A 72,089-nucleotide genomic window follows, 5' to 3' on the forward strand; every position below is an offset into this window, starting at 1 on the left:
CACACAAGCAAAGGATTTCCCCTCCACAGGGATATTTTACTTTATCACCACCCATCACATCTTTATGAACAGCACCACCTTGTGCTAAGACCTGTCTGTGCTCCACCTAACTCCGGATTGCATCCATTTCAGCAGCCTGAATGACACTGTCTCATTTTATTGCCTGTGTTCTCAGACCATTCCTAGTGAACTAGCATTAGCCTTCAGACCATGATGCAGGTCTCCCATCTCCGGAAGGAGAGATGTTAGGAAAGAGAATTAGGTAAGAAGAGTCTTGGACTGCAGAATAGTTCCAAAAAAAGTGAGGCCAGGCCAATGCGCAGTTATGGAGTCAAGGTTGTCTATTGAGCTTTCCTTATTTTCCCTGCCATGACTGGGAGCTCAATTATTGTCTGGAAGAAGCCCCCAGCAAACATGGCCTCCAGTCTAAACAGAGGGGTGTGTCCACAGAAGCAACAACTGGAGTTGTCAGTCAATTATTCTGAAGCAGCTGATCTGTGGAGTGTATTTCCATGGCTACCCCAATATTCTTTGCTGTGGCCCCAATACTCCACAAAAGCAACTTTTGAGGTAGGTCACCTATAACTACAATACTGTTACAGCCAATGATTATTTTTCAATCCTTCTCTTGTCCATTCAATCACACAGCCAGAATTTGACACTACTAGAGTTAGTCACTTCCTTGAAACAAAAGTTAATTGGAATAAGAGTCTTCACAACTATGCTCATTATTATTACCAATAATTTTGCTGTTGGATGCTGTATTGGAGGTTTTCTCAGATGAAACATTTTCACATAAAAAGCCATCTCTACTTGGTTGTGACCTGTAACAGCATGAGTCTACTGCTTAGGATCTTGGAGGTCCCTCCAATCCCTAGATGCCTCCTAATTTGGGGGTAGTTGGATGAGATGGCCTGAGGCAGTATTTGGGGTAGAAATAAGCTTCAGGATACTTGAACCTGAGAAGAAACCCAATGAATCCTGAGAAAAGATAAATCTAGCTCCACAACAATAGAAACCATGTTCTAAATTGATGAAATAAGGAATAGTTCCCAAGATAGCCCCACCTCCCCATTTCTTTTCAGTGAGAGCAGCTTATCACTTCATAATAGACATAAAATATTAAATGTCATTTAACTGGATTCCCCATACTCCATGTTGAAATATGGAACACTAGTTTTCATGGGATGGAAAGGGGCTGGCAATTCATATCTGCAGGGTTATTTAAAGTCTGTGAAACTTAGATATAAACTTTGTAGCTATAACCATATGACACTAATATAACTAGTTGAAAACTAATACATTCAATCTAAAGGAATATTTGGCATCATTTTGACAATAACAGTTTGTTTGACTGAATTCAACTTTATTTTACTGATCTAAGCATGACAGTCTCCTGTGTGTTCATGTGGCCTGCAATATATAATTAGAGGAAAGATTGTATGACAACCAGAAACTTACTTAAATTTATATCTATTTTATATCATGAATTAAAAATCACTTCAGCACAAAATGTTACTAGAGGTGACCTTAGTTCAACCTTCCTTCAGAAAAGTACTTTCCTTAGCATCACAGATGATCCCTTTATCAATGAACCCAATGAATGATATTAGACTCTTATTCACCTGACCATTCTACAATGCACGACGCAGGTTGCCTCTCCTTGCGGTGAGATGGCATTCCCTTGGACACTTCTTGGCCTTCACTGAAATTTGCTTTTCCTTTCCTGGCCCTTACATGTTGGTTTTCCTCAGGTTTCTAGGATCTGTGCTTTATCTTCTCATCACTCTATGTGTTCTTCATGATCAACCAAATTTACTATGATGGCTCCAAGTACTTCTATTTATTTATGATTCTAAAAGCTGTAATACTTTTGCAGATATCCCTTCAGAGCCTTTAATTTCCTACATCCTTATATCCCTACTAATGTCACAAGTCACAACTTAGGCTTAAAATCATCATAAACACAGCTGAAAATATATTTTCAAAAACATGCTGTTCTTCCTAATGCTTTTTAAAATTAATTTCTATTAAGGTATAGCATACATATAATAAAGTATACAAATATTATGTATAACACATGCTGAATTTTTACTTAGGTACGCACACAATGTAAAAACCTAAAATATTAAGATATAAAATATTTCCAGCTTCCTACCATGATCCTCTCTGCCATCTCTCAAGCAATATCCAACCACCACCCCAAAGGCAACCACTATTTTGACTTCTATCACATAAATTAGTTTCATATTTTTAAACAGTGTATTAATAGAATCCTACCTAAATGTTCTTTTTGACTGGCTTCTTTTATTAATCACTGGATCTGTGAGATACCCTCTTTTTATTCTGTATAGTAATTTTTCATTCCTTTTTATTGCTGGGTAATATTTTATTGTATGACAATAACAGATTTTTTATGTCCATTCTCCCATTGGTGAGCATTTGAGCTCTATACAAGTTATCAACTGCCATATGACAAATTATCACCAAACTTAGCAGCTGAGAACATTTATTATCCAATAGTTTCTGTGAAATCCCAGAGCAGCTTAGCTAGGTAGTCTGGCTCAGCGACCCTGAGAAGCTTGCAGTCAAACTGTTGACCAGACTTCAGGTATCTGAAGATTTGACTGGGGATGCACAATCTTCTTCCAAGCTCACTCACATGGCTATTGGCAGGCCTCAATTCCTCACTGACTGTTGGTTGGAGACTTCGGTGCCTTAACATATGGGCCTCTCTGTTAAGCTGCTCATACTATGGCAGCTAACTTCCCCCAGATTGAATGATCCAGGAAGAAGAGAAAGCATGAGCTCTTCTTAACATATAAATTATATTTTTAATATTTTTATTGATTTTTAAAATTAATGGAAGTGGATTTCTTTCACTAAGTCTTACATAGTGAAGATTACTTACTTACTAATTTTACCCATTATCACCCACTAGGTGTTATAAAATATTATTGTTTCATTTTTGGTTTCAAAATGTTGTTTGATTATAGCCTCTCTTCTACTTTCTACCTTTTATGCTCTCTTCTTTCAGTTATTTGAAGGCAGTAAGGTTTCTTTTGATCCCAGGCCTTAAACCATATTTAACACCCCTGATAATTGCCTAAGCACATTTACTAAAGCCACCCTACTGATCACTGAGTTCTTAGTCACCTATCAAGTGGCAGCACCAGAATGTCTATATAGAAAGCCCTTGGGGGCAGCATTCTAATCCAGAGTAGGGTGGGGAGCATGGAGTTGTATCTATAAAGCATTATACAAAAGATGAAACAGACAAGAGTTGCTTCTATTAAAATTTTGAGGTTAGTACAAGGAGTGGGCTGCTGTACTTCAACCACCCTTGCTTGGCACTCTTACTTTTTCCTTCACAAAGTCTCACTGGTTTTTCTGGATCTAGGGAAATTTTCTTCTTAAATGTATTGATAGTAGCCTGTATTTTTCTTTTCTCATCTCTTATCATACTGTATTTTGGTCGAATAATTAATTGTCTATTTCTTACACTAAATTTTAAGGACTATGAGGGTTCATTCTATAACTCCCCTTGATGTTGTAATACTAACACTTACTATAGTATTTATTACATAATAGATGCTCAGAATATTTGTTTTGAATAGTATTAATCAGCTCTAAGCTTTTGATATTTCCAGCTATATGAGATAACTGCCTTATAATCTGTATACCACACACACACACACCATAATCAAGTAAATATGTGATTAAATGTGTATAACTGATTAACAGCTCAGTTTGCTTTTCTGCCTGCCACTGAACAGTATCCTATGACAGACCATTTAATCAAATGTTATAGTATATTTCAGTATGGTTTCAGATGCTATAAATTAAATAAAACTCTGAAACTTTAATTTAATTGCAAAGATGTATAGTCATTAATTCACTCAGCATGGTAAAACTCTAATAATTCATTGCCACTTTTAATAAAATCAATCTTACTTTTTATTTGTATAGTATATCAGACATTTTGAACTTTCTATTAATAGAATTCCTATTATCCTTTTTTTTTTTTTTCTTTTACACTATGAAGGTCAGATTTCCCTACCTTAAGGTATCATTTCCTTTAAACATTTTAAAATTGAGAAAGTGCAATGTATTATTTCAGTAACACAGCTGTGGTAATAGCAAAAAAAGTGGCAATAGACTACTTGGCATAAAATGTACTATTTGTATCCTATGGGCATAAAGCAAACAAATAAAAGTGGGGTTTTTTTTCTTTTAGTAGGATTTTCTATCTAGACATTGCTTTATGATGTATTTTATATTCTATGATAAATTCACACAGAAAAAATCTAAGCAGAGATTATATTTTCAATATTAATCCTAGGGTCAAGTAAATTAAGTAAAACCTTGATAAATAAGACTGCAATAATATAGAATCTGTGATTTTTAATTTTCCTATGATAAAGAAAGATTTCCATTTTATCTTTCCTATTGATGATGTTTTAAAAATCTTCTGAATTTTGTTTATTCAGAAAAGATGATATTGTGCCAACAGATAAAAAGAATGTCTATCCAAATAACTGCAGGATTTGTAAATATTTTGATAATAATTAAAGTATAACTCCTATGAAAATATTTCTTACTTATTCTTTAAGCGAACTCCTCTGATAATGTTATATTAAAACTTTAAGTTGGAGCTTGCCAATTTAAATTTCAGAAGATTTAAAAAATTCAAGATGATTGAATAACACATGGCCTGAACAGTTGGTTGGCCTTGTTTCCCTGATTTGGAGAATAGCATTTATTCATTTTATAAACGTGAATGACTTTAAGATCAGCTCAACTTAAGTACTAAAGAACATCATCAAGCACCGTAAGTGAAAATTGGTATCACTAACTCATAAAAACTGTTTCTTTTATTCATAAACTTTGCCTAGTTCTTTCCTAATTTTTACTCAAAATATTCATAGAATATTCACTGCACAGTCAATTGCTCTTACTGGAAGCTTTTTCTTGCAGTCTATGATATACCAGAGAAAGTATACCTCAAGCAATGAAATCTCTTTACCTTCTCTACTTTTATTTACATCTTGGGATGGTCAAAAACCTCAACAACCACAATGAAAATCAGTGTATTATTCTGTAATTAGTGACTAACTAATTCTTTTTCCCTGTGAGATGAAGTAATTTTTTCTCTCTTCAAAAGTACTAATAGTCAGTTTGAAAGCTCAATGAAATTTCATTAACATATTAGCCTTTAAAAATTCAATATGATTGAATAACACATGGTCTGAACATTCAACAATATATAGTCTGATTTTATTATATAAATGGGGAAATTGGGGCCCAGAGATTTTAAGTGACCCACATAAAGTCACAAGGTAAACTGATGATGAAGCTGTCACTGGAATCCAGGAACAAACATTCCCTTTCTAGAATTCTTGCAATACTATTTGTTTAGCTTTGGAAATCGCAAGTTACATGGCCTTGGATTTTCCTTTACAAATAAAAAATGTTACTATCCTTATATAAAAGTGAATCACACAATTGAAATTCAGAATCAGCAATAGGAATCACCTAGTACTGTTTCACAAGTAAAATTGCATTTTCCAATAAATCCAAAGTTTCCCCAAAGGGATCCACATTTGTGAGAGTTTACTATATTATAAAGTCTTCCCAACTCAGAAGTAGTGGAACATTCTCCACCTGAAAATATGAATTATTGTCAGAACTTTGATGTACAACTTGACAATCTAACTAAATTAAACAGTTAGTAGTTGTAATTCTAGATGTTTATCATACTTACATAAGTATGAAATTTTAAAAAATGAAGTAACTTATAAATAAGACATGAAATAAAATGGTATATATGATAAATGAAATACTATAGAATTATTAAAAACAAAGAAACTGATCTAAGTGCCAATTTAAAAAGATTGACAGGATTTAAGTAAAAAATTACAAAGCATAGAATTTTTAAAACATAATCTTATTTAAAATGATAATGTGTACATCTATAAAAACTGTATGTGTGTGTGTGTGTGTGTGTGTGTGTGTGTGTATGTAGAACCAATTGCTATGCAGTATGTCATGGGAACAGTTTTGGGACAGCAGAGATTTTCAACAAATGGCCACTTTATTACTTACACAGCACAAACGGTACAAAAAAAGCTGGGAAAGAGGTTTCATAATGGCTTGTCCTCCAGGGAGGCCAAGTGCTTGGGTCAGGATTGGTGTAGGTGACTCCACACACTCCACTTTGCTTCCGAGATGAGGAACACCTTGCTGCCTAAGGGATGGGTATTTATATACTCCAGGAAGGGGATCCTGACACTGAATAGAAAGTGTGTATCAAGCAAACTTTGTGTAGAATTCCCTCTTTGATAAGCAGTTGGGGCTTCTTTTTCCTGGTTTCAGGTTCAAGGTATGGTCAGGCCATTCCATTATACTTAATGTCTCCCCTGGGCTACAGAATGGAAACATCTGTACATTCAAACATCTGCACATTCAAACAAGAAGGGAAAAGGAGGGGGTAGGCAAGGGCTGGGAAATGGCTGCTAAGCATGTCTGGAACCCCAGCCCCCACACCCAGAAGTCCAACCCAAAGCATATCAACCAGAGTTAAACTATTTCTCTGCATTAGCATCCACAACAGAAGACCATATTCCACCTCACACATGAAGTTGGAGACTGGTCAGGCCTCCCAGACTGAGCCTCTCAACAATGTTGACAGAAAAGTTTGTGGAGAAAACTGTGGGGAGATGTCAGAGTAGGAAGCTCCTGGAATCAATCCCTCCATCAAAACAATTATTGAACTGGCAGGAGCTGTCTGAATCAACTATTTTAAGGCTCCAAGTCTAGTAGAACACTGTGCAGTATCCAAGGAAGAACAGGAGGAAGAAGCTGGTAAATTGTGGAAATATTGGTGCATTTCACCCTCCCTGTAATGGCTACCACCTTTAATCCCCCAGCATTGTGGCAGGCAGCAGGTGGAACTGCACTCAGTTTTCTGGTGTAGCTTGGTGCCAAGGAGAGACATAAAGACATAGTATTCCAAACAACTTGGGTGTATGGTCTGACTGCCAGTCACTGCTTTTGCTCAGCAAATTCAGAATACTGGGGGCCAGATCTGAGTTGGCCATTGTGCCAATCCTGCCCAGGCAATAGCAGCAGAGGACTCATAAAGACAGGAATCTTCCTCAATACTATGGGAAACAGTTGAAGGACTGAATTAACTGGGTAAGTGCTGAATTGAGAAAATGCAGCTTTCAAAGCCATAGAATAAGTTCCTGGCACCCTTGTTGACCCTTCCCCCTATCCTCCACAATGCACATTGGAGTCAGCTTGTTCTCCCATTGTGGATCCCTGACTGTTACAGAGGAGCAGAGTGAACCCTGTGTGCAGCCTGGGGTGAATGTGTGTCAGAGCCAATCTATTAGGTGGAAGACTGAGGGACTGAGCAAGGGAACTTATCTCTGGCTCATTTCCCCCGTGTTTTTCCTAAGGGCAGAGAAACTGTACACAGCTGGGATAGTGTGATAAACAATTAAGTCAAACAAACTGGGGCAAAGGACTACCTCCCTTAAGTCACACAAGAGAGCATCTAGGAGGGGGTGAAAGTCAATTTCAAAGGCAGTAGAGGAGGCTTTCATTCAAACTCCTGTAAACAGGAATTCCTAAGACCACTAACAAGAACAACACCAAGAAAAGCTAGGCTCCAGGGCTCCATGCTGGCTCAGATAAGACAGAGACACTTCACATTTGCTTTAGGCTATATTTTTGATAGGAATGCTATACGCTCAAGGAGACCAACAGCCAAAACTGTCAATTTGCAAAGACAGTGAAAGGTATATTTTGCTTTGGTTTGTTTGCTTTCATAAGCTCCCAGTATGCAAGAAAATATCTATTGTATCTCTAGCTGTATATAAATTTAAGAAACAAATATCTTAAGATCTAAATATGAGAGTTAATAGTTTAAAGACTAAAATGTGCAACAAAAAATTACAAGACCAAAAAAAATAAATAAATAAATAAAAAAGGAAATGATGGTCCATCCAAAGGAAAAAGATAAAAATCCAGAAACCATGAATGAAGAATGAATGAAGAGGACCTGACTTTGGACTTAATAGACAACAAACTTTTTAAGTGACCCTCAACCCCGGGGCAGGGACACAGGAAAAGAAGTGAAGGAAAATAATAAACCATATAGGAATTTCTTTGACATTATCAGTAGGAATCAAACAGAAATACTGGGGTTGAATACCACAGTAAATGAAATGAATAATTCCCTAGAGGGTTTCAACAGCATTTTGGAGTTGACATAAGAAAGAATAAGTGATCTCAAAGACAAGATAATAGAAATGATTCAACTTGAGGAGCAGAAAGAAAAAAGAATTAAAAAAGTCAACAAAAACTACAAGTCCTATGGGACAAAATCAAGCATACCAGCATATGCATTATGGGAGTCCCAAAAAGCAAAGAAAAATAGAAATATTCAAAGAAATAATGGCAGAAAACTTCCCAAATTTAATGAAAAACATGAATACACACACGCAAGTATCCCAACAAACCTCAAACAGGATAAACTCAAAAAGAATCATGTCCAAACCCATGGAAATCAAACTATCCAATGCCAAGGATAAGGAGAGTGTTCTGAAAGCTGAAAGAAAAAAGCAATGAATTATGTACAAGGTAACCAATAAAATTAATTTCTGATTTCTCACCAGAAACCATGGAGGCAAGAAGGCAGTAGTATGAAATATTTGCAGTGTTGAAATAAGGCAACAGTCAACCAAAAATTTTGTACCCAGAAAACTTTGTGGGGTACATATAATAATATTAGATAAAATAGACTTCAGTAAAAAATGATTACAAGGGACAAAGATGGTCATTATATAATGATAAAGGGGACAATTCAAGAAGATGGAACAATTGTAAATATATATGAATCTAACAGCAGAGCCCCAAAATACATGAAGCAAATACTGACAGATTTGAAGGGAGAAATTGATGATTCTACATTAATAATAAGAGACTTTAACACAACACTAGATGGATAGAACATCTAGTCAGAAGATCGATAAGAAAATAAAAGACTTGAATGATATTATAAATCAACTAGTCCTTACAGGCATAAATAGAACACTTCACACCACAAAAACATAATACACATTCTTCTCAAGTGAACATGGATCATTCTCCTGTGTAGCACATATGTTAGGTCACAAAACAAGACTCAACAAATTCAAAAGTATTAAAATCATACAATGTATATTCTCTGATCACAACAGATTAAAGATAGAAATCAATAAAAGAGGAAGAAATGGAAATTCACAACTATGTGGAAATTAAACAACATAGTCTTAAACAACCAATGGATTAAAGAGGAAGTCAAAAGCAAAGTGAGGAAATATCTTGAGGCCACTGAAAAGGAAAATACAACATACCAAAACTTACAGGATGCAGTGAAGGCAGTGCCGAGGGGGAAATTTATAGCGCTAAATGCTAACCTCAAATCTGGAAGAACTAAAAAAATAAGAGCAGACTAAACCTAAACAGAGAAGAAAAAGAAAGAAATAACGAAGATTAGAGAAAAATGAAATAGAAAACAGCAACAACAACAACAAAAAATAGAATCTACAAAACCAGAAGTTGGTTCTTTGAAAAGATCAGTTACATTGACAAACATGTAGCTAGACTGACAAAGAAAAAAAGAAGGATACAAATAACAAAAATCAGAAATGAAAAGAGGGACATTATTACTGGTGTTGCTGAAATAAAAGGACTATAAGAGGGATGCTATGAACAACTGTATGCCAATAAATTAGATAACATAGATGAAATGGAGAAATTCTTGGAAACACAGAACCACCCTACATTAACTCAAGAAGAAATAGAAGATCTCAACAAACCAATTCTGCAGTGAGCAGATAAACCTTCATCAGATTTCCCACCTTGTGGCCTTCTCTACAGAAACTGAATTTATCCTTCCCCACAACTGCATAAGCCAATCCTACTAAAAACATTTCATCATAATGTGTAGCCTTTCATTTCTGTTTCCCTGTAGAACCCTGGCTAATACAATTGGTATTCAAAAATATTTACAAAAGATAAAACATTCCCTCTTTCCACATGACATTATCCTATGTAAAGAGAATCCAGAAAAAAATCCACAACAAAACTTCTAGATCTAATAAATGAATTCAGGAAAGTGGCAGGGTACAAGATCAACACCCAAAAATCAGTAGTGATTCTATACACAAGCAACAAACAATTAGAAGAAGAAATCAAGAGAAATAATCCATTTACAATGGCAACTGAAAGAATCAAATACCTAGAAATAAATCTAATGAAGTATATAACAGACTTGTACACAAAGAACTACAAAACATTGCTTAAAGGAATCAAAGAAGACCTAAATAAATGGATGGACATTTCATGTTCATTGATTGGAAGACTAAATATCATTAAGGTGTCAATCTTACCAAAAGCAATTTATAGATTCAATGCAATCCCAATCAAAATTCAATCAACCTTCTTTGCATGAATGGAAAATTCAATCATCAAATTTATATGGAAGTGTAAAGGGCCCTGAAAAGGAATGAAGTTGGAGGACTCTCACTTTGTGATCTTAAAACTTATTACAAAGCTGTTGTAATGAAAACAGCATAGTACTGGCACAAGGATAGACATATAGAGCAATGGACTCAAAGTGAGAGCAAAATAATCATCTCTCACATTTACAGCCAACTGATTTTGACAAGGGGGCAAAACCACTCAACTGGGATAAAAATAGTCTTCAACAAAGTGTGCTGGGAAAACTGGATCTACATTTGAAAAAAGAAATGGAGGACCCCTATCTCATACCATATACAGAAATCAACTCATAATGGATGAAAGACCTAAATATAAGAGCCAGAACTATCAAACTCCTAGAAGAAAATGTAGGGAAGCATCTTCAGATCTTCGGGAACTTGTGTTAAGCAATGGTTTCTTAGATTTTACACCCAAAACACAAGCAACAAGGAAAAAATAGATAAATGGCACATAACCAAAATTAAAAATTTTGTGACTTAAAGACTTATGAATGTAAACAACAACTTACACAATGTGATAAATATTTGGAATCTACATATCTGATAGAGGTTTAATATCCTGAATATATAAAGAAATTCTTCAACTTAACAAAAAGACAAACAACCAAATTAAAAAGTCTAAGGACTTGAATAGACATTTCTTCAAAGAAGATTACAAATAGCCAGAAAGCACATGAAAAGATTCTCAACATCATTAGACATCAGGGTAATTCAAATCAAAACATGAGATAACCATTTCACAGCCATTAGAAGAGCTATTATTTAACAAAATAAAATAAAATAATAAAGAAAATAACAAGTATTGGAGAGAAAGCAGAGAAGTAGGAACACTCGTTCAATGTTGGTAACCATGTAAAATGGTGCAGCTACTGTGTGTGGAAGACAATTTGACAGTTCTTCAGAAAGCATAATATAGAATCATATGACCAGGCAATCCTATTACTACGTATATATCCAAAAGAATTGAAGATAGGGACTCTAACAATATTTTCACACTGATATTCACAGTGACATTATTCACAATTGCCAAAAGAAGGAAGCAACCCAAATGTCTATCAATTGATGGATGTGATATATACACACAATGGAATATTATTCAGCAATAAAAAGGAATGAAGTCCTGGTACCTGTAACAACTGGATCTACCTATTCTTTACAGGGTTCCTATTCTGAATGATGAAAGTGTTTTGGTAATGGATGATATTGATAGTAGCACAGCATTGTGAACGTAATTCGCTGGACTAAAATATATATCTGAATACGATTAAAAAGGGAAATGTTTTGTTGTATCTGTGGTAACAGAATAAAAAATTAAACACAAATTCATGGAACTATACTACATTAACACTGAACCCTAAGTTAAACCATGAACTATAGTTAATACTGCAATTATAAATGTTCCACAGCAATGCAAGATGTTAGTAACATAGAGGCATATGGAAATCCTATGTGTTATGCATTATTATTCTATAAACCTACAACTTCCCCAATAAAGAAACAAAATAGAAGGAAGCATGCCAAGACATTTGAAATTTCCTTAACACAACTTTTCATTATCTGACAATGAAAGAAATCTCAAGGATCTATCATGTGATTATGTTTATATCATTTTAAGGCAAAAATTTTGTATTATCATCCTATATGAGCTGAGAAATGACCACAGATCAAAAGCAGATTCAGCACAACAGTAATTTGGATGCTCAGTGCAATTATTTTCTTGCTTAAATTTATTTATTTACTTAATTGCAAGCTGCAAACACAACCCATATGCAATAACAAAGACAAGGGCACTCAACACATTAAAAGATGGAGGATCTCAGAGTTTCTAAAGTCCCTTGGCCCAAAGGCTGGCATAAGGCAGGTGGATGCCTTTAAGGAGAGGTCTTGAGAGCCAGTCTTGCATAGTGTCAGCAGAAGGATTTAAGCCTTTGGAGTTAGGTGCTGGTTATGGTGCAGCAGTGAAGGTGGCAGTAGACTTCATAGCACAGCAAGGGCTTTGGAGCCAGGAGTCAGATTGTCTCTTCCTGATGTTCACCCAAGTGTCATCTGCACTGGGCTTTCGTGCTTCAGAGGTCTTATTGGCAATTGAGGGAGTGATTCTCTGGCAGGCATAAAGATAATCCATATCATACCCTTGCACAAATGTCTGGTTATCACTGGTTACACAAATATATTTCTTCTCAATTTGTTTACACTGTAAGTGTGATTGACATGTTTATAATATTTTGGGCATTCAAGGTCTTTAATGTCATTCCAGTACTCAACATTTTGGCATATGTGGAAGTAAGGCACATAACAAATGGCCTCATCCAACAGCTGCAACTTTCAATGATATGTGGCAATTTTTCCATGTTTTTATGTACAGAGTACTTCTCATGTATTTAGACATTGTTGTACTTCATGGAAGGAAATACATGTAAATGTTGCTTTTGTGACCCAAAGATCATGAGGGTTTAGTGTGTGAAGAACATAATGTATTATGAACTGCTAATTTTCCTTTCAAAACCGTTCTAATAATCTGTGTATATGCTTATTAAATTACTGATTATTTCTAAATCAGTCCCATTATTTGAGTCCTTACTTATATTTTTATCAATTGACATTTTCATGTAACATTAAGTTTCTTTGCCAAGATAGAAAGGGTAAAGATTAAAGTTAGGTTCAATGAACAATATTACTTAGTGTAGCACCCAGAGTTTAGCTCCCTTTTTGCTTCATGTTTCTAAATCTAAGCGAAATGTATCATCCATATTCTAGAAGAGGAGCATTCTTGTATGTCCTTAGGAAAGCAGACAGATACAAAATGTAAGCTTTCAGTCTTAAATAAGTTATGACAAAAGAAAAAATCTCAAGGATTTTATGAACAAAAACAGTCATCCTATTCTTTCACTGAAATTCTGATAGAGATCAATTATTACACTGCTTTGTCAGAGTTAATGAATTTAAATGAAAAGGAAAATTTATTTTTTAAACTTAGAACTTTTCTTTAGCTTTCCCGTACAACCTTATATTCTATCACGTTTATTGTAGGAAAATATGTATTTAAGTTAAATGTGTTAAACTGATACTACAGATTTCTCCACCACCACCACCTTAGCACATGATGGTTTAAGTTTGTATACTTGGAAATATTTTGTGATCATATATTTGAAAATTTTAAATTGTTGGCAAAATATAATGTTGTTTCCAATTGTGTTTGGTTAAACTTGAAAATAAGTGGCTAACATGAGTATATGCATAAAGTTAACATTTGAAAACCTGTGAATAAAATCAATCAATGGCAAGCAGGTAACCTGGGTAGCTTAATGATGTATCTTAATGTTCCAGTTGATGATTTTGCACATCTTCTGAATACTTAACTCTTTTGAATGACATCTTCCTTGTTCCAGCATGACAAGGGAAACAAAATGAGGCTAATTTGATTGTAGCACAATTTGTCTTTTGCCAGAAAAGAGGAGAGTAAGTTCCCCTGATACCATCATAAGCACAATATATGAATGTCTCATTATATTAATACAATTAAGCATTCTGTATAAATCAAAAGAATAGAAATAATGACCTACTAGTGTCAAAATCCTAATGAAATTTTTTTAATTTTATTAAAATAATTTTATTTTGGTATAATAGCAAAATATTTAACATAAAAGAAAGGAAACTATTATTTAAGTTAATCTTTTTTGTTAAACTAAATATTAAAAATAAGCATAATATGGAATTTTTTAGTAGGTCTGACTACTTGATTAAAGTGCTAAACTCACCATTTTCATACTCTTATCCCAGATTTAAAGCACAACCAACTTATAGATTTGCTCTGACAAATATTTTTAACAGCTCTATCTTCCTTGCCACCATTATGAAATCCTAGGTATGACAGGGATTTATAGGCCATTTAATACAATCTCAGTCCAATTGAAATATATACACACACATTCCTTCTTTTTATTTTAAAGGTATAATTTAGATGTGGTTACATGCACATATCTTAAATGCACATTTCAGTTTTGATAAATTCATACACACATGTAATCCAAGCTCCCATCAAGATATAAAATGATTCCATCACCAAAGATATTGTCACTCCTTAAAACACCACACTCCTGATTTGTGTCACTAAAATTATTTTGAACTGTTCTAGAATTTCATATAAGTGAGATCATTCCATTTGTGCTAAGTTGTGCTAGTTTTCTCACTAAACATAATGTTTTTGACATTTATCCATATTGTTGCATATTTGAGTAGCTTTTTCATTTCTGTTGCTCAGTGGTATTTCATTGTGTGAATGTAACACAAGTTGTTTATCCATTCACCTGTTAATAGGTACCTGGGCTTTTTCCAGTTCTTGGCTCCTATGAATAATGCTGCTAAAATATTCTTGTACAACATCCTTTGTGAACATATGTTTTCATTTCTTAGGTAAATACCTAGCAAAAGAATCATCAAGTCAGTGCAGACATGTTTTTAATTTTTCTAATGTATTATGAAAATACTCAAATTCAACAAATTATCGAGTATTGTGCAGTGAATACCCATAACCATACAACCACCTGGATTGTACGATTAACATTTGAATATACTTGTTTTATCACATATCTTTCTATCTATTTATTTTTCCAGCCACACATCAATCCATTTACTTTTTCGATAAATTTCAAAATAAAATGAAGTTCCATTCTCCCTTGATATTTGAGCTACATGTCATTAACTAGAGTTAAGTTCTTATTTATAGGTATTTTTTTTTTCATTTGAAATATCATTTACACACAATGAAATATACAAATATCAAGTGTACATTTGTTGAGTTTTGACATGCAAATCCACTCACATAACCTAAACCCTTCTCAAGAGATACAACACTGATATTGGTCCAGAAAGTTTTCTCATGGTCATTTCCAATCAAACCCCACCCCTGCCCTAGCAAAGGCAAGCATTATTATGTTTTTCCCCAATATAGATGATAATTTTCAGTTCTAAAAATTCAGATAAGTGGAATCTTACAGTTATGTACTATTTTGTGACTGGTTGTTTTCATTTAACAAAATGTTTTAAGGATTTATTTACATTGTGTGTACCAGTGATTTATTCCTTTCTATAACAAATATGGTTTATATGAATAAACCTCAGATTGTTTAAGACATCATTCCACTGACAGAAATTTGGACTATTTCCAGTTTGAAGCTATTTTGAACACAGTTATTGTGATTATCTGTGTACTAGTTTTTGTGTGAGCATCTTTTCATTTTCTTAAGGATATATCTAATAGTGTAATCCTTATCTCAAAGGTAGGGGTGTGCTTAGTTTTTTAAGAAACTGTCAAAACTTATTCCAGAGTCATCATAACATTTTCATTTCTGAAAAACAACATATAAGAGTTGCAACTGTTCCAAATCCTTATGAATATTTTTGTTGTGAGTTGTATTATTTTATTCATTGTGGTGTTTGAAGCTCTATGTATCTCACAAAAACATGCCCTTAAATCTAATCCATTCCTGTAGATTTAAACCCATTGTAAGTAGGATCTTTCCATGAGGCTAATTTGGTTAAGGTGTGACCCACCTCATTTAGGATGGGATTCAATCCTCTTACTGGTGTCCTTTATAAATGGAATGAATATGAGAGACATATATGAGATATATATCAGAGAGAGAGAGAGAGAGAGAGAGAGAAAGCCAGGGAAGCAAGAAGCTGAAAACAGTGAAACTAGGAAGAGGAGGGAGAGTCCAGCAGACACCACCATTTTGCCTTGACATGTAATAGAAGAGTCAAGGGTCCCCAGCAGATGGTCTTTTTCGCAAAAGCATCACCTTGATAATGCCTTGATGTGGATATTTTCTTGACCTCAAAATTGTAAGCTAAAAATTTCCCATTGTTTAAGCCAACCCATTTATTTCATGGTACCTTCTTTAGGCAGCCTAGGAAATTAAAACAGATTTTGGTACCAGAAGAGTGGGGTGCTGCTACTGCAAAAGACAAAATGTGGAAACTGCTTTGAAGTTGGGTAAGGTGTAGCAGCTGGAAAAATTGTGTGGTGCTTGACAGAAAATGCCTAGATTGGTTTAAGAAGACTATTGGTAGAAATATGGATGCTAAAGGCACTTCTGATTAGGCCTTAGACAGAAATGACGAATGTGTCATTGCAAATGGGAAGAAAGGTGACCTTCATTTTAAAGTGGCAGATAACTTGCTAAAATTGAATTCTGATATTGGATGGAAGGCAGAATTTGAGAGTGATGAAGTTGGATATTTACCTGAGGAGATTTCAAAGCTAAATGTGGAAAGTTCAGGCTAGTTTCTCCTTGCGAGAGGAAAGGGATAAGCTGAGAACTGAACTCCTGGGCACAAAGAGACAAGAAAATCATGGTTTGGAAAATTCTGAGCTTTCAGAAAACAAGTCCCAAGGGAAAAGTGCTCCATGTGGTTATGGATATAGTCAACCATTTCAGTGCAAGTTAGGACTGGAAATGCAGTTATCCGGAAAGAATTTGTGGAAAGTTCTATTGTTTGATGGTTTGGACCCTTATGTACTACATGTAAAAACCAACAAGTTTTTTTTGAAACATCCGTATAAAGGGAACCACTACCAGCCTGGACTAAAAGGGACAGATTGAAGGAAAAATTACTTCAAATGAAGAACCATGGAAGCTGAGATCTGGACCTAGGACATCTTGTTGGGGGGTGGGGTGTGTAGCTTGTTCCCCAGGGATTTCAGGAAGTCTGGCCATGACCCCAATGCCTGAAGAGGGTGGAAGCTTTACCCCAGCGTTCAAGGAGAACATGGCTGCTGTGCAAGCACTTGGAAGGGTTGGGGTTGCTTCTCCATCAGACCTATAAGAAAAAAAACCATCATTCTGTAGATGACTCGCAGACCTTGAAATCTAATGGAGTATGTCCTGCTGGGTTTTGGAATTGTTTTCAACCTGTGACCCCTGTTGTCCTTCCACTTTCTCCCTTCTAGAATGAACATGTTCATCCTATGCCTGTCCTTCCTTTGTATATTAGAAGCAGATGCCTTGTTCTCTAGGTTTCACAGGCCCACAGATGGAAGGGTATTGTGCCCCAGGACAGATCACACCTACAACGAATTTTGATGAGACTTTTTACATAGCATTGTTACTGAAAAGACTTAAGGCGTTTGGGGTGTTGTGATGCAATGAATGTATTTTGCACATAGAAAGAACATGTCTTTTATGGGGTCCAGAATGAATGTATTTTGCATATAGAAAGAACATGTCTTTTATGAGGTCCAGAGGGTCGAGTATGGTGATTTGAAACTGCATGTTTCCCAGAGAAATATGTTCTTAAGGTCAATCCATGCTTGTGAGAGGAGAAATTTTTAAACATTTCTATCAGATAAAAATATATTAACAGCACTTACCTGATGTAATTTAATCCTCTTGAATCCTATTTTGTTGGTTTTAAAAAAATGTTGCACACCAGTCTTGATATGAAAGCATTATTCTTAAAATATTGCAGATGTCACCTTGGATGCTTTATGGAATATAATGAAGGTTTGACCAAATATCTTTAATTACATTAATGTGGGTGACAGAAATAACAAAAGCTAAATGATTCTTCTCACATTTCAACCACCACTATTAGTTCAATTAATACTGAGCTTAGTAGTTGTGCTGGTTCGAAACTATTATGGACCTCAGAAGAGCCATGATCTTTTTTTTTTTTTTTAATTTATTTCTATTGAGGTACATTCACATACCATACAATCATCCATGGTGTACAATCAACTCTTCACAGTACCATCTTACAGTTATGCATTCATCACCCCAATCTATTTTGAACATTTTCCTTATACCAGAAAGAATCAGAATCAGAATTAAAAAATAAAAATAAAAATAGAACACTCAAATCACCCCCCATCCCACCCTATTTTTCATTTAGGTTTTGTCCCCATTTTTCTACTCATCCATCCATACACTGGATAAAGGGAATGCAATCCACAGGATTTTCACAATCATACTGTAACCCCTTGTAAGCTACATTGTTATACAATTGTCTACAAGAGTCAAAGCTACTGGGTTGGAGTTTGGTAGTTTCAGGTGTTTACTTCTAGCTATTCCAATGTATTAGAAACTAAAAAGTGTTATCTATATAGTGTGTAAGAATGTCCATCAGAGTGACCTCTCAACTACATGTGAAATCTCTCAGACACTGAAGCTTTATTTCATTTCATTTCACATCCCCGTTTTGGTCAAGAAAATATTCTCAATCCCACCGAGATTCAGATTCATCCCCGGGAGCCATATCCTGCATTGCCAGGGAGATTTACACCCCTGGAGTCAGGTCCCAAATAGAGGGGAAGGCAACAAGATCACTGGCTGAGGTGACTTAGTTAGAGAGAGAGGGCCACGTCTGAGCACAAAGAGGCACTCAGGGGGAGACTCTTAAGAGCCATGATCTTTCAATCCAATCTCCTTGGGTAGAAACTTTTGATTGAGTGTTTCCATGGAGATGTGATTCATCCAACTGTAGGTGAGACCTTTGTTTAAATTTATTTCCATGGAGATGCAGCCCCACCCATTCTGGGTGGGTCTTTAATTAGATCACTGGAGTCCTTCAAAGAAAACTCACACAGAGAGCACAGAAGACAAAACACCCCAAGAAAAGCTGAGAGAGACATTTGCCCTGGAGAAACTGAGGATTCCATATGCTTAGAAAGAAATGTCCCAGGAGAACCAAGTAGAGAGCTGAGACAAGCTAAGAGAGACAGAAGCCCAGAGACATTTGGGGGAAAGTCATTTTGAAATGTAACCCAGGAGCAAGGACCAGCAGATGCTAGCAATGTTCCTTCCCAGCTGACAAAGCTGTTCTAGATGCCATTGGCCTTCCTTCAGTGAAAGCATCCTCTTGTTGATGCCTTAGTTTGGGCACTTTTATGGCCTTAGAAACATGAATTTGTAACCTAGTAAATCCCCTTTATAAAAGCCAATCCATTTCTTGTATTTTGCATAATGGCAGCTTTAGCAAACTGGAACAGTAGTACATTAATATGACTGTGACTGTTGCTACAAGTACAATTTATTGAATGGTAACTAAGTACCAGACACATCTATCTTTTGATAGATGAAGGTGTTTTGGCCCAGGAGATTTAAGTAACTTGCTTAGAGTTACATAATTAATATGTGGTGAAGCTGGAATTCTAATCCAGATAACCCATTCAACATTGAGGAAAAAAAAAAATTCCAAAAATATAACAGCACTGGAAATGACTAAATTATAAGGCCCACTTCTACAAGTTTTTGAAATGTCATATTCAAATGAAATATTCAATCTTTAAATATTTGTGTGGATCTTTCCAGGTTTTCCAAGAATACATGTGCTCTTTCTTGAGTGAATTTATCATAGTTGTAATGGGGATAGATTTATGGTTTATTTTCTTATCCAGAAGGGCAAACTTCATAAGCATTATTTTTCTTCATGATTTGTATTGTTTTGTTTGTTTCCTTGCGGTTCTAACTACCAATTTCTATAGCTGAATTTTAGAATATTGTTTTCAAGTGAAAAGGGAGAAGGAAGAGGAAGAGAAAATATTCAAATAGCCACAACATCAAAACAAACAACCAAAAAACTGAGATTTTTAATATGATAAAAAATAGCATCTTGAAAACATTGATTTTTTTTTTCCTACTCAGGATTATTTGTATGAAACTTCATCTATCTATAACAAATATAAATCTTTGTAATTTTCTTCTTTGAATGCCCACGCTTAACAAGGTTTATTCCTGTGTATTTTATGTTAATTTAAATTCCGCTTTTGCTATTTTCAATATCTTATAATTGGCTTTACTCTAAATAAAGCTATCATAAAGAATACAGAATGATCTCCTATTGAGACATTTCACTAAATGTTAAAAGGTTTTCAGTTACTTCTCTAACATTTTCTATACATATCTTCTAAACTAATGATGTCATCAAACAGTGTCCATATTTTCTCTTTGATTTCAGAGCTCTTCCTTTGATCACATTTTACTGCACTAGTCAGACATTTTAGATAAATATTATATGATATGAGATAAACATCCTTGAATCTTTTGTTAATATTTTGTGGGGATTGCACTAGTATTTCTCCATTGAGTTAAATTATTCAGTTATTTAATATAACAATATCATGATAATAAAGAAATCATGAGGAAATAGTCACTAAAGTTCTAATTTCCTGATACTGAATTTAAAAATCAGTAATATATTTGTAATTTATTAAGTCTTTTTTGGCATTAACTGAAAGTATTCTTATTATCTCTCCTGGACTGAAACTGATTTATCAGCAAGTGTTGCCTATTTGCAGTTCTGTAAGGTGCATTCCATTTTCTCAGAAAGTCCCTGTGGGTCAATTGTTTTTGTCTTCTGGAAAAGCCCTTCTCAGAAAGGGGTCCATCCCAGCAATACCCAACACAAGTGGCCATTTAGTTTTACTTAATAGATGTAATATATCCCTCTACAGTTCTTTTGTACTTTTCTTTGGATATTACTCACCAGTTTTTCAAATAAATAATCTATTTATTTGTGAGTTCTTTATATCAGCTTTGAAGAGCAGGTCCAATTAAGTTCAACATGCAAGAAGAGTGCATACACTTTAGGAGCACATCATTTACATAAATGAGAATTTGGTAGGGCCATTGGATTCTGGAAAGATGTTATGTTAATCACAAATTAGAAGTTATCTATCAGGAAATAGAATAGAGACACATACAATATTGAGGTCCTTAGAGGATGTTTCAGGACATGAAGGTCTGGATATGGTCATCCTCCTTTTTGACAAAAATGATACAGACATGAAGGATTGGGTAAACTACAATGATGGAATATTCCTCATTCTGTGAACACTTACAGTTCTGTAATCATAACTCTTTAAAATTGCTTATTCTCTTCCTACCATAAGTTTTCTATTTTCACAGCAAAAGAAAAAAAAAGATACCACTCTTCTTGTTTTACTTCATGTCTAAGTATAAAACAGAATAGCCACAAGGCTTTGGAACCATGGAAGGGAAATGAGCTTCCTGATTATCATTATATCCTCACTCCATTACATTATGAATTGCAGTATTGGAAGTAATAGAAACAGGCCTGCTATTTATTAATGCGTATTTCATGAACAGTACTTGTTAAAGTTAAATTAATTATTCACAACAATATTTAAAATTAATATTTTGACAGGGATTGCAAATGCACCACCTTGTGAACTGTGGAGAATGTATTTCACTTTTCATAACTATTCTAATTAGAATTATTATAATGGAGTTAACTCCTGGAAGAATTAGACATGAACTTGCCAAAACTGCATCAATCATGATTTTAACTTAAAGCCTGTAAAGTTACCTTTAAAATATATAACAATGAAACCTTTTTAGTTCTAGGGCTGAAAATCAACCCTGGTTGATAAGTCACACAGTTTAAATTTAAAACAAGGTTTAAGCATAATTAGCAAATTCCAGATTTGTTACAAAGCTATTTTGCAATGACTTAAAGAAAAAAGCTTTGCCTTGTTTCTCTCCACACTCTCTTTTCTTACACAGATTGATTGCATAATTATCCTAACCTCCACATGACTGAGTCTTTATAGTCACTGAAAAACCAAGATAAGACAACCTAGATTTTCTCACTGTGGTCTGCATCTAGGGAGAGAGGTGCCTGGAAAGCAGTGGACAAAATAAACTTTGTTACCAGAAAAATTAGGGGAAAATCAGAAAAGAATAGAATACTCTATTTAAAAATCTCCTTTCTTTTCTTCCCCGAGACTTTAATTATCTTTATTAAAACTTGTAATATGGCTCCTAATTTTTATGGATTGCCTGTCTTTGTAATTTAATACTATGTATTGAGTGTTATGATAGGAAAAAAAAAAGCGTGTTTTAGAGTGGGAGAAAAAACTGCAATCAAATAAATGCAAAACAATTTGGCACATTTTAGATTAAAAAGGTAAAATGAGACATGGGAAGAAAGTAGAGTTCAAGTAAATGTGACAGTGAAGGTGGGCTAGGGATTCACAGAAAAAGTGAAATGTGAGTTTAAATGAAGGATGATTGGAAGTGTGGCGAGAAATGCTGGGAGTGCAAGTGTCATAGCTACAACCTTTCATGGCTACACTAAAGGAATCTTTTCTAATATATATGAAAATAACTTTCCCATGGTGTGTATGTGATATAATTTTTGTAACAGATTTATTATTCTATTACATGACCATTGTGAGAAAAAAAATCAAGAAAAATGTGAAGTATATTCATTCACTTTCATTCAGTGTAAAATGGTTTTCTTATAAGTCCTTTACTTTGTTTTTGTTTTTAAAATTGTTTTACATACTTTACATTCTTTTAGTTAGGATTTTAAAAATCACTATATAATAAGTAGCAAATTTCTTTTGATTATAACAACAATAAAACAAGAAATTAAAATTTAAATGAATAACTTAATCACACTCAATTAGCTTTATAACTACTAAGGATACATTCTGACAATTATTCATCATATTTATGTTCTGGCATATAGTCTCTGTATAAATTTACAATACAATACTTACTCTGCCCAACCTTAATTTGTAGATATTACTACCCTTCTTGCTAAAAAGTGACAACATTAGAGTTAGGTATAGAGGTGACAGAATTAAGAATCATAGCCTGTGATATCCATAATGGATAATAAATTCCTAAGGAATAGTGTGAACTAAAGTTATCTTTTGTTCTACTTTCAATGTTCATCTCTAGCAAGGGCATCTAGATTTGGACATGGCAGCTCTCTTGCCCTTGTATGTACTTTGTTTTTGCACTGTCTTCTCATAACAGAAATAAAGATACCTCATGTGATCCTTGCACATTTTCTCTCTTTGCCACACCTCCTTCTTCTGTCATCTAAGCATACCAGGCCACTCTAAGGAAATTTGAGTCACAAGAACTGCTAAACAGCCACCACTTCAATGTTTAGTAAAGACTTAGTGTTGAGACCTGATTTCCATTAGTGGTATCTATTTCAATAAAAAAGCTTATAAATATATAAAACATATTAAGCTATTTTTTTATGGTTAGAAATTTCTTTATAAATTTCTGTATAGTTTCTTTGTTCAAACTCCTTTATATGATCATCAAATATGAGGTAATCAGAAGTCACGCAATAGAAAATACCAGAAACTTCAAATGAAGTTTTATCCAGTGTTCATGTAACAGGACTTCTAGAAAATAGAATTTTAGGAAATGCTGATTGTGTGTCTTTTAATTTAGAGAAAGTACATGTAAAAATATATTTATCTGTAATGGTAGTCACAGAAAATAGGAAGAAATACCTTAGATTATTTCACAATTTGATTAGGAAATTCAAAGAGGAATATGACATAAAATTGGCAAAACAAATTGAATAGACATAAAACATAGGAAAGGGGTATAAAGGAATATACACTGAAAAATAATACACTTTTTCTCAAAAATAATTGGTTTAGATAAAAATATACATTTGCTTCAACTCAGGAAAGCAAAAATTTAAAACTCTTTGAGAATAAGCCTCTTGGACTTTTTTTTTCTCATGTCCCATACTACCATACTACTTTGCATTCAGAAAACAAATAAATGTGCATTGAATAATTAAACATTTGAGGGCTACCAAATAGTTTCTAACAAAAGTTTTTATTACCAATTTTCTTTTTCTAAATTAGTTCTTTGAAATTAACTAAATGCTTTTAAAACAGTTGGAAAATATTTAAACTATTTTCAGAAGTATTTAATGCTCATTTATATGAATAAAACCAGTATATTTATAACCATTTCTTACAAAGCTCCAAAACCTAGATTTAAAACACCAAAAAGTAATCAGAAAATAATGTCAAATACTATTTCAGGGAATATAATGTATTTTTCCTATCTAAATTATACATAAAATGTTCTGCAACATATTTTTTTTGGATTCTGTTTTTTGTATGAAATGTAGAAATGAATAGGAAGAAGAATGGCTTATGTTGCTTTAAAATGGTGACTCCTTTGCAAATCTCAAATTATGTATTTCTTTTACACACAAAAAAGTTTTTTTAAATAAAAATCATTTATTTCCAGGCAAGAGCATTGTAATCCAAGGTTTAGCCATTATAAAATTTGCACTTCTGAGTTACAGACTATACAAAAGTTGTAAACCCTGAAATACAACAGACTTCTTTAGTGAAGCACAGGTGGTGGTGTCATACTGTAGCAACCACTTTAGAAAGTACCATAAAAATAAGTTTCAAATGTATGTTATTTCCTGTAAATAAAATTTTGGTAGGAACCGTATTCAAAATAATATTTTCAAATAATTCAAGTAAAAAAGAACTACAGCTGGGTTTTGTTTGTTTCAGTCTTACAAGAATAAATATTTCCAGAAGCAATACCCATGTGCAAACCTGTTGTGGATCTTGTAATTCTATTCAAAACCTAAAAACTACATCATGTCCCACAACTCCATTCTTTTTAATATGTTTAATACAAAAGTAAAAGGGTCTCAAATATTTTTTTTTAATTTGATAACATAATTTAAACTGATTCCTCTAGTAGATTTCTTAGAGTACTTGTATGAGGAAGTTGATTATAAAGCTTTAAGATAAAGATATTGCATTTATTTTTTCACAAATTTATTTATCCATAAAAGCAGTTCTGTGTGTCTACATTGCAGAACATCCCTTGGGATGCATTAACAGAAAAATACAAGATACTCTCCAAATGATCCTGTAAAGTGTTTTATTTCTAATTCTTTTTGTGGAATAGTATCTGAGCAAGTTTGGATTAATTCATTCCAAAAATTGTTCTAAAAAAAAATTTGTGTTGATATCTCTTTTGTAAACATTTTGATTTCTTAGTATGTAATGAGAAACATGAAAAAAGTTATCTAGGATATGTTTGGTGATGAAGGACAATGGTTACATAAATATAGAATAATGCCTCAAATCTTGCTAGAATTGAGGAATTAGTAGAGCTGGTAATAACAGAAAAATATTTAGCACAATATGTTAGTATTAAACCCTCATAAATTTTAGATGTTACTGATCAGCAAACACTATGGCCATGAGACGTCATTCTGTTGGTGGCTTATATAACTAACTTATCAAACAAATTCAATCTCAACACAACTACTCTGCATCTGATGTACCCATAGTTCTGACTGAGGTTAAGCTAATCAACACTGATCATCTAAATAACAGAAAATCTAATAATATAAAACCAAATAGGTTTTGCTGCCCACTCTATTCCAAATCTTTCTAATATGTTTACTGTATCTGGTTTGATGTATAATAATATATTCAGAGCAATTTCCTATTGAGTATTGCTTTAGAGTTACCATTATTCACTGAACTATTTTACTTGTATTTGCACTTGTGTATGGCAGTTGAAAATGTGAGAATTAAGTTACCAGTAAATATCTAAGAGCATTCCTTGATAATACAAGTTTAAATTTTATCCAAGAGAGAGAGTATACATGAGTCTTCACTGCTATTATTATTTTAATTTTATAAGAGGGAGATTTCTGAGTTAGTGATCAGTTAATAAATATATAGAGCTTGTGATATTTTACCGGATTCCATTCTATTATATTTTGCCTCAGATCAAGATGAAGCCCGTAGAATGATGTGGCTTTTGAGGTACAATATTCAGGTGTCTGTAAAAAATAGCCTTGAAGGTATTTAAACTGCAGACCATTGGTACTGACATCGAACTCTTGCCCTTACCCATCATTACAGACACAATATTTTTAAAAAGCTCTAGACTTTTAATAAAGCTTTTTGTGCAGCAAAACAGTGAAGAGATTGATCACTAACCAGAAGCCAGACTCTATCACACTTTAGTTTTTAACATATAAATTTTCCAAGTTCACTTTTAAAAATGACTACTCCCACACAGATACTTAACTTCATTTCTTTTTCCAAAACAATTGCTTTGGACTCCATAGGACAGAGAGGTCCTTGTATTTTCAGCTTTTAAAAAAATCCTTCAGTAGGCAAATAAATTGGAATTAGATGAAAATGTGGTTTTGCAAAGAAAAGTTAGTAATTGTTCAAAAGAACAAGAGGTGAAAGTCACTGAAGATCTGTAGAAGGTCCAAGAGGTTGTTAAGAGAATAAAAAGTCAAGAGTATTTATTATGAGTTGAATTGTTGAACAATTGGAATATGTGATATAAAATTCTTATCTCTTCTCCCTTTCTCCATCCCACCAACTCATTGAAATTCGCTTTCATGCCCTGCTCAATGAAATTCCAATGCTGATCAACAAGTGTGCTGCCTAGGCAGATGTCCCATCAGGTCTTATGATACTAATTCCCATTCCTACAGGTGCCAATGATTTCTGTGAGTGATTCTCATAATCAGTCTATTGACCTAGGTAGTGAGAATCAAAAAACAATATCATCACCCCTCCACCATCTCCACCTTTAGTGTGAAGATTCTGTACTCTAAAGATTCTTCTTAAATTCCTCTGGCCTGCTTAAATAGGGAGGAAATGGAAGTGCGGTGGGAGAAGGATGGAAATATGGACCTCTTTTAAGATCTCTTTGTAAGGCACATGGTAGAAGCTTCTAGGATGCAGAAGATATCATAATGTTTTTAGTTTTCGAACTTTGGCCTCAATTCCAAAGTAATACCTAATATATTCACCACATGGTGAATTCACAACTGAGAATTCACTTGAAATGATATAATAGACATTATCATCTCAGTGTATATTTATATTTCTATTTCAGGGGAAATTGGATAGGGTAAATGCAATTAGTTTCAATTAAATTTGCACAAACTTAAAGAGTATGTACTTGTTTTTCTCACTCATTCTTATAGTTTTATCTGGAGGCGGATATCACAGTATAGTTTTTAGATGATTGAAGATCTTTTGGCATGGAATGTTTTTCCAGGCTCCCAGGAGCTATCAGACTTTATTAAGAATTGAGCAGATGTTCCACGCATTCATGAATGTTGTATGAAGTATGCCCAAAGTCAAATTGCTCTGTGGTGTCCAGTCCACACACTTCCTGGCTTTCTACCTACTGCCCTGGAGGAGTAACTAAAACCTACACCTCACCACTCCACCATCTTGCCCCACCTCCCTATTCAGTTTTTAAATTTGGTTATAGGAATTTTTAGTTCTATAATTTCTAGTGGTTCTTTTTTCAAATGATGTTTTTTATGGGTTCCAGTTTGTTGCTGAAACTTTAAAACTTGTCTTATTTCCATGAACATGGTATTGTCAGATCCTAGAAAAAGCTATTCAGTTATCTGGGACAGAACAACTTGAAGCTTTGAACACCTTCATGGAAGCAATGGTAAATGAGACTGTCAGCCTCGTGATCTTTTGACAGTTAATGATGGATTTCCACACTCATCTCCCTAACCTGCCAGACAGCATAGCCAAAGAAATATATCATTTCACCCTGGAAAAGATTCAGCCTAGAGTCATTTCATTTGAGGAACAGGTTGCTTCAATAAGACAACATCTTGCATCCATATATGAGAAAGAAGAAGATTGGAGAAATGCAGCCCAAGTGTTGTTGGGAATTCCTTTGGAAACAGGACAAAAGTATAACAGTACAATGTAGATTATAAACTGGAGACTTACCTGAAGATTGTTAGACTATATCTGGAAGATGATGATCCAGTCCAGGCAGAAGCTTACATAAATCAAGCATCATTGCTTCAGAATGAGTCAACTAATGAACAGTTACAGATACATTATAAGGTGTGCTAAGCTTGTGTTCTGGATGATAGAAGAAAATTCATTGAAGCTGAGCAGAGGTACAATGAGCTCTCTTACAAGACAATAGTCCATGAAAGTGAAAGACCAGAGGCCTTAAAACATGCTTTGCACTGTACCATCTTAGCATCAGCAGGATAGCAGTGTTCTCTAATGCTAGCTACTCTTTTTAAGGATGAAAAGTGTCAGCAGCTTGCTGCTTATGGGATCCTAGAGAAAATGTACCTAGATAGAATCATCAGAGGAAAGCAACTTCAGGAATTTGCTGCCATGCTGATGCCCCACCAAAAAGCAACTACAGCTGATGGTTCCAGCATCTTGGACAGAGCTGTTATTGAACACAATCTATTGTCTGCAAGGAAATTATATAAAAATATTACTTTTGAAGAACTTGGAGCTCTTTTAGAGATCTCTGTAGCTAAGGCAGAAAAGATAGCATCTCAAATGATAACAGAAGGATGTATGAATGGATTTACTGATCAGATTGATGGAAGAGTTCATTTTGAAACATGAGAAGACCTACCAACATGGGATAAACAGATCCAATCATTTTGTTTCCAAGTGAATACCTTTTGGAGAAAATCAGTCAGACATCACCAGAATGGACAGCACAAGCCATGGAAACCTAAATGGCTCAGTGAATCCTCACAAAACTTCTGTGCACACTGCATCTTATTCCATGTTGTACAGATTAATTTCACTATGTCTCCAGAGCATTTGCATCATGACCTTACACTTTTCAATCCCTTTTATGCTGGATTCCATTGAAGGAAGACATTATTAGAGAAGGAAATACAAGCATTTAAAAATACGTAGTTCTCATATATTCAGGGTCTCTGTGTATCAAGCTAACTCAGATGTTTTGGAAGCTTTTTCTTTAAATGGAGTAAGTGAAATATCTGTGGCTAAAAAGTTTGGGATTTGTGATAACTTTGTAGTCATGTAAAACTTAAGTGCTTTGTGCCTCTTCAAATGTGGGTTAAATGAGAAATGAGCCAAAAAAAAAAAAAAAAAAAAAGAATTGAGTGGAACTTTTGCAGTTCAGTTTACTCGGCGATCCAAAGACTATAGTTTCTATCTCAGAAAAAATTGTATTCTAGAGCTTTATAATCTATTTCCCTAAGAAATTGTCTTGGAAAAATGCTTTAAAATTAGGTTTTGCATAAGTCAAATCATATTTGTAGAGGACTTTATTTGTAAAGCCAAACAATTGACCACTCCTGAAATCCATAATATCAAGGGATATGGTCACCTCTTTAACAAAGAAAAATAAATTAAGCAAAAGGTATAATTTTGATTTAACAACAGTTTCTGGAAACTGTTCATTCTCTTCCAGTTCCTCTTTTCTGAACAAATTAATTTTTTTAACCTCTATACTTCTAAACTAGAAAAGTTAATATGGCATGCAAAATATTTTAATATGACACCTAAAATAAGTTGACTAGTATTTCTGGACATATTTCTATTTTGAAAATGCAAGCAAAAGATTGTATATTGGTATAATCCTATTTAATTATAAACAAACTATAGCAACTACATTTACCATAAGAAAATAAACATTAAGTTAAACTTCCAAAGCAGTGGTAATTTAGTCAGGTTGTAAAATTGCTAAGAAGTTGGTCCATATTTCCTATGCTAAGATCATGTGGAGTTAGATTTTCTTACAAGTGAATCAACTCATTATATTATATATACACAATATCCATTTAAAGTAAAAAGATTTCTGAGAAGATTGATTCTTCCTTACTTGTAAATAAAGCTGAGTATACTCTAAAAAAATATAAATACAATTTGCTATAGAATTCACTAAAGTAAAAATTTATATAGTCTGCATATATTTTTAGTATGTTTGCACAGTTCCATTCAATAAATAGTTACAGTGCTTTAGCAAAATGAGTTTTCAAATTCTAAATGAATTTGGCTTGTTGTCATTTTTAACTTGAAAACAAACACATTTTGCTCTCAATTTACTACAAGAGCATAGTCTATTTGTTTTCAAGTTCATTTCCCCTAGGATAAAGTGGCAGCAAATGGATAATCCATGGCTTGATTTCACACAGTTAGGCATCCCAGCATGCATTGGGAAGAGAGCAAATGAAAGAATTGGGACATTTATAAGAAAGCTCCCTGCAGACTCATTATGGGCAGTGCCATGAACCATTACAAACCTACAATCCTGAAAGCTCAGAAATGCATGCTGTGGTATACCACATTCATTGAAATAGAACATAATGCATTTTCTAACTCTTTAGTTTATATTTAACTTTTCATTTTTAAAAGCTATAATAATCTTTTTCACAATGTATGCAAGTTTTATTTAAGTTATTTAATTTTTATAAATTTAATCTACTTAGAAACATGTGATATATATGTGTGTGTGTATATATATATACATGTATGCATATATATATGAATAATATCTGACACTTTCAGTTAGCAAGCCTTGCTCAAGTTACTATAATATTTCTATTTTTAACAATGACAAAGTAAGATGCTATAAATTTTGTCTAATAATCAAAGCTGTGTTAAATCTATCCCTTTCACAAGAAAATATTATTGATGGCAAACATAGAAAGTCAATCCCAACAAAAACATGGCTTCAGTTTTGTCATTTCTCCTGGCCAGATAATGTACATTTAACTGTTTTACCACAGAAGAAAAAAAAAAAAAGTCTTAAAAGACTCCCAGGGATGAATCTGCACATGGCATTATGGGATTGAGAACATCGTCTTGACCAAAACGGGTATGAAAAATGAAATGAAATAAAGTTTCACTGGCTGAGAGATTTCAAATGGAGTCAAGAGGTCACTCTGGTGGACATTCTTATACACTGTATAGATAACACTTTTTAGGTTTTAATATATTGGAATAACTAGAATTAAATACCTGAAACTACCAAGCTCCAACCCAGTAGTCTTGTCTCTTGAAGATGATTGTATAACAATGTGGCTTACAAGGGGTGACAGTGTGATTGTGGAAACCCTGTGGATCACACTCCCTTTATCCAGTGTGTGGATGGATGAGTAGAAAAATGGGGACAAAACCTAAATGAAAAATAGGATGGGATGGGGGGGTGATTTGGGTATTCTTTTTTTATTTTTAGTTTTTTACTCTGATTCTGATTCTTTCTGGTGTAAGGAAAATGTTCAAAAGTAGATTAGGGCGGGAGAAGCTAAGATGGCAGCATAGAGAGGAGTGGAAGACTGTTAGTCCCACCCGGAACAATTTATATATGACCAAAAAACTAGTAAATAACCTGGATAACCACGGGGAGACAAACATGACTGTCCACTCATCATCCATCAAACTGAATTGGGAGGAATGCCCGAGATCACAGCATAAAATATGTAAGTAAAACTGCAGACTCGTGCTGAGAACTGAGAGCCGAGAGCTCCTTCCTCATGGAAGCCTTGCGGTTCTAGAAAGCAGCACTCTCTCAGCCCAGCTCCAACTGGGGTTTTAATGTTAACTGCTCAATACAGATAGCAAATCCTCAACAAGCAGACAGAGGCTTTTGGTGACAACTGACCTTGGGAGAGTCGGGGGACATATCTGTCTCTGGATGGGGAACACAAAGGATCGGGTACTATCTCTGGCTGATGGGTGAACCTGGGAGCTTTTCTGTCCTTTTCTCTCTCTGTGGAGAAAACCTCAGCCATTTTCAGCCCACAGCGCTTTGCAGTAAAGACAGCTGCAGCCATTTTAAAGTCAAAACACTTTGATCAGCAGAGCCAGAGAAACAAATAACTTATTGATATGCACATGACCTCTCTGGAGGGGGCATAGCTTCCCAAGAGGAAAGGGAGGGGCCCAGCTCTACTGCCTGCCTTCCTGGAACCAGACCCCAAAGCCTGGGGGAGGAGAGACACAGGCCACACCCTCTTACACAGGCAGTGACAGGCTGACAGGTGCACCTGCTGGACAGAAAAGCACAGGTGTATCAATCCTCTAAGAAAAACCATCAAGGAAACCAGATACTGAATATTTCCTCCTTCTGTGGCATGAGCCTGTTCTCATCTGGGAAAACCTGATTGGGGTGGCCTAGGAAGTCAGATGCCTAGACAACAGAAAACTACAACCTACGCTAAGAAAAACAAAGTTATGGCCCAGTCAAAGGAACAAACTTACACTTCAACTGAGATACAGAAATGTAAACAACTGATGCTAAATCAATTCAAAAAGTTTAGAGAAGATATGGCAAAAGGGATAAAGGCAGTGTTTATGAAAACACTGGGCATACATAAGGCAGAAATTGAAAGTTCAAAAAAACAACTAGCAGAATCTATGGAAATGAAGGCACAACACAAGAGATGAAAGAAACAGTGGAAACATGCCACAGCAGATCTCAAGAGGCAGAAGAAAACACTCAAGAACTGGAGAACAAAACACCTGAAAGCCTACATGCAAAGGAGCAGATGGAGAAAAGAATGAAAAATATGAGCAACATCTCCGGGAACTTAAAGATGAAACAAAGTACAAGAATGTATGTATCATTGGTGTCCCAGAAGGAGAAGAGAAGGGAAAATGGGCAAAGGCAATAATAGAGGAAATAATCAATGAAAATTTCCCATCTCTTATGAAAGACATAAAATTACAGATCAAAGAAGCGCAGCGTACTCCAAACAGAATAGTTCTGAATAAGCCTATGCCAAGACACTAAATAGCCAGATTATCAAATGTCAAAGACAAAGAGAGAATCCTGAAAGCAGCAAGAGAAAAGCAATCCATCACATACAAAAGAAGCTTAATAAGACTATGTGCAGATCTCTTAGCAGGAACCATGGAGGCAAGAAGGAAGTGGTGTGATATATTTAAGATACTGAAAGAGAAAAACCACCAACAAAGAATCCTATATCCAGCAAAGCTGTCCTTCAAATATGAAGTAGAGCTCAAAATATTTTCTGACAAACAGACAATGAGAGACTTTGTGAACAAGACACCCGCCCTACAGGAAATACTAAAGGGAGCACTACAGAGTGATAGGAGAAGAGAGGAGTGCATGGTTTGGAACACAATTTTGGGAGATGTTAGCACAGCAACGTAAGTACACTGAACAAAGATAACTATGAATACGGTTGAGAGAGGAAGGTTGGGAGCATGTGAGACACCAGAAGAAAGGAGGAAAGATAAAGAATGGGACTGTGTAACTGTGAAATCTAGAGTGTTCAACAATTGTGATAAAATGTACAAATATGTTCTTTTATGAAGGAGAACAAGCAAATGTCAACCTTGCAAGGTGTTAAAAATGGGGAGGCATTGGGGGAGGGATGCAATCAATGTAAACTAGAGACTAACTAACAGAATCATTGTATTATGCTTCCTTTAATGTAACAAAGGTGATATACCAAGGTAAATGCAGATAAGAGGGGAGGGATAGGGGAGGCATGTTAGACACTTGACATTGGTGGTGTTCTCTGACTCTTTACTCTACTTTGATTTAAGGTTAATTTTCCTTTTGCTTCTTCCTAGCTGTCATTTTTTTCCCTCTTTCTTTTGCCTCTCTACCTTCTTTGACTCTCCCTCCTGCCTTGTGGAAGAAATGTAGATGCCCTTATATAGATAGTGCTAAAGGTGGTGAACACATAAATATGTGACCATACAGAGAACCATCGATTGTTTACTTAGGATGGAATGTATGGTGTGTGAACAAAACCATCTTAAAAAAAAAAAAAAATGGGTTGATGACAAAACCTCGAGGGCGATATACTGAGTGAAATAAGCCAGACACATAAGGACAAATATTGCAGGGTCTCACTGATAAGAACTAATTATAATATGTAAACTCATAGACATGAAATATAAGGTACCAAGATATAGGATGAGGCTTAAGAAGGGGAGTGGTTGCTTAGTATGAGCAGAATGTTCAACTAGGATGAACTTAAATGTTTGGAAATGAGCAGAGGTGTCAGTAGCAAGATGTAAGAATAACTAACAGTGCCAAATGGCACATGAATGAGGTGGAAAGGGGAAGCTCAGAGTCATATATGTCACTAGAAGGAAAGTTGGAGGTCAAAAGATGGGAGTGTATAAAACTGAATCCTATAGTGGGCAATGTCCATGATTAACTGTACAAATATTAGAAAACTCTTCCATGAACCAGAACAAATGTATGACAATACAACTAGAAGTTAAAATAGAGGGGCATATAGGGAAGAAATACATACTTACTGCAAACTATATACTACAGTTAGTAGTATTTCAACATTCTTGCATAAACAGTAACAAACATACTACACCAACACTACGAGTCAACAACTGAGGGGTGTTGGTTAGAGATATGGGAGGATTCAAGTCCCCTTTTCTTTTTTTTTTTTTTTTTTTTTTTCTTTTTACATCTTTCACTTTATTTCTTGTCTGGAGTACTGAAAAGTTTCTAAAAATTGAACAAAAATTAAGTGCAGTGATGTATGCACAGCTGTATGAAGGTACCAGGGGCAACTGATTGTACACTTTGGACCTTTGGATAATTGTATGGTATCTGAACAATCCCAATAAAAATTAAAAAAAAAAAAATACTGCTGGGAGGCTGTGGGCCCTCCAGACAGGCTGCCTCTGGTCTCCAGTAAGACCTTGATTAGAAGAGGGCCACAGGCTGAGTCGGTCAACTGCAGGGCCCCACAGTGATCTGTGCTGGGTCCAGAGGCACAGGGTCAGAGAGAGGCCGGGGCCTGGAGTGTGTTCCCTGCTGTGTAACCTGAGACCTGAGAAGGTAATTAAGACAGGGATGGGCAGTTAGACAAGGAAAGAACAGGAGATTGTAAGACTGAAAAATGAAAAAGAGAGAAACAGAGAGAGAGAGGGGGAAGGAGAAAGAGATGTTACTTTGGAAGTTTCCATCAAGTGTCATAAAAAAAAAAGCAAATGTTGTTGCATCCTGAGTCCAAATAACTACACATTTATTGTATTTGTGAATAAATGGGACTTACTAATTGCTAAAAAAAAAAAAAAAAAGAAAAAGAAAATGTAGATTGGGGTGATGAATGGACAACTATAAGATGGTACTGTGAACGGCTGATTGTACACGATGGATGATTTCATGGTATGTGAATATATCTCAATAAAACTGAATTTTTTAAAAAAGTCATAAAAATAATGCAAAAGAGTTTGGGCACCACAAAATATCTGACACCTATTTTGATGTAAAAACATCATATTTGGAAATGGGAAATGGGACATTGGGATTGAAAATTTTACAACATTAACCAGAACTATTACTATGCATAAGATCAAGAATTAAGGTTTGGCATGGTTAATTTAATTGTCAGTTTTTAGCTTTCCCAAAAATAAATTCAAAAGACAGAAGAAACCAACAACCTGATTGTAAGAAGAAAAAAATAATGTACCAAGCTATAGCCAATTTATGACATAAGCCTATTTATAGCCGAGAGATGTCAGATAAATGACTGATCAACAGGTAGCTAAAACAATGTGTTCATGAATGTGGGGCAGTGTAGATAATACAAAAGCCATGTCCTGTGGATTTTTATGCACAATTTCATCTCTAGCTTTAGATTCTAAGCATAGCATGGACAAGTTCCCTGTGTTTTACTCATCTTTGTAACACTATATTACTTAGCACAGTGTCAGATATATACTAGGCATTTAATAAATATTTGTTGATTGAAAGAATATGAATGCAACAAGTAGAAATAAAGCCAAATTCTTAGATTAATTCTTACTCTGCTCATAATTTAAACCTGTGTTGAGCTTAAAGTGACCATTGATTTTGTCAATTTTTCATGTAGTTTGGATTACCTATATTGATAATTTTAATGCAAGTAATAATAACATCTACTTTTTTTTGGTTATCTATAATATGTGAGGCATTGACTGGGCACTTTTATATAATTAAATAACAATTTACTTTTATCATATAGTTTATAAGTCAAAGCATGTTCACAGGAGAATGGTTTCCTTTTCATATCCTTCTGTTAAGAAGTTTAACAGAGTTTCGATAATTGAAGAAAATGCTGGGACATGTTAGCAGATATAAAATTATTGCCCTGAAGGTATTTTGAACATTATAAGTCTCACTTCACAGTAAATGTGTGAAATAACATCTACAACATTGAAAATAGTAACATACACAAAAGATGTCCCAAAGTCTAGATCATTGATAGGTAGCATATGGAAAAATCACCAAATATAGTTGTTGAGATAATTTTTAGTAAGAACTTTGTGAAAATATCTGTGGATACATGCAAGGATTCATTTTAAGAAAAATTCTGCCAGCAGGCAATGTTGGCTTTTGATGGCTTCTCCCTGCTTCAGCTAGCTATGTCCATTTTCTGAATCTTCTTTTGCGGTCATGTCTTTTTTTCTCTCATGGCATTCTGCTCAACCTCACACCCCAGACATACCCTCTTATTCATTTAGACTTCCCTTCTCTGGAATCCCTTTAGGACATTAACCAGTATCTAAAAAGTTATCTCACTGATAAGCTAATAAGTTTTCACCCATCCTAGGAATAAGCTGTTACATAAGCTTCACTTATTTTTATATATTATATATCAAATAAAATATGTTATATTTTAAATAAAGTTAACCAAAATATTGGGAACTAGGTTTTACAACTTAGAATATATATAATACTTTTAAGTACACAATACATATGTTATATATATGTATGTATATGTGTGGCTATGTGTGTATGAATATATTCCACAATTTCAAGTCTTCACAATCCTTAGATTAATATAAAAGTTTTTTCAACAGTTACAAATATTTAAACATTAAGTTTAAATATCTTGTGATAAGGGAGAACTGATTGGAATCCCCAAGTTCACATTTCATTCTCAAGGACTATGATTTGATGGAGTTATCATGTTCCCTGAAATATTGTATTTAAAATTCTATCTTTCCTGGAGATAAGCAGACCCCTAAATCAAGGAATTGGCTAGGTAAATAGTGAGCCACCTTGTCAATACACATGGTTGAGTAATTCACCTTAACTAAATCCAAGTTTTACATCAGAAAATTCTTCTAAAATGAGATTTATTTTTTTAAAATGAGGCCATGTAATTCAGGAAAGCTATTATAGTTTGGCCTCTAAGTTCTCATTTCATCTGTATGAGTCATTTTGTATGTATCTCAATGAAATAAACCAATACTTAATTCTCTAATATTTTCCATGTTATCAACAATTTTTTTTGGCCTAGACTGTAGTTCTCTAAGTTGTTTTATAGACTGTAAAGTTTTATAATTTTGTGATCTATCCCAGGAAATTCAGACTTACTCCATAAAAATAGAATCCTAGGGAATGTATATACTTTATAAAGGATTATAGTTAAAATGTGGACCTCTTCGCAAAAATCTTTCTGGTTTTCTTTTTCTTAGATTCATTTTATGTCTCCTAGAAGAGATTTTGAGATTTCCAGTAAAGAAGACATAAGTTTATCCTTTGTACATGTTCCAATAATATATATAAGAAGAAAGAATTAAAAAGTCTTAGTGAAACAAAAATTAAATGAATTATTTTCAGACATCAGAAAATAAACAGAAACACAGAATCATCATCAAGGAATTAAGCAATGCCCTTCTCTGGGTTCTGGGGACAAAGCAGGCATAATCTACCAGAATTCAGTTTTACAGACAAGAGTTTTCCAAGTAAAACTGCGGGCAGGTTTACTAGTTGGAACCACTAACTGGAATGGATTGAACTGGAACCCCTATTTCCATCCCATTAATTCAAGTTGAGATGGAATGCTGAAAATGTTCCCTGCCAATGAATGCCAATAAATGCCTAGAAACAACACAATATCTGTCAAAAAATAGAATGAATAAATTATGATCTACCCATTCAATGGAATACTTTACAACAAAGCAGTCTGACAGAAATATAAGGAGCAACATGTATTTTAAAATTTTCTAGTAGCTACATTAAAAATAAAATGTGAAAATAAAAGAAACAGGCGAAATCAATTTCAATATGTTTCATTTAAAATAATATGATCATAACATTGTTTCAACATATCAATATTAAAATTATTAATGACTATTTTATTTATTTTTTCACACTGAATCTTTGGTATTTACATTTTACAATGTAAATGTAAACACCAAATGTAAAATGTAAAATCTTTGTATTTTACATTTTACACTTACAGTGCATTGCTAATGGACCACACAGATAAAATGCTCAAGAAACTAATGATGTACCACTACAAATAGCAAAACATGCCATTGAGTAAAAGAAGCTATAACAAAGAGGGTTCATTCTGTTTAATTCCTTTTCTTTGTAGTTCAAAAACAGGTAAAAACTCATAGTGATAAAAGTCAGAACTTTTATCTGGCAGCAGTGATTGGGTGGGGTTGCTGATGGTGATCTATTTCTTGATCTGAATGGTAGTTACACAAATACTTGTTTAGTGATAATCATTTAGTTATGTACCTATAACATGTATAACTTGTTATGCATATTTCACAATTTTTTTAAAAAAGGAAAAGAAGCCAGTCCATCATGAGAGAGATATTTGGGTGTGGGGGGGTGGGGGGGGTGGGGAAGGGAAGGAACAGACTCTGATGCGTTTCAGAATATGATGAAAGTAGTAGCATTAGGAGGGTATTTGAAAAGAAGTTTCAGGGAGAAGAGAAAAAAGTAAAAAAAGAAAAAAATAAGTACCAAAATATTGTTTCCAGCAGAAGAAAAACTTTGAAAAAATTACGAGAAAGGCAATGCAAGCGTATTTCACTACTTGCAATAACAGGAAACAACAATGATAAATAATATTTAACTAAATGTGAAAAATAAAGTAACTACATTGAGAATAAAGATGATTATGGAAGAATTTAGTAACTTCTATAGGGTATTTGCTACATGCTGTTAACATGTACTATTTCATTTATAACCACATCTGAGTTGGGTATTATCATCCTGATTTAACAGATTCCTGTTGTAAGTCCTATGTCACATAACTTACGAAGTCCAATGTCTTCTCCAATAATTCATGCCTCAGAGTTTTCCTTCTTCCTCATTTTGCTAAGAGAAAGAAGAAAACAGAAAACAGATTTATGTGAATTTTTCCGATTTTAAATAAATACATAGAACAATTAATATTAAAGATACGTCTAAGGAAATAACATGACTTATTTCATGCCAGTTTTTGCATATTATATAAAATTTTGAGAAATGCCTAATCCCATTAAAATCACTGAGTGTAAGTGAAGAAGATGCAAGCTTTTATAGCTTCAGGAAAAATTCACAAAACTCCTGTAAAGGACATACCAGATGAAAAAACATAACAATCTGTTCATAGGTAAGTTTTCAAGATCTACTGTCACATCCCAGATATCTGAGACCATTTCACTGAGTATGTTAATTGTCTGGCTCCATCAACCAGGTGTTAACACAGCAACAAAATCACACTTTCCTCTGTTTACATGCCTCCCATGGTGCCCCATCCCATTCAGACAGAAAGCCAAAGTTTTCCAGGCTGTGCCAGATTCCCTCCCCTCATCACCTTCTCCAACCTTATCTCATACTCTTCTGTCTCCTTTCCCTGTTCCCTCCATGCTTGCATCCGTGTTGTTCTTGGAACATGCCAGGTATGCTGGACCTTAAAATTTTTGCACTTGCTTTGCCCTTTGCCTGGAACATACTTTCTCCACAAAGTCACACTCCTAAGGCTTTTACTCAGTTGCCACTTCACTGGCTTTCCTGACACCCTGTCCTTTATTGCTATAGCCCAGCACTGAATTTCACTGGAGGTGAGGTAGATGGTTGTCTGTGGATTGAAAGCTTCCCCACCTCCTGCTTTCTGCTTTTCTGCTTGAAATGTGTCCTCTATTACTTTTTATTTCTTAGAAAAGTTGTGGGTTTGCAGAACAACCATGCATAAAATACAGGTTTCCCATACACCACCTTATTATTAACACATTGCATTGGAAAGGAACATTTGTTACAGTTGATGACAGCACATTTTTATAATTGTACCATTTACTATAGCCCAGGTTTAAACTTAGGGTTAACTGTTTGTGTAGTGTAGTCTGTTTTTTCCTAGGCTGCTGAAAGCAGGTACCATAAAATGGTTTGGCTTTTCCAATGGGGATTTATTAGCTTACAGTTTTGAAGTGAGGAAAATGTTCAAATAAAGGCATCATCATGGCATTGCTTTCTTCCCAAAGACTGGCTGCCGGGGAGCCTTGGGTACTCTGCCACATGGTAAGGCCCTTGGTGGCATGTGCTGGTTGGTCCTTTCCACCTATTCTTAGTTTTGCTGCTTTTGGCTTCTTGCTTCTGTGACTGTCTCTCTTTGTCTAAATTTCATTCTCTTATAAAGGACTCCAGTAAGAGGATTAAGACCCATCTTTGGCCAGACCTTAACTGAAGCAACTTCATCAACAGCTCCTACTTGCAATAGGTTTACACCCACAGGAATGGATTAGCTGTAAGAACATGATTTTCTGGGATATATACAGATCCAAATCACCACATAGTCTATCACTTTTAGTATCAGTTATAAGAAACTGGGGTAAATTCAAACAGTTCCCTTAGTTTCCACTGATAAGCTGATAAAAATTTTTGCTCATTATCAAACACATTTTCTGTGTCCTTATCAAGCCCTGCATTCTGATTCAAACAGATTTTAACCCCCTTGAGGTTTAGGACCATAAACACTTTTTTCTTGTATGTCCATGTGTCCCACCTATACCTTTTCTATAGTGGAACTCCAAGACTTACATGTATGTATGCATGTTGAGTGGACCAATGCTCTTTTCTTTTGAAGTCTTTCTGGTAGTTTTTGTTTTGTTTTGTTTTTTGTTTTGTTTTTTTTTTAACAGATTTATGTTTTCAGTATAGCTGTCAACTCAAAAAAGAATTAAATGCTATATAACTTACAAAAGTGCTGGTTATATAACTGTTAGTAAGGCCATTAACTTTAAGATTTCTTTATTTGACAAATGCCACTTTTGAAATTTGCACATAAATATGTGGAGAATGAGCCTTTGGTTAAAGCTTGAGTGCTCTAACTATTTTGTTCTAATCTGAAATTACTTGAGCATAGACTTTATGTTTTTTAAATTTTTAGGTGTAATAGGCACCATGAAGAAAATAAAAAGAACTTTGCAGGTTTTATATGTGAATCAAGTCAACGTAGTTGCTCACTGATGAGCACAGATGCTGGTGAAATGAAGCACACTAATATCCTAATACAGAACTCTTACTAAGCCCTCATGCAAATTATGTTTTTTGTTCAGAATTCAAAGGCAATACATAAAAATGATATCTAGGGTGAATTGTTTTCAGAAGTATGAAAAAAAAACATAGCTTAAATTCCTTTTTTAAAATAAAAAAAGAACCATGAGCCTTTGTCATTCAGAGTACATACTTTCAAAGTGCCTTGCTGCTCTCAGCCTTACTTGTCACTTTTGGTGGGAATAATCTGGACAGTATCCATTTATAGAACAATTGGAAAGAACATCAAAGTCACCTATTTCTATCTTTTTATCAGATGTTTGACTAAAAAGAATATTGGAAACCCCCATGACCTGACTGAGTAGAACAACTATTAGTTGATTTTATTGCTGGTGACCTTTGAGAAACATCTCATTTAAAAAAAAGAAAGTATTATCTATGGTGACAGATACTCCAATTTTTTGAGACCTCAAAGAAGAGTAACATTAAGTCTCCCCTCTAGAGATCACACTGTCTCATGCAAATTTACACACCTAAGTAATTTCAGACCTTGGTTTTAGGTTCTACCACTGTACAAATCCCATATTATCATGGATGGAGGAGACATGAACGCTCTGTTATGACTCCACAGAGGAAAAGATTCATGAGTTGAGTGTGGAAAAATTAACAGAATGTTGACAGGAAAACAAAAGATGAAGAACTGTTTTAAGCAGAGGAAATAGCATCGAGACTGTTAAATAATTCAATAAATTTATTACCTCTAATTGGCAGTTATTACATTCAAAATATTTTCTAGAAATTTTTGAATGTGTAATATGTGCTTATCTGTAACATATCATAATGATATACTTTGTTTAATCCACAGTCATCTCTCCTGGATGTGATTAAAAAAAAGCTCAATTTATTTAATAATAATAATATTAATAAATCTTAAATATGTGAAGAACTTTATGATTTTTAAAATGACTTTTAGTTTAATTTTCTATTTTCAAAGCAATTCTATGAAGTAAGCAACTATAATCCCCATCAACATTTTACAGAGCAGTTGATCTCAAAATGAACCATATGATAGGTACGTTGCTAAAAATCTGGGTTTGCTGACAAACTGCTAGGAAAGGATCTCATGAACAAAACAAAAATAAGGGAGGGACATTTTTTAAGAAAATTAGTTGTCTGTTAGACTTTACACAAAATCATGAGCAACAAAAGAAAACCTGGGTAAATGAGACTTTATCAAAATTAAAAACTAGTTTTGCATCAAAGAACTTCATTACAAAAGAAAAAAGACAACCTATAGAATGGGAAAAAATATTTGGAAACCACCTATTTGATAAAGGTTTAATATCCAGAATATATAAAGAAACCCTATAATTCAACAAAAGGACAAAAAAAAAAAAACCCAATTTTAAATTGGGCAAGAGATTCCAATAGATATTTCTCCAAAGAGGATATGCAAACTGCTAATAAGCACATGAAAACATGGTCAACATCATTAACCATTAGGGTAATGCAAATCAAAACCACAATGAGATACCATCTCATACATGCTAGAACAGGTACTATTTAAAAAATAATAGTAATAAGTGTTGAAGAGGATGAGGAAAAATAGGCACTAATTCATTGTTGGTGATAATGTAAATGATGCAGCCACTGTGGAAAACATTTTTTCTGTTCCTCAGAAAGTTAATTATAGAATTACCATATGATCTGTCAATACCCCTTCTAGGTATATACCTAAAGAATTGAAAGCAGAGACTTGATCAGATGTTTGCACACCAATGTTTATAGCAACATATTTACAATTGTCAAAAGATGTAAGCAACCCAAGTGTCTATGAGGTGATGAATGGATAAACAAAATGTGGTTTATAAATGCAATGCAATATTATTCATCCATATAAAGGAATGAAGTTTCAATACATGCAACAATATGTATGATCCCTAAAGACATCATTTTGAGTGAAGTAAGCCAGAAACAAAAGGACAAATATTGAAATGAAATAATTGGAATAAGAAAATCAATAGAGTCTGAAACTAGAATACAATTTACCAGGGGTTAGGGTGTGGGTAGGGAATAATGAGCTAGTGATTAATTGGTACAGAGTCTCTGGTTGTGGTGATGGAGAAGTTTTGGTAATCAATGATGTTGATGGTAGCACAACATTGTGAATATAATTAACACTACTGAATTGTATTTTGAATGTGTTTAAAAGGGGGAAATTTTAGGTTGCATATGTGTCACTAGATTAAAAATTAAAAAATCTTAGAACTGTACAAACACAAAAAAATGAATCTTGATGTAAACTATGGACTATAAGTTAATAATATAACTATAATAATACTATTTCATCAATTGTAACAAACTTACTGCACTAATGTAAAATGTTAACAGGGTGAATTGTGTCTGTGAGGGGGGTGTGTCGGAGATCTGTGCTTTCTACATGATTTTTATGTTTGCCTATAACTTCTCTAATTAAAGAAATTGAATAAATACATATATACATACAGAAAGAAAAATATTAAAGGCCATGACACTTTCCCTTTTTTATGGAAAAACAGGAATTAACTAGTAGAAAGGGGTATCTGAAAAATAAAGTATTTGACATACCATAAATTTAAGGAACCCCCTTTGTTCTGCTCCTTATTCTGTGTACACAAAGAAAATTATGAAACATAAAATAGTATTGAAAAAAATATGGAGTTGTGACTTCTAAAATAGTGTCATCATTATGATTCATTAGGATATAAAAAAAATATTTGATATATTTATTTTACTATATGGCACATTTGTAGATTAATACTGCACATAATGCTACATATACATACTGAGAATATGTCAAAATTTTTTTTTGATAAGCATGCGTAGTAGCTAATTTCATGTATCAATTTGGCTAGGTTACATTGTCCAGTTGTTTGGTCAAGCAAGCACTGGTCTAATTGTTGCTGTGAGGATCTTTTTTATAGTAAATTAGCATAGTAATCAGTTGCTTGCATCTAAAGCTGATTGCATGTCCAACCAACAAAGGAGATTGCCCTCATTATTGACCTGAGACTCCTCATTCAATCAGTGAAAGATCTTAAAGCAGAACTGAGATTTTATCAGTCAGAAAGAATTTCTGCCTCTTCTTCAGCCAAACACCTTGCCCCTGGGAATACAACTTCACCTTCATGAGATTCAAGCTTGTGGCCTGCCTTGTGAAATGCTGACTTGCTAGTTCCCATGGTCTTGTGAGCCATTTACTATAGTGATATATTTACATATCTCCTTTTAGTTGTCTCTCTGGAGAATCTTGGCTAATACAGCATGAATAGTCAAAAAAGCAGAGACAGTTCTATAAAAATTGAGTCATTGTGACTTCAGAAGGTGTTAAAGGGAAAAAGCCTTTTCTAATTTTTTCCAAAGTTTGTGTTCATGTCTTTGAAATTGGTCTTTGACCACCTACATAGCTTCTATGCATTAAAAAAAAAGAAAAAAAAAGAAAAAATGCATAATAGGCACTAACACTAAGCATGGACAAATTTCAAGTTAGCTAAGATGTATTTCAGCATTTTCATTGGCACTCCCAAAGTTGGAAGAAATACACAATTACAACTCAGTTAACAATACTACAGCAAAGGAATTAAAGAAAGATACAAAGGATGTGTGCAGTAATTTTTCTGAATACCACCCCCTGCATTTACACATATAGCTAAATTTTGGAATGGAAAATTTATTGTAACACCAATGAAACCTTTGGTTAAACATTCTTCCAGACAGGCAATATAACTTCATCCAAACTAACTTTTAAATTACAGAATATGCATACTTACAAGAAACATTTTTTTAATATGCTATATGTTGAATATCATTCATTGTCAATTAAATCATGTTTTTTCTGACAATTTAAAATTCACCTGTAATTCTTGCTTTACATTTCCACAGTGTTGATGTACAAACTGAAAGGAAAAAGATTTATTTATTTATTTGTTTTTAGTATTCCACTATAGAAGCACAAGTATTAATGATATTTTAGGTAAACTTGATATAAGTACAGAGTATAAATTAGGGTTCTCCGGAGAAACATAACCAACCAGATATATGTATGCATGTATGTGTGTGTATATATCCATATTTATATATCTACTTACTTGTGTGTGCATGCACATACACATGCATACACAAATATAATAAACTGGATCACGCAATTTCAGGAGCTGGCAAACCCATACACATAGAGCATGTTGAAGGCTATAAATTTTGGTGACAGTGATGTTGAATTCTCAAGTCCAAATTCCTTAGGCTGGCAAGAGAGGAATAAGTAGAGGACATAGTCTTGAGGTAAAATTCCTTATGCTCTCTGGAACCCTTAGTTCTTACTGAGGGTTAAGGTCTCTGACTAGATGAGTCCTTTTCACGTTATGGAGGGCAACCTCCTTTACTTAAGGTCAACTGATTTAAGGTACTAATCATATCTAAGACAAACTTCTACATTGACAACTAAGCCAGTGTTAGATCAAACAACTGGTAGCCATTACCCAACCAGGTTGATACATAGAATTAACCATTACATACAGGTGTTAAAAAGAAAGTTATCATATACTGATGAAAGTTAACATGTTGATGTTTTATAATATCAATTCTATTTATTAGTCATGTGTTGAGTGCTTTTTACTTACTAGGCACTATGCTAGGCAATGGTTATAAAATGAGCATAGCAAAACATTTTCCCATTAACAATTATTCCTCCTTAATACCATCAAGATTGTTTCTAATTCTTAGCAAAGAGCAATAAAGTGCTGATTAATCATTTTCCTAACCATAATCATACAGTTAAATGGAAAAAAAAAAAAAAAAACCCTAGAGGATGGGGTAATCTATTTGATAAAATTATTTGTTCTGTAAACAGCAAAATGACTAATACCATGAACAACATTAATTATAACAATAATAAAAATAATAGCTAAGATTTCATGAGTATTGATTTGTGCCAGGCATTTGTTAGGATTATCTCAATCAATTCTGTAAAAATGACTGACAGACATGTAATGTTAACAAATGATACACATGAGGAAGCCAATATTTAGAGAGGTTAAGTGACTTGCCTAAAATCATATAGCTAATATGTTGTGGCACCATAACTTCTGCTCTAGACTTAGAATTCATAAGAATCTTCCAGCCATAGAGTAGACCAATAAAATGTTTAAGTTTTTGGCATTTTTAAAAACACATTTCCTCCATAATGCTGCTGCTACTGCTTCTTTTTGTTCAATTATGTTTCTTAGCAATGCTAGGTGACACATCTGTATCATTAAGGTATATACAAAATTTTCCCTAAATGATCAAATATCATTCTAACAGAGTGTTTTTTTTTTTTACAGTGTATTTCAATTCAGAAATGTCTTATTAGAACAAGAAATTTTAAATATCTATATTTTTATCTTGCACTCTCTGTTCAAGATAATCAGTTTTCTACCAAGGGAATTCTTTGTATTGCAATTATAAATATTGTTAATTTCTTTTCTACTGCCAAGTTGATTTGATAAAAAAGACAAGGAAAAAATCTCAACCTTATAATTCATTGTCTTTAAACACAACCTTAGACGTTAGATTGTTCTCAGGACTGACATTCATAGATTGTCTTCATTTGCTAGCAGATAAGAAGATTGTTTTAAAATGTCTATTACCACTTTTGCCACAGAAAAGCCAAATTCACATGATCATTGATATTCCATATACAACCTTTTTCTTAAAAAAATGGAATTTTCATTTTTTTTACTGTCTGTATCAAAATGAAAAAGGGAAAATTTCCTTAGTAATCATTAGGATTAGAAGATCCTATTTTATTTAATCCCCAATTTTAAATGTTTATTCACAGCTATAATATAATAATATATTTACGTATCTCCTTTCAGTTGTCTTTCTGAAGAATCTTGGCTAATAAGCATGAATAGTCAAAAAAGCAGAAATGGTTCTGTAAAAATTGAGACATTGTGACTTCAGGAGGTGTTAAAGGAAAGAGGCTTTTCTAATTTTTTTCCAAGATTTGTGTTCATGTCTTTGAAGTTGATCTTCAACCAACAACATAGCTTCTATGCCTATCATGTAAATGTAATTGTCATAACAAACTGAAATAAAAATTTAGCACTTGAAAGCAGATCCTGCAAAAGTCTAGTATGAATGCTCAATGCAATTTATTTGCTTACTTAATCACAAACTGCCAGTACAACCAATGCCCAATAAGCAGGTCAAGGGCACACAGGATGTTTAAAGGTGGAGGATATCAGAGTCTAGAAACTGCATTGGCCTGAGGGCTGAAACATAGCAGGGATACCAAGGAGCCCAGGGATCTCGAAAGCCCAACCTGAGACATCCTCCAGTGGAGCTTCCAAAGTGAGCATAGGAGGGGCTGTTCTGTTCACATGGCATCAGCAAGAGCAGCAGCAACCTTGCAGTATAGCTTGGGCACTGGAGTTAGGACTCAGAGCCTCTTATCTGACTCGCTGAAGCTGAGTCTGCATTGGATTTTATAGGCAGTCCGTTATGCTGGCATCAAGCCAGTCCATATCACATTCTCGCATAAATGTCTAGGAATCACTTGCTACAAAAATGTTTTTCTCAATATGTTTGCATTCTAATTGTAGTCAACGTGTTTAAAAGCTTTTTAAAATAAATTTGTTTACATTCTACTTGTGATCAACAGGTTTAGAATGCTTTTTTTTTTTTTTTTAGATTCAAAATAATATCATTCTAATATGCAAGACCTCAAAGTGAGAACTAAAGATTTCAGCAGTCTGAAAGAATTTCTGCCTATATTTCACACAGCCAGCTTCTCCTGGGAAATTCATCATCATGTCATTGGAGTTCCCAAGTTGCAGCTTCTCCTGGGGTAATTCAACAACACCTTCACTGAGTTTCCAACTTGTAGTCTGCCCTGTGGGATTCAGATTCACCATACCTATGGTCATGTGAGCCAGTTCCTATAATAAATTCTATATATTCTGTTCCTCTGAAGAGCCATGACTAACACACCATTCCAAAATATCTTTTCACTACAGCATCTTGCTTCACACCAGTTTCATATTGCAGAGCAGGTGGTTTATACCATCTTTAAAAATGACCACTGCAACACTACACACCAAGTATAGTTTAAATAATTAGTCAGTGTCCAAAGGCAGAAGGTTGCTTCCCCTCTCCCTGAAACAGAGAAAAGAGAAATATTTTATCAGAGGCCATGTGGAAGTTCTAAATTGCTCAGTCAAGGCTTAAAGAATGTTTAGGATCTGAGTGGGGTGTATTTTGAATTTATCAAATATTTTTCTAGTTAGTACTAAATTCAGATGTGAACTCCTAGTATGTGACAGCATAAAAAAAGAGAAAGAAGGGGAAGCAGTGCACTTTTTTTCCTCTGAAATACGTAATATGTTTATGAGTTTTATTTAACAAAAATTTCTAAAATTTCAAGTGCTTACTCTTCCCACCCTTCAACTAAGTGTATTAAAATGATTTTCTTTTTCACTTTGAAAAAGAGAATCACATTCCTGACAAAGTGACATTTTATTTGGAATTGAGATTTTCTAGCATTTTGATACACTAAAACCCCTCTGAGTTAAATAGCCTGTTATTTTGTAATGTCAGAGTTTAATATACAGTTTTGGAGTTCATTTCATATAGTTCCCAGTATTGTTCAAATGTATTTAGAAAACACCCCAGAGATTTGTGATTTGATTCTGAAGTTAAAGTACATGTCTCTTTACCCTGAATTATTGATGTGATATTTATATTAAATTAATAACCACTTAATTAATTGATTAATAATCATGAATTTGGTATATGTGACACACCTTGCTATAGTCAGCGGCTATTTCTTTAGGTCATGTAATATTAAGAACATTAATTTTTCTTTATAATCTCAAGATTATACTCATGCATTTTATGCTTTATCCTTTCATGCAAATTAAATTATATTGTTATTGTAAGGCACATCTCAGACAATCTATAAAATCTTCAGAACTTTTTATTTAAATAAAACTGAATTTAAAAGATTTATCAGGATTTATTTTCAATAATTATTTTAACTCGTTCATTAATGTTTAAGTGTTCTTATTTCACAAATTTTTCTAATAAAAACATTTCTTTTTTAAAAACTAAAAGGGCTAAAAAGTTCTTTTGGTAAAATAGGTACATTCTCATTAGGTTCTGTGTGGTAAATAATTTGGCCTACCTAAAGAGAAGTTCTGGCCTTTCCTTTGTCCTCAATTTCTGGGAATTAACTTCTGGACCCTTGGAATGTTAAGTGCTGTAGGAGTACCTTTGTTTCCCTGGAGGCCATGCGCCATACAGAATAGTCTTACTGTGATTTAGGGTAGGTTCTGGCCATACCCCTATAGTCTTAGGATGGAGGAAGGCTGTGATATAATGAAAAACTTGGCTCGTCTTTGTCCTCAGTTCCTAAGGAACAACCTCATGATCTTTTCTTATGATAAGAGTATTTTTTTATTTTTCATGGTGGGTCCAGGACCACACGTGATAGTTACTGGGGCATGAGGGTGGTGGAGAGCCATACATGCAGTCTTAGGTTGGGGAACTGGCCACACAAGAAAAACTGAGCAGGTGGTTAGAGGGCTGGGCTTTGCCTATCTTCCCAACCTCTGGGAGGGGAAGGGGGCTATAGGCTGAGTCCAGCAGTGTCCAAATTGACTCCCTCAAGCATGCCTGTATAATGAAACCCCATATAAATTTAGGATACTCGAAGCTCAGAAGAGTGTCTGTAATTGAAAAAATACATGTCTGGGCTGGCAGGGTGATACATTCTAACTCCATGTGAAGAGGACACAGAAGCTTGAGTTTGAGACTTTTCCAGACCACTGCCACATGCATCTCTTCTTTTCACTTCTTATATATATCCTTTAACATAATAAAACTATAATCTTAAGTCTAACACTTTTTATGAGTTCTGTGAATTGTTCTAATGACCTTTCAAACTTGAAGGGGTGGTGGGAACCCCCAAATTTGTAGTCAGTTGATCAGAAGTGTGGGTGGCCTATGCCCCCTAAGTTTGCTACTGGTGCTTGAAGGGCAATCTTCTGCAAGACTGTAAACCTGTGAAGTCTGACCTAACTATGGGTAGTTAGAGGCAGTATTGAATTGGATTGAGTTACTGCAGCATTTGCAGTTGCTGTCAGAGCTATTGTGGAAGTTGCACAAGTTTGAGTACCTTTAAAATGGCCACAACAGAATGACAAACAATGTGACCTTAGGATAGAGGTTTGGGGTCACACAGTATCAGTCAAATCGGGGACTGAGTTAAACCATGTGGACAATCAGGCAATCAATCAATCTAGCTCTAATAAATACTCTAAACATTGAGACTTGAGTGGCCTTAGTTGTGCTTATTGTCACACATTGCCACTAGGAAAGTAATGCATTTTTACTCTGAAGTGAAGCTCTGTGTTTGGTACTTCTGGACTTGGCCCTATGTACCTCTTCCCTTGGCTGAATCTAATTTTGGGGTTGTCCTTTCTAACTTTGTAGCTGGCCATAAACTTTTTGTAGGTTGTTTTTTCCATACCTATATTTTGTTATAAAATGTCTCTGGATGGAACATTTCTATCTTTTCTTCTAGAAAGAGGGATAACAAAACAGAAATGAAGAATGACAACTTGCATTATTCTGAAAAATTCTGGGGTATTCGATAGAAAACTGAAAATTATTTTCCAGAATTGCTTTCTAAAAATCAGTGTATACCATAGACTGGCATAAAGTGAAATGGTTTTCCTTAATGATGGGCATTCATCAGGATTACTTTCCTTTTGGCAGTCATATTCCGCATTTTATGCTGTTACAAAGAGTAGCTATTTCTGTTAATCTGATTTCGTCATTTAGCCATGTGCTACCAGATTGGAATATAAGAAATGCCCACTGAGACAGAAAGGCTTACTTTAGCACAGTAAGGGACAAAGCTGGTATTTGAGAATATTACCTTATTTTTTCCTCTCAATTTTCCTAGGGTACAGGATGTATTACTACTATTTTACAGGTAAGAAAACTAACTCAGAAGAGGTTAAATAATTTATGTGTGAGATGAAAATTAGGATTCATTGTAGCTTAATTGGAGCCAAGTACATCTAAGTCTAACACCAATGTTCTTTCCATTATAGCACTTCCTCTTTGCCTATGTTAAGTTCTGAGCCAGACAATATGTGAGGGGATGAGCCAAATATAAGGAATAAATAAAGAATCTTTTACTATCTAGATGTTCAGGTAATACAATCAATTTTTAAAAAATGGAATCGAAGTCTCCATTAGCACAGAATTGATATTACTTAACTACAAGCCTATGGGAGGGTTGGGTTAAGAAATTCAGATGATTTCTTGATTCTTATGTTGCTGTAGAAACACAGCTTCTGGTCCCAGGGTGTTACTGCCCTTGCTCTGGAGACTAAGGAACACCTTGGGAGGACAGGGAGGAACCATACAAATGTTATTTAGGGAAATTTTACATATAGGAGAATGTGGTGCAGAGTGGCAGGTGGACCCTAAGTGGTGCTCTGCTCTTCAAGTGGGGATATAACTGTAAATATAGGAAGAGACCAAAGAAGGTAAAATGCCAGGGTCATGATAAATCACAGGACTTGAGAGATATTTGGTGGAATGGGTATGGCATTTCTTAATGTTTTTATTATAAGGGAAAAATAGCAAGGATAAATCAGTTATAGAATGAGGATTTTTAAGGTTACCATTTTCACTAATATTCTTAACATATAGAACTGGTTATTGAAATGGAAATGTGCTACCTAGTTATGTTTCATCTGAATTCTTTCTCTCTCTCTCCCCCTTTCCTTACTATCTCTTTCATTTACTCTTTCTAGCTCGCTGCTCTATGACAACTTGACACATATTTGCTTAACCTTTGAAAAAATTGACTACCTCTCATTTAAAAAAAAATGAAATGGTGCAATGTATGTCCTATATGTCCTGGTCCTTACAACAATATTTTTGACTTCTGAGGTTGTTTTGTGTTATCTCCTTAAGTATTGAAAGGTAAATAGATTCATTTGTGCAAGGCTTGCCTCTCTTGCTTCTTTTTTTAAACTTTATCAAAAATTAAAAAAAAAATACATTTCAAACAAAACAAAGGAATAAGAAAAACAAATATCCTAAAATAACTATGCTGCTTGTTATCACTTATTTCCCCCTCCATTCCTGGGGCAAGGAAGGAATGGCTAATCTATCACTGATCTTTTATGAACAGGGAGTATTGATTGAATAGAGCATGACAGGTACACAGGGCTGGTACAAAAAGAAACAGGTGGGAAGAAGATGGTAGCATAGAGAGGAGTGTGCTCTAGTTTGCTAATGCTGCAGAATGCAAAACACCAGAGATGGATAGGCTTTTATAAAATGAGGGTTTATTTCACTACACAGTTACAGTCTTAAGGCCACAAAGCGTCCAAGGTAACACATCAGCAATCGGGTACCTTCACCGGAGGATGGCCAATGGTGTCCGGAAAACCTCTGCTAGCTAGGAAGGCAGCTGGCGTCTGCTCCAAAGCTCCGGCCCCAAAACGGCTTTCTCCCAGGACGCTCCTCTCCAGCAAGCTTGCTCCTCCTCAAAACATCGCTCACAGCTGCACTCCATTCCCTCTGAGTCAGCTCATTTATATAGCTCCACTGATCAAGGCCCACCACCGAATGGGCGGGGTCATGCCTCCATGGGACCATCTCATCAAAATTATCATTACCCACAGCTGGGTGGGGCACATTCCAAGCAAATCCAACCAGCACAAAAACTTCTGCCCCACAAAACTACAAAGACAATGGCATTTGGGAGACACAATACATTCAAACTGGCACAGAGTGGAAGCTAGTTTGTTCCCCTGGAACAACTAATAAACAACCAGGAATAGCTAGTAAATTATCTGGAATAACTGATGGGGGACAAACATGACTGTCCACTCATCATAAACCAACCTGAATTGGGAGGAATGCCTAAGATTCCAACATAAAATCTGTAAGTAAAAACTGTGGATCCAAGCCAGGAGACCCATCCCCCAGGGCCCAAACTGCAAAGCCTCATGGTGCTGTAGAGCAGCACTCTCCAAGCAAGTGAATGTAGTTCAGGTGAGCTCCAACTGGGGTTTTAATTAACAAACATAGACTGCTCAATACAAGCTATGAAACCCCAACAAGCAGACAGTGACTTCTGGTGATGACTGACCTTGGAGAGCCAGAGGGTGGCTATCGACTGGTCCTGAAGGGGGCTTTCTGTCCCTTTTTCATCTCAGTGGAGAAAGCCTCAGCCATTTTCTTTTCCCAATGCTCTGACCCAGCAAAGGGTGGAGATAGCACAGGCAGAGAGACTATTCAAATATAAATGACCCCTTCCTAGGGGGTGTCCATTCCCAAAGAGGAAGAAGGTGCCAAGCTCTACTACCTGTCTTCCATTCAGAAGCAGACCCCCGAGCCTGGGGGAAAACAGCCATGGGACACAACTCCTTACACCAGTCAAGAGCCACAGGCTGACAGGCACCATGTGCTGGGCAGAAAAGCACAGTGAATTGAGGCCTCAAATGGTGTATCAGTCTTCTAAGACACCCTCAGGGAAACCAGATGCTATGCCTCATTCCAAAACCTGAGCATATTCTAGTCTGGAAAAACTTAATTGGTTTAACCAAGAAAACCTGATGCCTAGACAACAGAAAACTACAACCTACACTAAGAAAAATGAAGTTATGACCCAGTCAAAGGAACAAACTTACACTTCACCTTAGATGCAGGAATTTAAACAACTAATGTTAAATCAATTCAAAAAATTTAGGGAAGGTATGGCAATAGAGATGAAGCATATAATGAAAATACTGGGCATACATAAGGTGGAAATTGAAAGTTCAAAAAAACAACTGGCAGAATCTATGGAAATGAAAGGCACAACACTAGAGATGAAAGACACAATAGAAACATACAACAGAAGTTCTCAAGAGGCAGAAGGAAACACTCAGTAACGGGAGAACAAGACTCCTGAAAGCCTACACACAAAAGAACAGATAGGGAAAGGAATGGAAAAATATGAGCAACATCTCTGGGAATTGAAGGACAAAATGAAATGCAGGAATATATGTGTCATTGGTATCCCAGAAGGAGAAAGGAAAAGGGGCAGAAGTAATAATAGAGGAAATAATCAATGAAAATTTCCCATCTCTTATGAAAAATATAAAATTATGGATCAAGGAAGTGCAGTGTACCTTTAACAGAATAGATATCAATAGGCCTATGCCAAGACACTTAATAATCAGATTATCAAACATCAAAGATAAAGAAAGAATCCTGAAACCAGCAAGAGAAAACTGATCCACCAAATGGAAAGGAAGCTTGATAAGACCATGTGCAGATTTGCAATAGAAACCATGGAGGCAAGAAGGAAGTGGAGTGATATATTTAAGATACTAAAAGAGAAAAACCACCAACCAAGTACCCTATATCCAGCAAAACTGCCCTTCAATTACGAGGGAGAGCTTAAAATATTCTCTGACAAACAGACAGTGACACTGTTTGTGAACAAGATACTTGCTCTACAGGAAACACTAAAGGAAGCACTGTAGACAGAAAGTAAAAGACAGGAATGAGAGGTTTGGAAAACTATTTTTGGAGATAGTAGCACAGCAATGTAAGTACACTGAACAAAGATGACTGTGAGTATGGTTGAAAGAAGAAGGTTAGGACCATGTGAGACATGAGAATGAAAGACAAAAGATAAAGACTGGGACTGTATAGCTCAGTGAAACCTAGCATGCTCAACAATTGTAATAAAAGGTACAAATATGTTTTTTACATGAGGTAGAACAAATGAATGTCAACATTGCAAGGTGTGCTGGTTTGAATGTATTATGTCCCCCAAAATGCCATTACCTTTGATGTAATCTTGTGTGGGAAGACATATCAGTGTTGATTGGATTGTAATTCTTTGAGTGTTTCCAAGTAGATACACCCTACCCAACTGTGGGTGATGACCCTGATTGGATAATTTCCATGGAGATGTGACCCCACCCATTCAGAGTGGTTCTGAGTTAGTTCACTGGAGTACTATATAAGCTCAGACAGAAGGAGTGAGCTTGCTACAGCCAAGAGGGACACTTTGAAGAATGCACAGGAGCTGAGAAGAGAGGAGCTGTAGATGAAAGACAGTTTGAAGACAGCTGTTGAAAGCAGACTTTTGCTCTGGAGAAGCTAAGAGAGGAAAAATGGCCCAAGAGCACCTAAGAGTGACATTTTTGAGGAAGTGCAGCCTAGAGAGGAATGTCCTGGGAGAAAGTCATTTGAAACCAGAACTCTGGAGCAAACCACAGCCATATGCCTTCCCAGCTAAGAGAGATTTTCCAGACATCATTGGCCATCCTCCAGTGAAGGTATCTGATTGTTCATGCATTACCTTGAACACTCTATGGCCTTAAGACTGTAACTTTTAACCAAATAAGCTCCCTTTATAAAAGTCAATCTATTTCTGGTATTTTGCATCCTGGCAGCATTAGCAAACTAGAACAGATTTTGGTACCGGGAGTGGGGTGCTAGTGCTGCTCCATTTGCAAATACCAAACCTATTAGAAAGCCCTTTTAAATGGTTAAGGAGAAGATTATGGAAGAATTGTGAGAAGCTTGATAGAAAAGGTCTAAGTTGCTTTGAAGAGACTGTGGAAATATGAACTCTAAAGATACTTTTGATGAAGTCTTGAACAGAAATGATGAATGTGTTTTTGGAAACTGGAAAAAAGGCAATCCTTGTTTTAAAGTGGTAGAGAATTTGGCAAAATTGAGTCCTGGTGTCAGATAGAAAGAATTTGAAGGTGACGATCTGGGATACATGGCTGATGAGATTTCAAAACTAAAAGTTGTAGTTGTAGCATGACTTCTACTTGCAGCTTATAGTAAAATGTTAGAGGACAGAGATAAGCTGAGAAATGAATTCTTGGTTTCAAAGAACCCAGAAATTTATAGCCTGAAATATTCTGGGCTTCCAGAAGGTGAAACCCCAGAAGCTACAGCCCAATGTGAGGATGTAACCAAACATGGAACCCAGCTACCATTTCAATAAAAGCCAAGATTGGAGAAGGAGTTAAGGAGAGAGGACTTGTGGAAAGTCCTATTGTCTGATGGCTTTGACCCCTCTGTACTTCATTCAAACCAACATAATTTTTGTGAGATCTTTATAGTTGGTGCTGCTGCTGATCTGGACTAGAGGAGGCAGACAAGGAACAAATTGAAACAAAAATTTCTTCAGAAACAGAGCCATGGAGGTTGATGCCTGGAGTCAAGAGGTCTCGGGCTGGGAGAGTGGAGTGGCCCACACATATGGAAATGGTGAGTTTGTCCCAGAGGTCAAGGGTGGGCTTTCTACCTTGATGCTCCAGAAGTCTTTTGCCACTCCAGGACCCAAAGAGGGTGGAGCACCTTCCCAGGGGAATGGGAAGAGCCTGGCTGCCACCCCACTGTCCTGAAGAGGTTGAGTGTGTGCCTCAGAGATGGAAAAGAAGCTGGGTGCTTCCCCAATGTTTGAGGAGGGTGGGGCTGAGAAGGTGGTCTCCCCAGTGTTTGGATATGTTGGAGCACTCACCCCAGTATTTGGATAGAAAAGGGCTGCCACAAAGGCCCTTAGGAAGGGTTAGACTCCTGCTCTCTTGAGTCACAAGGATAAATGACTCTTAGACTTTGAAATCTAATGGAGTTTGCACTGTGGGTTTTAGGCACAGTTTTGATCCTGTTAACCCTGTTTTCCTTTCAGTTTCTCCTTATGCCAATGGGAATGTTTACCCTATGACTGTCTCTCCTATGTATGTTGGAAGTACATAACTTGTTCTAAGTTTCACAGGTCCACAGCTAGAGGGGAATTATGCTTTTGGACAGACTATGCCTGTAACTGACTTTGATGGGATCTTGTACTTAACTATTGTTACTGAAATCATTTAAGATTCTGTGATATTGTGGAATGAATGTATTTTGTATGGAAAGATCATGTCATTTTGGGGTCCAGGGGGTAGAAAGTGCTGGTTTGAATGTATTATGTCCCCCAAAATGTCATTACCTTTGATGTAATCTTGTGTGGGCAGACATATCAGTGTTGATTAGATTGTAATTCTTTGAGTGTTTCCATGGAGATACACCCCACTCAACTGTGGGTGATGACACTTACTGGATAATTTCCATGGAGGTGTGACTCCACCCATTCAAGATAGGTCTGAATTAGTTCACTGGAGTACTATATAAGCTCAGACAGAAGGAATGAGCCTGCTACAGCCAAGAGGGACACTTTGAAGAATGTACAGGAGATGATAAGAGAGTAGCTGCAGATGAGAGACAGTTTGAAGACAGCTATTGAAAGCAGACTTTTGCTCTGGAGAAGCTAAGAGAGGAAAAATGCCCCAAGAGCACCTAAGAGTGACATTTTTGAGGAACTGCAGCCTAGAGAGGAACGTCTTGAGAGAAAGTCATTTTGAAAACAGAACTCTGGAGCAAATGTCAGCCGTATGTCTTTCCAGCTAACAGAGGCTTTCCAGACACCATTGACCATCCTCCAGTGAAGGACCTGATTGTTGATGCATTACCTTGAACACTTTATGACCTTAAGACTGCAACTTTGTAATCAAATAAACCCCCTTCATAAAAGCCAATCCATTTCTGGTATTTTGCATCCTGGCAGCATTAGCAAACTAGAACACAAGGTGTTAAAAATAAGGTGGGATTGAGGGGAAAATACAATCAATACAAACTAGAGAATATAATTAACAGAAACATTTTATTATGCTTCCTTTAATATAACAAAGGCATTATACAAAACCTAAATGCATATGGGGGGGAGGAATAAAGGAAGGGTATGGGACTCCTGGCATTGGTGATGTTGTATGGGTCCGTATTCTACTTTATTTTAATGCTATCTTTCCTTTTGTTGCTCTCTACCTATCATGTGTTTTTTTCTCACCTTTTTTTCCTCACTTTCTTTTTTCTTTTACTTTTGTCTCTCTACCTTCTTTGACTCCTCCTCCTTATTTGTGGAAGAAGTGGAGATGTCCTTATAAAGGTAGTGGCAATGGTGCTGAATACATAAATACATGACAATATAGGGAACCAATGATTGTTTACTTAGGATGGAATTTATGGTGTGTGAACAAAACCATCTTAAAAAAAAATGAGTTGATGAAGAAAACTTGAGGGCACTATATTGAGTGAAATAAGACACATAAGAACAAATATTGCAGGGTCTCACTGATATGAACTAGTTATAATATGTAAACTCATAGACATGAAATCTAAGTAACCAGGATATAGAATGAAGCTAAGGAATGGGGAGTGGTTGCTTATTATGAGCAGACTGTTCAGCTTGGTTGAACTTAAATGTTTGGAAATGGACAAAGATGATGGTAGCACATTGTGAGAATAACTAACAGTGCTGAATAGTGTGTGAAGGTGGTAGAAAGGGTAAGCTCAGAGTCACGTATGTCACCAGAAGGAAAGTTAGAGGTTAAAAGATGGGAATGTATAAAACAGTGAATCTTGAGTTGGACAATATCTGTGATTAGCTGTACATATATCAGAAATCTCTCTCATGAACTAGAACAAATGTATGACACTACAACTAGAAGTTAATAATAGAGGGTCATATAGGAAAAATTACATACCTGTTGCAAACTACATACTACAGTTAGTAGTATTTTAACATTCTTTCATCAAAAGTAACAAATACACTATACCAAAACTATGAATCAATAATGCAGGGGGTGGTGGTGAGTAGAGGTATGGGAGGATTTGCGTTTCCTTTTTTGTTTTTTCTGGAGTAATGAAAATGTTCTAAAAATTGAAAAAAAAATATTTGTGGTGACGGATGCACAACTACATGATGGTACCAAGCACAATTGATTGTATACTTTGGATCTTTGGATAATTGTCTGGTATGTGAACAATCTCAATAAAAAATATTAAATAAAAAACCACAAGGAGATACCATTTCACATTCAGTAGAATGGCTACTTTTTTTTTTAAAGTACTTTATAAGTATTGGATAGGATGTGGAGAAATATGAATACTCATTCAGTGCTGGTGTGCATGTAAAACAATGCAGCTGCTTTGGAAGACAGATTGGCAGTTCCTCAGATAGCTATGTATACAATGGCTATATGACCCAGTAATCCCTCTGCTTGGCATATACCTGAATGAATTGAAATCAGGGACCCAAGCAGATATATTTTCACACAGATGTTCACAGCAACATTATTCACAATTGCTAAAAGATGGAAGCAACCCAGGTGTCTATTAGCTGATGAATGGATAAATAAAATGTGGTATATAAATGCAATGGAATATTATTCAGCATTTAAGGAATGAAGTTTTGATTCATGCAACAATGTGTATGAATCTTGAAGACATCATGTTGAGTGAAATAAGCCAGACATTAAAGGACAAATATTGTATGATCTCACTGATATGAAATAATTAGCAAACTCATAGAGTTAGGATCTAGAATACAGGTTACCAGGAGTTGGGTTGGGGGTAGGGAATGGAGAGTTAATGCTTAGATTATATACAGTTACTATTAGGTTGACTGTAAAGTTTTGGTAACAGATGGTGGTGATGGTAGCACAAACACTGCAAATGTAATTAACAGAACTGAATTATGTATCCGAATGTGGTTAAAAGGGGGAATTTTAAGTCATATATATTTTACTAGAATACAAATTAAAAGAAAAAACAGGACTGTACAACACAATGAACCCTACTGAAAATGATGGACTATAATTAACAATGCAATTATAAAATTGTTCTTTCATGAATTATAACAAATGTTCCTCAATAAAGCAAGGTGTTAGCAATAAAAAAAGGAAAGAAAGAAACAAGTACTGATAAGACACAGCAATGTAAATTAGATGTAGAAAACCAGTTTTGTGACAACAAAGGTAATAGTCTCTGTGCAAAGACCATGAGAAATAATGATATATTGATATATAAAGTAGTTTGAATGAGACAAAGACCTTGACAATATATTAAAAATCTGAATATATATACAGGTTTACAGTGTTCACAGAACTCCAAAGCATGTTCAAGTTTTTAAAATAAGTAATACCTTAAAAATGCTACTTGGAATGGATTTCCAGAATGAATATACATTTTCTGAATGATCAACTATATAGTGGAACTGTCAATATGATGTAAATATAGATGCAATGTGAAACTGATTTATCATATTTTGTTTCTCTCAATAGCTACCAAACAAACAACAAAAATGGATTGATGGATTTTGAAGGAATTGATAGAAAAATACATTAGGGCATTAATGTTAGCCAAATGAAACTGTCTATTTTAGGGGCTGGGTTTTAAATACTTTTTCATTTATGAAATAATATCAAAGGATAAATACACCAATATGAATACTAAGGGCATCAAGAGCAAGGATATAGGCATCATCATAACTTATGAAGTGGCTTCCACACTAAGAGTAAGGTAAAGGGAACAAAAGAGAGCCCTTCCATTGTTCTATATGTATTGGCTTCTCTGCTATGACCTTAAGTCAAGTAAGTTTTGTTCTTTAATCTTTTAAAAGTGTACAGCAATGTATTATCCTTCATTTATTCTTTTAGATATATGATAGTTGTAGTAAACTAAAAATCAATTTGACAAGCAAATCTTTAATACATTTTCCTCAGAGAAAAATGCAAACCAGGAATAAAACATTCTGACAGGAAAATAGTAATAAGCCTAAGAGGCTCATATCATGGGTATTATCCTGACAGCAATATTTCTGGAATATTCTCCTGACAGGAAAATTCCATTTTGTTATCTCTCAAAAGAAATATCAGGAACATTTTCCTCCCCAAGAAACAGTTATTATTCTGACAGAAATATTTCACTTTCAGTGCCCTGAAAGAAGCATCGCTTTTAACCTAGAATAGAAAGAACTTGAATGAAGGGTGGCTTGTTCCTTTAACTGCTGTAGATATTTCATATATTTATCTAAAGACAAGGGAAAAAAAGCACAAAAATAATGCAAACCACAAACTCACTTTGCCATTTTATAATACTATTGCTATATTAAAATGCAGAATAGATGCAAGAACAGGGAAATATTTTTATCTACCCTTTCAAGAGCTCAATCTGCTTTGTTATGGTAATATTTTATAACTATGGCCATGTTTTACAAATAGTATGTATGGTTAGGGGAGGTGATTCAGCATAAAACAGGGATTGGGCAGAGACTGACATAGAGTTTCCATCTACTTCTGGGAACTTCATATATACTGTCAAAAGATCTTCTAATTTTATTTAATATTGTGACAACCCATGATCAGAAGTTAAATATGATTCTAATTTCTTCTAAGCCTCACACTACCCATGTGATTTAGGAGAAGTTTATTGAAGCTCTACGAGCCTAATCTGTAGAGTGATGATAGTCAAAATTATTCTGAAAAATTGATGAAAAATCTAGAAATCATGTATCTTTCCTAGAAAAAACCCTGGTGTTTATTCATGCTTTTAAAAAATGTAGACACACAATTATTAACAGTGTTAAAAATGTGTGGAGATCATTAACACAGCCCTAAGAGTGTGATGTGACATGGCATCTCTCAGCTTCCCACTCCAGTCCAATATAATATAAAGGAAAAGAGTAAAACTTCAAACGATGTTGAAGAAAATGCTATCCTCTTTAACTTTTGCAGAGTATTCAGGCAGAATAACAAAAAACTTGAACTAATCATGTTCTGTTTTAGGGACCCAAATAATATCTAACACACATGAATGTTTTTGACGTATCACTGCTTTCTATTTTTGGGTTTATGGTTAAGGATGGTTCATCCCTCAAATTCCAATAGTAAGATCAATCCAATCATTGAAATTATTTTTTCAGACAGGGAGACTTGTGGTTTATCTTTCAAATCCATTGAGGTGAATTCTATTTCTCTCTCTCTCTCTCTCTATATATACACACACACACACACACACACACACACACACACACACACACACATATATATATATACACACACAGAAATATATTTTTCTTGTGGTAACATATATACAACATATTTCCCAATTTAAACACTTTAAAATGTATGATTCAGGGATGTTAACTGTATTCACAATGTTGTACTACCATCACCACCATCTATTACTAAATATTTCCATCACCCCAAACAGAAACTCTGTACTACTTAGGCATTAACTCCCAATTCTCCACCCCCAGTCCTGCCCCTGTTACTCTGTAATCTTCATTCCAGCTCTATGAATTTGCATATTCTAGTTATTTTATATAAGTGAGATCAAGCACTATTTGTTCTTTTGTGTTGGGCTTACTTCACTCAACATGTCTCCAAAGTTCACCCAGGAATGGCTGAAAGGACCATTTTTGGTCTTGGACCATTTTTTAATTGCATTGTCTTTTTGTTGTTGAATTGTAGGATTTCTTCATATATTCTGAATAGTCATTCATTTTTATGAATGAATAATATTCCATTGTTTATCTATCCATCCAGTGATGGACAATTGGGTTGTTTCCATCTTTTAGCTATTGTGAACAATACTGGTATGGATACTGATGTACTAATATCTGCCTGACTCTCTGCATTCAATTGGGGGTATACACCTAGAAGAGGGATGTCTGGGTCATATGTTAATTCTATACTTAACTTTCTAAGGAACTGAAAAACAGTTTCCACAGTGACAGCACCATTCTATTTCTCCATATTCTCACCAACACTTGTAATTTTTCATTTTTAAAATAATAGCTAGTGGATATGAAGTGATAATAATAGCTAGTGGGTATGAAGTGATAACTGATTGTTGGTATAATTAGTACTTCCAGGATATCCAGTGATGTTGATCATCTATTCTTGTACTTGTTGGTCATTTGTATCTTATTTAGATAAATATCTATTCAATCCTTGGACATTTTTTAATTATTTGTCTTTTTGTTATTGAGTTGTATGAATTCTTTATAGCATTTCTTTATATATTCTGAATAATAAAACATCGCCAGTTTTCTGGGGAAGAGGGACAAGATGGCAGCATAGAGAGGAGTAGAATTTATTTAGACCCCTGGAACAACTAATAAACAACCAGGAACAACTAGTAAATAATCTGGAACAACTGCTGGGGGACAACCATGACTGTCAAAACATCGTACACCAACTTGGATTGGGTGGAATGGCTGAAATCACAGCATAAAATCTGTAAGTAAAGACTGCAGAACTGTGCTGGGAGCCCCTTCCCCCTACAGCAGGCTGAATTACAAGACCTTCCTGTAGGAGAAAGCAGCAATCATGGAGCATGTGAATATAGCTCAACCCCTCTCCAACTGGGATTTTAATGAACAAATATGGACTGCTGAATACAAGCTACAAGCAGACAAACCCCTAACAAGTAGACAGAGGCTTTTAGAGATGACTGACCTTAAAGAGCCAGAAAACTCCCTGGGAAAGGGAGCCCAGAAGAACAGGTGCTCTCTCTGACTGATGGGTGAAACTGGGGGGCTGTGGACTGGCTCTGAAAGGGGACTTTCTTTCCCTTTTTGTCTCAACCTGAATGGCTCAGTGGTGAGAGCCCCAGCCTTTTTCAGTTCACAGTGCTCTGACCCAGACAGGGGTGGAGATAACAGAGTTAGAGAGACAAAGGAGAAATTCAAATGCAGAAGAAAACTCTGTAGGGTGTGTGTCTTCCCTAAGAGGAAGGATGTGGGGCCCAGCTTTAGTGCTGGCCTTCTCTTCAGAACCAGACCCCAGAGCCTGGGGGAAATAGCCAAAACAGAAACTAAAGGGGCCACACCTCCTTACACCAGTTGGGACTGACAGACTGACAGGCACAACCTGCTGGGCAGGTTAGGAAAAGCACAGCAGCTAGAGGTCTCATAGGAAAGCCTATCATTCTTCTAAGATACACCTTCAGGGAAACTCAAAACTGAATATAAACCCATTCTGAGACCTGAACCCATGCTGGACTGGGAAAATCTCACTGGAGTAATCAAGGGAATCAGAGGGAATCTAGACAAAAGAAAACTACAAATTACACTAGGAAAAATGAAGACATGGCACAGTCAAAGGAACAAACTTACACCTGAATTAAGATATAGTTGGGATATTATTTCATTTTAATGAAACAATTAATTAAAGATTTTCAAAGAAATATGCTAAATCAATTGAAAAACCAAATCAACAAGTTCAGGGAAGATATGGCAAAAGAGATGAAGGAAATAAAGAAAACACTGGGTGAACACAAGGTAGAAATTGAAAGTTTGAAAAAACTGGCAGAATCTATGGAAATGAAAGGCACAGCCCAGGAGATGAAAAACACAATGGAAACATAAAACAGCAGATCTCAAGAGGCAGAGGAAAAAATTCAGGAATTGGTGAACAAGACAACTGAAATCTTAAGCACACACACAAAAAAAAAGATAGGGAAAGGAATGGAAAAATATGAACAATGTCTCAGGGAATTGAGTGACAACAGGAAGTATATGAATGTACATGTCATGGGTGTTCCAGAAGAAGAGAAGGGAAAAGGAGCAGAAGTAATAATAGGGCAAATAATCAATGAAAATTTCCCATCTCTTATGAAAGACATACAATTACAGATCTGAAAAGTGCAGCATCCCTCAGACAGAGCAGATCTAAATAGACCTACACCAAGACACTTAATAATCAGGTTATCAAATGTCAAAAGACAAAGAATTCTGAAAGCAGCAAGAGAAAAGTGATTTATCACATTCAAAGGAAGCTTGATAAGACTATGTGCAGATTTCTCAGTAAAAACTATGGTGGCAATAAGGAAGTTGTGTGATATATTTAAGATACTGAAAGAGAAAAACTGATAACCAAGAATCCTGTATCCAGCAAAACTGTCCTTCAAATATGAGGAAGAGTTTAAAATATTCTCTGACAAATACTGAGAGAGTTTGTGAACAAGATATCTGTTTTACAAAAAATAATATAGGGAGCACTACAGGCAGATAGGAAAAGACAGTAGAGAGAGGTTAAGAGCAGGGTGTAGAAAAGAAGGCTATCAGTGAGGGTAAAAAGAAAGAGAGAAAATAAAAATAAAATAAGATATGACATATGAAATCCAGAAGACAAAATAATAGTAGATATCATATTGAGTGAGATTAGAAACAAAAATAATAAATATTGTATGGTCTTACTAATATGAACTAACATTAATAAGTGAGCTTTGAAAGTTAAAGTTGAGAACAAAGGTTATCAGGAGACAGAAAAAAGGTAGAGATCAGGCATTTGATGCTGAAGGAGTTCAAAATATTCAATGCAATTGATTGTAAAGATCCAGAAATGGATAACACAGTACTGCGTGATGGTAGCACAATATGTTAAGTACTCTGAACAAAGATGAGTTGAAACAGGAAGGTTAGGGGCATGTATAACATCAAAAGGAAAGACAGAAGATAAAATACTGGGATTGTATAACTTAGCAAAACCTAGAGTGGTCCATGATGGTGATTAAACGTACAAATATAAGAATGTTTTTACATGAGGGAGAAAAAATGAATGTCAACAGTGAAAGGCATTGAAAATTGCATGGTATAGGGGAAAAATATGATCAATGCAAACTAGAGTGTATAGCTAACAGTAACATTGTAATATGCTCCCATTAATTGTAACAAAGGCAATATACCAAACCTAAATGTGTATAAGAGGAGGATAAAAAGGGAGTGATATGTGATCGTTGGTGGTGGTGTTGTTTGAATTTTTCATTGTATTTTATTTTTTCTTCTATCTTTTTCTTTACTCTTCATTTTTCTCCTCTTCCTCTCTGCCAAATAAATGGAAATATCCTTATATAGATTATGGTATGAATGCATAACTGTGTGATTATACCAGGAATCATTGTTTACTGAGGAAAGATTGTATGGTATGTGAATAAAACTGTTTAAAAACAGAGGCATACAAGTGCTGGAGAAAATATGGGGAAAGAGCTGTACCTACTCACTGTTCATGGGGAGGTAAAATGGTGCAGTCCATCTAGGTGGCAGTGTGGCTGTTCCACAAGTAGCTAAGTATGGGGCTGCCATACTGTCCTGCAACACTGTTAATGGATATACACTTGGAAGAACTGAGGGCAGAGACATGAAAGGATATTTGCATGCTAACACTTATGGCAGCAATATTCACAATTTTCAATGGATGGAGGTGGCCTAAGGACATCAACTGACAAACAGAATGGCAAACTGTGGTAAATACATACAATGGAATATTGAGTGGTGACAAGAAGTATGAAGTTGTTAGGTGTGCAATTAGGTGAATGGACCTTGAGGATAGTGTGCTGACTGAAATAAGCCAGAAATGAAAAAACAAATATTATAACACTTCACTAATATGGACTAACAACAATATGCAAATTCTGAGAATTGAATCTGAGACATTGGTTATCAGGAGAAGGCTCATTGTAAAGGTTCCTACTTTGTAAGCTCTTACAGTAGTCACATCTCTTTATGAGTTGTAATGTTTATTTATAAATTTTGAGATACTGAGCTGTTTGTGTGTAACCTGGTTAGTCCATGGAACTTCAGGTGTCTGTATGACACCTGAGACTCTGGGCCAGAGTTTGGCAGCTATGAATGTCAACTTTACCTCATACAGCAACTGTTAAAGAAGCTGAAAAAGAGATCAGACTTCAATTATAGATATGAATGAAATGGATTTGGTTAGGAGTAAGGTAAATCAGACTAAAGGATAAAGGATGATATTAACATTGTTTTAAAACTTCAACTTCTGAGTGAGACCCTAGGAAGAGATGTTTATTTGGTGGAAAAATCTATATTTTCTGTAGCACACTGTATAATTTACCTTGCATGGGCAGTTTATTCAAACACTTTAATTACATGGAACCTTGAATAAGGAGTGAAATCTGTTTGGTTTTTACAGGTTAATGTGAAGCCCTGATACATTCCAGAGTAATTAGAGCAAAGAATAAAAAGTATTGGCAAAGTACCCTTGAGGGACTGGGGAAAATGTGGAAATATTAAACTTCCCCACTGGGGAATTCCTGATATTCTCATAAGCATTGGGAGCTAAACAGTTTAGTAGACCAAGTCCTTGATCTTGAGGCTTGTCCTTATGAAGCTTGTTATTGCAAAGGAGAAGCTAAGTCTATTTATAATTGTGCCCAAGTGTCACCCCCAGTGAACTTTTTTGCTCAGATATGGCCTCTCTCTCTAAGCCAACTCAGCATGTGGACTTGCTGCTTTCCCCCACTACATGGGACATGACTCCCAAGGGTGTAAATCCCCCTGGCAATGTGGGACATGATTCCTGGGGATGAACCTGAACCCAGCATTGTAGAATTGAGAAAGCCTTCTGGACCAAAAAGGGGAAGATAAATGAAAAAAAAAATAGTTTCAGTGGCTGAGAGATTTCAAATGGATTCCAGAGGTCATTTTGGAGGTTATTCTTAGGCATTATTTAGATATCCCTTTTAGCTTTTTGCTTATTATAACAGCTATAAAGAAATACCTGAAACTTTTGAACTGAAATCCAGTATCCTTGATTCTTGAAGATGATTTTATGACTATATAGCTTCTACTGTGTGACCATGTGATTGTGAAAACCTTGTGGCTCACACTTCTTTTATCCAGTGTATAGACAGATGGGTAGAAAAATGGATGTAAAAAGTGAATGAATAATGACGCAAAGGAGGGTATAGGATGTTTGGGGTGTTCTTTTTACTTTTAATTTTATCTTTATTTTTATTTTTTGGAGTAATAAATTGTTCAAAAATTGATTATGGTGGTGAATGCACAGCTATATGATGATATCGTGAACAACTGATTGTACACTTTGGATGATTGTGTGATATGTTAATATATCTCAATAACATTGCATTAAAATATACAAAACAAACAAGCCAAAATGAAAAAAATATCCATAAGATCCCCTCACTTAAGAGAAAATAAAAGTTTGCAATGCAAGTATTATTGGACAAACAATTGAATAATTGGCAGGGTTTGGTGCAACACTATGAGTCTATGACAAATCCAGTATAAAGTAAAGAATATAAGCAACTTCATTGCATAATTATGTTTAAACTTATTCATTTAATCATTTAATCATTTAATAGTATGTGTTACAAACAATTACATACTTTCTTTAAAAATAATTATGCCAAAATTTAAAAAATAAGTTAAGTATTGAAAGCTACCATGAGAACTTCAATGAATTTTTAAAATCAGAAAATTTACTGGCTAAGTTGATGTATCTCAAAAGAAGTCAAAAGTTTATGTAAAAGCCTTTTGTTTCCAGATAAAACATATTTTATCTTAACAAAAATATTTTATCTTAAAACATATTTTTAAATTAATATGCAAGCTTCATCAAAATAACAAGAAATAACAAAAAAAATCTTTCTTTAAAGTCATTAAAAAGTTATAGACCCAAAGAAACATCAACAATGAAACTTCAGAGTGGTGATCAATTCCTCGATGAGCATGGGACAGATGGCACTTTTATGCCAACTGTGGCAAGTTGCTGATGCCTAGGCAGGGATAGTGTGCAAGTTACATGGCCAGAGAAGTGTAGCCTTGCCCCAAGGGAGGAAACCAAATTTCTGATAAAATTTTGAGGAGTTCCAGATGGAAAGGTAACTCTTTTCATAAAGGATTAAGGCAGGACTGAGAGAAGGTACGAAAGGGAAAAGTCTCTTTTGCAATCTCACAGTCTCAATTTTGAAGTATCAAAATTTCAAAGTCTCACAGTTCCACAATCTTTCAGTGTCACTGACTCAAACCTTTCCCTTGCTATCAGATTTTGAATTTCAAGGTGTCAAAGACTCAAGGATTAGCAGTTAGCAGTCTTGCTATGTTTGGACTCAGGTCTTACCAGAAAAAGAGGATTAATTCACATTTGATGTGTTTAAACCCGTAGTAAAATCAAATTCCAATTCAATTGAACTTCTGTTAAAATCAAAGATACCAGCAGCTTGGCTGTTTAGAAAGAGGAGGCTTGGCTGAAATGAAAGAAGCAACCTTCTTAGCCTACTTGAAATGCAAGGCCGTGCTTAAATATTTACTATGATCTTACCTCAATGCATCTGAATTCCTGATCATTCCTTACCCTTGCTGCTTCAAAGGAAAGGACATTCCTTTCTCTCTGCAGCCCCTCACACATGGTTTCTTCAGGTTGTTCAATCTTCACTATTCTTTTAGACACAACATACAGCATGCAATAAAAAGTTGAGACATATTTTGATTTATGGAAAGATGGTGGAATAGCAAGTTGCAAGGCTCACTCTTCTTCCTAGAACAGCTAATCTACAGGTAGAAACTATCCAAAACAACTGTTCTGGGGCTTTGGAAACAAGGGAAGAAGTGCACAGCATCCAGGGAAGAGTGAGACTGAGAGACTGAGAAACTGCAGTGAAAAACTGTGAGTAACTTGCATGGCCAGGGCTCCTGGCACCCATTTCCCACCCTTGGGGCAATCTTCAGTTTAGCCTGGTCCATGCCTGTTGGACTGTTGTAGACTGGATTGGCCATGGAAGCTCTCCTCCCCAAGAACTGAAGGGGACATGCCCAGTACTGATACATCTATTGGCCGGAGAATTCAGAATTCTGGGTTCCACCACTTTAGTCTATCCTGGACAGACATTGGCTGTGCCACAGTTTTGTCCCACATTAGAAGCAAGTTTCCTGAGGTTTAAAAATACTCTGCCTTCTTAGGGATGCAGGAATAGTTTGTTGAAGATTTACAGATGCTGGGCAAGCAGGAAAGTGCACCCTTCAGGAGCTGAAATAAAGGTTTTTTTTTTGCATCTTTCCTGACTTTCTCCCTAGGGTTCTTTGGAGCTGATCTGCACAAACTGTGTGAGTTCTTGGCCCTGTTTGGGCTGGGAAATACTGTTGAACCAAGGTTCAAATAAGAGCCTTAACACCAACTGAATCAACAACAAAATCCTAGACAAGAGACAGAAATCAGCCTTCAGAATAATCTTATCAAGATTATCAGATGCCCAGATATCATCAAAAAATTACAAGCCATATTAAGAAACAGGAAAATAAGACCCAGTGAAAGGAACAGGTGAAAAAGTCAGACAAGAGACAGAATTTGAAACAATCAATCAAAGATGTTCAAACAAATCTTCTAAACCAATCCAAGGAGAGGAAAAAAATATGGCTAAAGAAATAACAGACATTAAGAAGACACTGGATAAGCATAAAGAAAAATTTGAAAGCATACGAACTTATGAGAAAGAACTTAAGGGAAAGAAAGGCACAATAGATGAGATTACAAATATGCTAGAGGCATACAACGGCAGAAGAGGCAGAAGAAATGGTCAGTGACATAAAGACAGGACATCTGAAATCAAACAAACAAGAGGATAGAGAAAAGAACTGAAAAATTGAGGAGGGTCTCAGGGAATTGAAAAACAGCACATAGTGCACAAACATATATGCCATGGGTATCACAGAAAGAGAAGAGAAGGGAAAAGAGGCAGAAAGAATATTAGAGGAAACAATGGCTAGAAACTTCCCAAATCTTATGAAAGACAAATATACATATAAAAGAAGTACAGCATACCCAAAGAGAATAAATCTGAATAGACCTATTCCAAGACACATACTAAAGTGAATGTAAACTGCCAAAGATAGAGAATTCTGAAAGCAGCAAGAAAAAAGTGGTTCATCACATACAAGGGAACCACAATAAGAATAAATGCAGATTTTTCATCAGAAATCATGGAGACAAAAGACAGCTGTATGATATATTTAAGGTAGTGAAAGAGAAAAACTGCTAGCCACTGCTGGTAGGAATGTAGAATGGTACAGGCACTTTGGAAGAGAGTATGTGGGTTCCTCAAGAAGCTAAATATAGAACAGCAATATATTTGATAATCCTATTAGGCTTATAATCAGAAAAACTGAAAGCAGGAACACAACTAACTTGTACATGCATGTTCATAGCAGCATTACTCATAATTGCTGAAAGATGGAAGCAACCCAAGTATCCATCAACTGATAATAGATAAACAAAATGTGGTATATTATTCAGCTGTAAGAAGAAATGAAGTCCTGATGCATATGACAACATGGATGAACCTTGAGAAAATTATGTGGAATGAAATAAGCCAGACACAAAAGGAAAATATTGTATTATTTCATTAATATGAACAAAATATAATAAACAAATTCATGGAATTAATATCCAGAATATAGGTTACAGGAGATAGAATGAGGGTAGAGAACGGGAAGCTGATGCTTAATTTTGTTCAGAATTTCTAATAAGGCTGATTGTAAATGTTTGCAAATGGGTAAAGGTAATGGTAGCACATTATTGTAAGTGTAACAGCCATGAATCATTTGTGTCATTGTGGTTATAAGGGAATTTAGGGTTGTCTATGTCACCAGAATGAAAGCTAGAGGAGATACATGGAACTGTGTAACACAGTGAACCCTGTTAGGGTGACGAAGGCGGTTAATAGTATAGATATAAGAATGCTCTTTCATGAACTAGAACAAATGTATGTCACTATTTCAAGTTGTTAGTAATAGGGTGGTACATGAGAAAAATATATCCCTAATGCAAACTATGAACTACACTTAACAGTAATTTTGTAATATTCTTCCATCAATTATAACAAAAGTAGCAGACTAATGTTAAATGTAAATAATAGGGGGATATAAGGATTTTTTTTTTCTTTTTGGAGAAAAGAAAATGTTCTAAATTTGATTGCAGTGATGAAAGCACAAGTCTATGAT

At 35.1% G+C, this 72,089-nt stretch overlaps 1 pseudogene; it reads left to right on the forward strand.

The window, feature by feature from the left end:
- Positions 1 to 21,271: 21,271 nt before the first annotated feature.
- Positions 21,272 to 28,889, forward strand: LOC119528572 (annotated as a pseudogene).
- The last annotated feature ends 43,200 nt before the right edge of the window (positions 28,890 to 72,089 follow it).

Source organism: Choloepus didactylus, chromosome 3 (genome assembly GCF_015220235.1).
Source record: "Choloepus didactylus isolate mChoDid1 chromosome 3, mChoDid1.pri, whole genome shotgun sequence".
Lineage (NCBI taxonomy): Eukaryota > Metazoa > Chordata > Mammalia > Pilosa > Megalonychidae > Choloepus > Choloepus didactylus.